Here is a 72,089-nt window from a genome sequence, read left to right on the forward strand (position 1 = left end):
AGTCTGGTGGCATAAAGATGACCAACTCGGGCTTGGCAGTGATGGAGGCGCTGTGTCATTTTGATGCCTCGGCTCGCAATACGGTGTCACCAAAATGGACTGGATGGCTGTAAAAGGCGGTGTCAAGCTGTAAGTCTGCATATAGACAGGGTCACTTCACCTGGTTACTGAGGGAGAGAAGCTGCTCAGTCAAGCCTGAAAGCATGTGTGCAGCATGATTCGATCTGCTGAGGCTGCACAGAAGAGGAAAACCCATCACATGGAGGAAAAATTCATTCAAGGGGCCGGCTAGTTGAAACTCTGAGAATGAGGAGCTCGAAACTCATTCAGGATTAAAAATAGCATTGCGGGCTGCCGCAGCGCCGAGGTATCAGGTCATGCTGGGCGCTCACATTCACCGCAAACCTCCTATGTATCTTTTATTCTCGCTGATGTGCTTCAGTGTCCATCACTCGCAGCGCTTCTTCTGGGCGGTCATAACTCATGCAGAGTTTTTGTCACAGAAGAAGCCCGCTGTCCTCTGGGATCGGCTCCACGTTATCCCCCTCACCATTGATTAGCGCTGCGTAGCACTGACACGGACAGAGACAGATAGAGTCTCCTGGATCTGTCCGCCCGATAATGCCCGCTGCCAAACGAGGGGAGGACGTTAAACCGAACAGGCACGATGTGTTCCGACATCTCCGCGGCTAATGTCAGGCGAAGGCGTTTCGACAATGAGGAAATGAGGAGGTGACCCTGCGAGGCCACGATGCATATTGCTTTGACCCTCCCACTTGGCCCCGCCATTGTTTTTCAATTAATCGCAGCCACTTTGCGGCGAACGACACTGACAGATGGCAAGGTCTTTGTCGGGGTTCATGGGGGTGCGAGGCAGATAGTGCTTACTGGGGGAGAAAAGTGAATTTTGGGGCCAAATGATGCACGCCCCCGAGCTGAGCCGCCGAGGCAGATTTCTAAGTGCTGATCTATTCAATGTGCAAGGAACCAGGAAATAAGGTGGAGGTGTCTCTACAGGTCCGGAGGATATTATACGGTTATGTCAAGGGAGAGGTTTGCATGATGAAGAGACATAATTTAAGTAGTTAGTCAGTTCATCTTTTTAAACTTTTACTGCAGCAAAGAGTCGTTTGTCAGCGTCACGCGACGTCTAGAAGTGATCGCATTCCTAATTTATAGTGCTTATCTTAATGTTGACATAAAAATAATTACCAAAGATATTATTATAATTTCTCTAAACAAATAAGACCTCCTCTGAATGTCGGTTTGCTTTCAAACTTTCTTGTCTTGTAACTTTTCATACTTGAGAAGTGCACACACCATATTTATAAGTTTACCATTTTAAAAACTAAATCAGGACCACAAGTTGTTGGAACTTATATTTATCAGCCTTTCTGGTGAAAATTCAGTCCTGGCAACGAGCAAAGCCACTTTCCTGCTGAGATACAAGTCTTGAATCTTTATTTGAGAATCAATACAAAGTGGAAAAAAGTTACTTGTAACTTGTGTTGTTTAGTTGCGAAACCACTTAAGAACTTTTACAAAGCATGAGCTGACTGGACTAAATGTTTACACAAATAAAATCAAGTCTGATTAGTCAGTGTGATGAATGGAAGAATCCAATCAGAAGCTGCTTGAAAAATAAATACAACAAGAAGTCGATTATATATAACTTGTGACAATAAAACTTGATTGTTGGCTCAACTCATTTTCTTAAGTGTGTTGATGTTAATAGTTTCGAGTTATCTACTACAATGACTATTTTACAAAATTTGATTTGATAAAACTAACAGAACTTTATTTTTTTTTAAACTATAGACTATACGTTATTAAACTGAGTTAACACAACAAGCTGGCCCCTCGGTTGATTAACTGAAAGACGTTTTGCAGTCGGTCATGATTGTTTTAATTGTTACTTTTTGGTTTCCTTGTGTTTTCACAGTAAAAGAGTTGTGAGCAGTTCAACTATAGTGATGTTTTTCAGTAACACTATTTATAACCATCCAATCAACCCATTTTCACACCAAAATCAACGCCACTGGTCGATTGTTGAGGGGTTTTAAAATGACCGATAATTATGTTTATACGACCGATTGTTTATTTATCGAAGCACAAACATTTATACAACAAACAGGAACCAAAGTTGGAGTTATAGGCAAAGTCACTATAATCAATGTTTAACAAATGAATAATATATAATATTCATATCATGTCTCACATGGGGAGAATTATCACCCAACTCTACAGTTCGTCTGATGTCTCCACAGGTTTTTAGTGTCTTTCAGCTCACTGTTTTGTTTCACAATCTGTCATTTGTATAGTTCATACAGAACTAAAAGTAGAGTAAAAATAGCACTCCTTAGGTGGCAGGAAAAACAGCTCCTGTGTGTCTGCCAGATGTGTGCAGAGGCAATTAGTTTTAGACATATTTTCTTCACAGGTCAAAATGCCTTTGCTTTTCAGCTTGTTGTCGAGTTCTGCAGCCGAGTTTCCAAAAAAGCTCTTTAGTGACCAATGATGACTGGACCATTTATAAAAACGACAAGTCAAAATAATACTTTTGTCATTGTCACTGGTCATGATGACACAGCAGGGAGCCATGAGTGTCTGCTTACAGCTTGTTTTTCTGACCCCCACGTGGCCAAAAAAAAAACCCCGTCAGTTTCTGCAGGTTAGAGAATCGCTAAATGTAAGAGAAGACAGCCGCTGACCCTCTGCTGTGTGTGGACACCCAACCCCAGCGCTGTTAAGGACCAGTCTCCTGCGATCCCTTTCCTTTATGGCCCACTAAAGCGCTGGAAGATGTGCTGTTAAGTAGCTCTCAACGATTGTTAGTGGAACCCTAACTTCTCCCTGGTGCTGAGCTATTGATTTTGCATTAGATAAACATGAATCTTGTAAATAAGAGGTGAGCGTGGATCCATTGACCCTCCCCATTGTACTGCGAGAGAGACAGCGAGAGAGCGAGAGCTTTGAACATTAGCCGAAACAATGAGCGGAGCTTCATTCGGAGCGTAATTATCTTTCCCACTGAAGTGCAGTGAGGGGACAAATGGGAGCGCCCGAGGTGACATAGATTCTCTACCAGTGGACGACAGAGGTCAAACTCCGAGCTAAAAGACTAGTGAGGGGGAAAAAAATAGAATTTTTTTTTTTAAGGCTAAAATCAAAGCTGCCGTGCGAGATGGAAATATTGATGAACGCTTATGGCAAAGTTAAAAAAATAAAAATAAAAAAGACTGGGATCAGAGTAGACTGTCTGAGTGGCCTTTACAGTTGAAGAGGCGGGGATTAGCATTCAATTTGAAGATTTTTCAATGCATGGCGGAACAGCTGTGTTTACTGTTTGCTATTGTCTATAAGCAGAAAATAGAGGCTCGGGAATAGACCTGATGTAAATTATAAATCAATGTCTTTCAGGGACAAGAGTCTCACCTGAATATCAATACATACCGGTGTAAGCAGTTACAGTCCCGATCTGATCCAATAATTTAAATCTACTGTACGGACATAAAACAATAGACTCCTGGCTTACTTCCATAGATTTTCATCAGGGCTTTAACAATAGCAATAATGTTCTGAACTCTGCCAGGACAGAAATTCATTTCAGAAACGACGGGTGATGGTGTTTGATCCCTATGTTGGAGCGACTTTTCTCTGTAGTGGGGGGCAATTTATGAAAAAGTCTCTAACAAGTCTGATTTATGTTTATAGGCTTCTAAACAGACAGGTAGTCAGTGGAGCCCGGGGAGCGCTAAACAGAAGTACATAAAAACAACGGAGAAGGGATTGGATCAGCTCAGCTGAAACACATTTGTCCTGAGGGAGAGAGCCTCGTCGGCACCGGAGAGCGGCGGCAGGCACAGACAGTATATCTGGGAAATGGAATCCTCTGACCGTTTATTAATCAATAAACACATTGGGTTGCATCAAAGCGTGACGCATTTTTGGTCTGTATTTTAATGTCACTGATTAATTTTCACGGGGTCCTTCAGAGCTACAGAGGGGCTGACAGCGAACAAATTGTGTGCGAGCGTGTGCCTGGTTGAATCTGATGCAGTAAATACTTCACTGCTGTGGCGAACAAGCATCAGTGGGCATCACATTACCAGCTTTCCTCATTACAATACAGTTAAAGCTTTAATTCAAGCTGTTTGAAGACTACCGGACTAGTTGACTGTTTTCCGAGCTCCTTTTCTTTCTTTTTTTAATGGCACAGAACAAATGCCCATACATGTTGTCTCGGCGCGTTGACATCCAAAAGCCCTCCGTCTCCCGAGTGTTACGGCGGAGGCATGTAAGTTGGAGGCTGGATGAGATTGAAAGTGAAAGCCTTCCAGTTTTATTTAACCCTGTCCCTCTGATTCAATATGAAGTCTGCCTGTGTGCAGATGATAACTGAGCGCAAAAGGTTGACATCAATAGGTCTGACTGACTGTCTCTGCTGTGTGTGTGTGTGTGTGTGTGTGTGTGTGTGTGTGTGTGTGTGTGTGTGTGTGTGTGTGTGTGTGTGTGTGTGTGTGTGTGTGTGTGTGTGTGTGTGTGTGTGTGTGTACCAGTCTGTCTACATGCATACATGCATGTTCAGGGGGGAGTATGTGACCGTGATTATACGCGAGTGTCTTCAGAGTGGCCTTGAGTAGATACACAGTGTACTGTATCCTCTGTGTGTGTGTGTGTGTGTGTGTGTGTGTGTGTGTGTGTGTGTGTGTGTGTGTGTGTGTGTGTGTGTGTGTGTGTGTGTGTGTGTGTGTGTGTGTGTGTGTGTGTGTGTGTGTGTGTGTGTGTGTGTGTGTGTGTGACAGGCTGGCAGAGTTTGCCACTGAGTGATTAGTGGAACCTGCTCCACTAATAATCCTCCTGTAATAGTTTTCTCAGAAGATGGCCTATTTGATTATTGGAATTCATTGGGGCCTTTTAATTACATGCACCAGGCATTTCCAGGCTAATTTGTACCTCCGTTCTGTTTAGCATTTCAAAGTGGCAAATCGTTCGCAGCGCCTTAGACATCTCCGATTCCTGACGCAATATTCTCGGGAGCCTCGGCAGGCGTCAATAAAGAAAAGTTGGAATTTAATAAGTGAAACAGAGGTAGTAACACAATCAGGGTACATCAGCAAGTAAATCTGTCTCTTACTGAAAGAAATGCCGGATCTTTTTTTTTTTTAACCCTCAGATGCAGATATGGCAATATTTCTGGGACAAAAGTACTTCAGCATGTCACTCAAAGGTCTTGTTTTTGAGATCACCTTTTTTTGATTTACTTCTACATTTGCAGAAACATTGTTGCGTATTCACCCCAACTTTCTTCCTTATTAGTCGTCTGTGTCCCATATAAACAGTATGCACCTTCATCGATGTCAGCTACATCCGTTTTAACAGCAAGACAGATTTCCAATTGACACATAAAGTACCATTGATAGCTTTGCAGAGCTAATTTTCATTCTGCTTAAAGATTTACTACAATTATGCTGAAGACTATTTTACTATTTCCATTGTTTATTACATTGCTGTGCAGCAGTTTCTGTGGAGGTGTTGACATAATGAAGTGGCTTCACTGGGTTTCGGCTCAGTAGCAGATTTTAGAATGATACACGCTCTTTATTGTATTTGCTTGTTTAATAATTTGAAGATTGGTATTAATTTAAAGGTCCACTGTGTTGAATTTAGGGGGGATCTATTGGCAGCTCTTCCACGTAGCCCCTCATGTTTCACCGTCATGTTTCTACGGTAGCCCTGAAGGAACAAACAAGAGACTTCTGCATTCTTACCAAATTTTGCAGCTACTGTCGAGCCTCCAACACACTTGGAAGTTGAAGGTAAGTCAAAGGGTGTTCAGTTGTTTGCAGTCTGCAACCTCACCACTAGAAGCCACTAAATCCAACACACTGCTCCTTTAATATACCTATTTATTGACTGATACACTACACAAGCAAAAAGAGTGTGCAATATGTCACTAAACTTTTAAGTTCAGGATTGCATCATCTCTCCTGAATGTTCCTCGGCTTTTTACATCACATAATGGGAACCTAAAAAATAATGTGTTCCCCAGTTCTGCATGCGTTTAATAAGACATGGACTATTGTTGGTCAGAGTTAAACTGAAGAACAAGGGACCTTGAGAACATAGATACGCTCCTGAGAAGCTTTACAGTTTGACATTTACTTACAAAAGGTAGACCCTTTCAACCATCAAAAATAATATCAATTATTAATATAATTTGTCCGTAAGTACATGTTAAAATACCAAAGATAATAACACTGCACCAGGACTGAGAGCTGGCCAGCCATTTTAACAGAGGTTCAATTCTATGATAATTGATGTGACATTAATGCAAACACAAAATAAAAAGTATTTTTTTATTTAACGCGGCATTGCTTTTGTTGCCAGATGAAAGAACCTTTTGCTCATATTAAAATCGAATAACATTCATCTCAAAGGGAGTTATTGAATTTTGATGTTCTCCCTATGAGCAGCATTTATATAATTTAGCAGGGAATCTAAAGCCGTTCGACAATCCGAGGAATCAAACAGTACTACGTGGGCTTATCGTCCACATCTGCTCTTGAAATTTTATAAGAGTCTTTGGTTGATTCTTTATTTCCTCCGCCGTCTTTTTTCCAATCACAAAAGCCTCCGAGGCGTATTTTTGTTATTTCTTTGTAAGACTTTTTCTCTAATTGTTGAACCTCTGCTATTACAACCATGAATTACTCCTTTTCCTTCCTCCTGGCCGCAGATGCTTGAAATGATTCCTCTGCCTGCCTACACTGATAAGGTGTGGGGAGCCTATCTGATGTTGCTTGCTGAGGAAGCATGATTAGATCTAAGCTATAAAGTCATTTTAGTCTTTTCTGAAATAGCCACGAGGCAAAAAGTTCTCTCGCTAGAATTTTTTTTATCTGCAGGACAAAACGGTCAAAAAATTTCTTTACACTGTCGAGTTTGCCACGATCACTGAAACAGAGTGGGATTTTTTCAGGCACGATAGATTTCCTTACTTGAAAACATCAGAAAAAAAACCCTGAACATATACGATTTTTGAAATTTAAGAACAGAGAGAACCCTATGGAATAACAGACATGTTCTGGTGGAAGGTAAAAAGACATTTTCCTCATTTTTCAGCAGCAGATAAGTAATATATTTATGACTCTTTCTGTACCGTGTCGTATCCAAGATCACTCGCCATTTACTATAAAGTAGACTACACTCGCCATTTACTATAAAGTAGACTACTTTTACCCTGTGGTACTTTAAATGCCTACATTTTTTTGTGAGATATTTATTGTCCGTAGGGTGCTCTCAAAAATTGCAACAATCAGTGCTTAAATTGAGCCGGTACTAACAGGCACGAGGTATATGCGCTTCCACATTTTACTCTTTGGTGTAGCGGGACTTTTTCTTGCATACCAGCCCTTCTCGCAAGTTGCAGTTACTCTTTTCAGAAACAGACAAATCTAACCACCAGCTGGTTAGACCTTCAATATATTTCTCTAGGAGGACAGTCAATAATAGACTTTTGTATCATAGTTGCTTAAATTAAATGCTTTTTATGTTGCACTGTGTCAGCTAGATGTGTAAGAGGCAGTTGTTGGCTAATGTTAGCCATAGCAATTTTTTTTCAGCCACAGTGTTTCCTAGTGTTAGCCGTAAAAGTTATTTTTTTTGTCATATTATGACAAAATGTATTTCAACTCCAAAATGGAGATTACAGTCTCTGAATGAATCAAAGGGTGACATTTAAATTCTCCAAGTAACCGCTCGGTAACCAGCCAGCCTTAAGATAACAGTGTAAGTGTTGGAGTGACGAGAGCGTTGAACACCTTCCCTCAGGTTGGTTTTCCCAACACAGAGCTTCACCTTATCTACGCCGATTGTTCCATCTTGTATTTGTACGAGTGGACACAACGCTCGGTCCACCGTGTCGCCGAGGGGGCAGAGCAGGCAGGCTTTGACTTCTGGTTCAAGGTTAATGCCTGTTGGCTCACCTGTGGACACACACGGCTGTGATTGATGCATGCTCCGTTGCCATGCCCGAGGGATTAACACTACCCGAATAACAGCAGCGTTTACATTCAGTGACCTCTTGCATCACCTTCCCACTCCGGCATGGATTAGTGTCACAAACGTTCCCATTCGTGTTCGTTGTCTACCTTTTGTTTCCCATCCAGAATACAAATTTTTTTTTTAGGAAAATGAGGGAGATTTATCAGGGAGTTGTCTGTGAAAAACGTGAAGCAGGGATTGTTTTTAGGGACGACGAGTGCCTCCTACGCATTAAAGGAATAATTTGATGTGCAACCATTGTGTGTATGAGGTAAACTAGATATGTTACTTCGAAACTCAACAAACTTGCTTAGGCTGACTATGAATGATCACAGATAGGCATTCATTCTTACCGAGAAACTACACGAACATGAACTGCTCTATCAAAAAAAAAAAAAAAAAAGTTTTGGAAAGAGTCACCAACGTGATGCAGCATTTCTTTCCCCTTATAATGCATGTGGAAAAGTAAACTGGGCCTTTGGGCGATGGACACGCTGCATGTGTATTGCACCACGAGAGTCGATCACAGGCCATCTGGTCAGACCCAGCAACAGCTCTGCCCGAGGCAAACTGTACAAGCAAGTCATTTATAAGTGTCGCAGGTGGTCCCCCGCGTCCTCAAACACTGTAATGAGTAATGAGGGTTAGTCCGTTGAGGATCTGTCTTCTAGCAGGGGCTGCAAACGCAAGGACACCAAATTCACCAGCAGGTAGGAGTTTGATAATGCAATATGTGAATATGACCAGCAGGCTATGCATTAATGGACACCGTGACCTTCATTTATGTGATTTATAAAGCGTGTCACTGTAGTCATTTCTTATTCCACTGACAAAGAAAATCTAATATTAAAGTTATCAGCTGTAATACTTCATATCAGTCAGAGTTGGTCTTGCAAACTTGCAACTTGGTTGTTGCGCAATATTTCAGATGACCTATGTGTCTTTCTTGGAAGCAACTTTTTCACATGTAGTGTCTGTATGAAGTTAGTAAAAACGTATTTAAACCACTGCACCCCTTCTTAGTGTTTCTTTTTTGGCAACCCCCCCATACACACCCAAACATCACCCACATGAGTGCAAACCTTCCAGCTAAAAATGACACCACACATATTTGATATATTGATATGGCTCTTATTTTCTAGCCACCTCTATCCATGAGAAGCTGTTAACCAATGGCAGATCTTTCCTTCCTCTGATAGTTGCTATTATTGACTGCTGTGCACATGGTAAACTCAAAACTACAGTTTTACAATAGCTCTAGTTTTGGCAAAATAATATTTCACCCCATTTTGGGGGAGTTTTTAGCCATCATAAAAAAATTATTGCATGAATTAGTGTCTCTCTTTTTGGCACAAACATTTTTTATGTAATTTAATTCCATGTAACTAGTTACTCTCCACCACTGAGTGTGACTGTGTGATCAACAGTCACACACTGTAAATATCTCATCCTGTGAACAGCTGTTGACATGAAAGCTGAAATCATTTGGATTGAATGGGTGAAGAATCACTACTGAACAGTGAAAACACAACAGATGAACAGACAGAAAAGAAAAAGCTGCCAATTAAAAGAATCCGAGTGAAAAGAGGGCACAGCGCCACCCGCACTGTTTGACTGACAGCTGGTCTCAGTTCAGAAACACCGCAGCATCTTCAACTCCGAAGACTGAGCCAAAGACAGAGAGAAGAGCAGATTACCGCCACTTCACTGCCGCGTTACCATTCATGAAAGAAAAACCCTCAGCGCCACTGCTGCCACGCAGCAAAGAAAGTTCTGTAGCAGAGATCAGAGTGGAGTTTCTAACAGGACCGTGCAGTGTCCTTCCTCCTCTGCCACAGTCTCCCACTCTTCTGTATCTGAGGACCTAAAGACTGCTGTCCCTGGCTAATAATTGCTGACACACCAAAGCCAACATAGCCCAGCGAGCCTTTAATAGTTGTCATTTTTCTTCCTTACAGGATGGCCTCTAAGGTGCCATCATGAATGATCAGCACACTGCAGCTCCCTGTGCAGGCTGCAGGCTGCAGCGAGCGTGCGCGCGCGCACACACACACACACACACACACACACACACACACACACACACACACACACACATATACACTCCTTCTCTCTGATTCTATAGCCATCGCAGACATCTCTCAGCTCTCTGGCCATTACTCCCACTGTGTCTTCCTCACCTCTCATCTCCCACCCCATACAGACAATTTATATAAAAGATTTTGCTGCCCACACCTTTCATCACCGAACCTATTCTCATCACAGGGCCTATTTCACAACATCACTACTCTCTCTCTCTTACCAAAACCATCAAAACATTAATTCATAAACTATTTCTGGGCTGTGATTTATCAGGTCCTGACACAGGATTTTGCACAAACATAAAGGGAAGGATGGCGGCTGCTGTATTACGGTGACCTGAGCGCCAAAGAAACGATCGCTATTCAGTCTAGAAAGGCTTAAAACCGTCACAAGTAATGAACGGAATGAATCACTGCGAAACTACAGGAGCCCACAAGGCTGAAATAATCCATGTCAGTAGAGATGTCTGTGAGGAATTGTGCGCTCTGAGGTTTGGCCTTGCAAGTCATTAGCGGAGCGGTATGCATGGGTGGTGAGGAAGCCGAGCACGGAGCCTCAGCAGAGGTGGGTAGTTCCCACATCACGACTTGGTGCCCAGTGTGGAGGCGACCTGCAACACTTCTGATCTTAGTCCTGATATTACTCCAACACAAAACCCTTTTGTTAAAAAAGTTAAGTCAGGATAATTTACATTCATATTGTGAGAAGCATGCTGTACAATGATGACATTTAGATATCAATCTAAGTGCAATATGTTTTATTTTTAAGCTGAGATCTCTTAAATTAAATTGCTTGAGCTGAAATTCTTCCTCTACATTTCAAATGTAAATTTTTTTTCCCAGCAGTCCCTGAACTCATCTGAGGAAGTTACTGTAGCCTATAGTCCTTATTTCCCTACTCTTTTCCATCATCAGTTAAAATAAATCTGATAATTTTCTGGGTATAGCTCCCTAATACACTTTTTCTAAAGTCAAAAATCAACCCCCACAAAAACCCACATTAAAAATGAACAGTGGTGTTTTTTTGTCTGAAAGTACCAGACTGGCAACTGACTCACAATGTTGCTTATGATTAAGTTTCCCTCGTGGGCACTAGATTCTACGTTCAAAGAAGATGAAAACTCTCATACTTTCTGATTTAATTAAATCAACCTATGTTTTATCATCAACTTATTTTAATACTCTTAAATTTTGATTACAACATAATTCACATTTTTATTTTAAGACCCTCTTCAAAGCTTATTAACTTTACACAATTCACTAAACTCATCTGATTAAGTGTCATAAAGAAACAGGATTATCAAACTGGCATTGTTCCCAGCATGCAGGGTTTAATATTCAACACATAGGTTGCTGAATTAAAGGTCCCAGAGGAGAGTTACATTCATTGTTACTCACCAAATCACACAGCGTGTATCCATGAGGTCCAACTAATGCGCTGAATGCATTTCCTCCCTCATAAAACATTTGAAAACCTCAAGATTTGCAGTTTTCATTATTTGTACCCATGTTTGCCCGCTGACACACTTCTTCTTCTACGCTGCATTTATTGGAGCATTTCTATGTTTCATGAAGCATTACTGCCACCAACAGTCATTTAATGGAATTGCAGGGTAAAAACAAAAGTCTTGATGGTTTCTACTGAAAACAAAGCTTGGCATGAAAAAGGCTCATATCTTTGTGAAAACCTTGGTGGGAAAACACAAGAATTTGAACAAATAATTCACATTTAGTTTGGTTGCCTCAGTTTAAGGTAAGGTCCAGGTCTAAAAAGGGAGGTCAATGCAGAAAACTGTAGTGCCACTGAGGTCCACTGGGGGTTTACTCCAAAAAGCCTCTGAGTCCTGTAAAGGTAATTCTCCATACCATTATCCATGTGATACATATATTCTCTGTGCTCTAACACATGATGTTTTACTGTTTTATAGCACATACATATATTCTCCATGCGATGACAATGTTCTCTTTGTTTTCTATCAGATATGTTTTGACACATTGTGACCTGGACCTGGTACAGAATGTTCCCTCCAGCAGTAGGCAGTACAATCCAAACCATACAGGGGAGTTCTTCACCTGCTATGAACAGAGATAGCAGACCTTCCTCATAAAAAACCTCCTGTTTTCTGTACCCAGGATCTCACTCTCACCATCTCCAGACTGCTCATGTACTCTGTGTGAATGTGATACCTTCTTTGCAAAGAATAAAAGACGACAAAGACATTTGGCGTCAGAACCTTTTATTTAATCTCTCACCAAGAATAAGACAAAGAAAATCCAGGACACTCCCTGTCAACTTCTCTCCCAAAATATAAATTCAGTAAATTTTTTTGCTCGCTCCTCCCAAGCCTGTCCAAATTCGGTCACTTCTAGCTCCTAAAAACCAAAATGGCGACGGTGGAAATGCTGCACTCAAAGCTTTAAAACAGCAGTTCACGAGCCAATGAGTGATGTCACGGTTGGTTGCCGCTTGGAGGACATTAAGACTTAAAAAGGGGTCTTTTCATCATATTTGCATAACTGGCAACTGTCCCTGCCTATCATATCTAACCATAATCACTGTCATTTACTCTCCACATCTCAGCTGCATGCAACTCAAATTCTCAACCCAAAACTTGACGGCCTCGAGGTACCCTGCATCTAAAACTGAAATAGAAATCTGTAACGTTCATGTGATCTTCGTCTGCATTTTGCTTAGCTTCATTTCACTCTATTTATTTGCGTCTCTTCTCTGTTGTTGTTGTTCCAATCAAAAAAAGTTTCATGTCACAGCTTTAAACTCAGACAATTGCGTTCTTGTACTTGTGACTCGCTATCACTATCAATCAAAAATCCCCAACTGTCAGCTGTGAGAAACGTTTGATTGTTTATGATGACAATTTGCATCTTGTTTGTCATGATTGCTTTGCATCAATATTCTACCCTCCAACCCTCCCAGAGCAACCTAGCTGACATGCCCCCCTCCCCACCCGCCCCATATCTGCCGCCGTCCTCGCTTCGCCTTACAGGCCTTCCTGATCTCGTGCTGCTCCCTCTGCCGGCTCTGTCTGCTCATGTTCCGGGGCTCCGGCTGTCAAAGCGAGGGGAGGCTGGGAGACACAACGCCAATCTTTTTTAGCAGTGGATGTTCGGGTGTGTTTGCTGCCAGTAGGCTTCATGTCTGACTGGACACAACAGGATGTGGTGTAAATAAGAATCAACACAAATGGTTGCTTTTGGGGGGACATTTGGCTCAAAATATGATGGATTACTGTGGTTTTTCGGCACATATTGTATTTACCTGTTGGAGTCGAAGCTTAAAAATACCCACAATGGCAGCTCGTGAAAGTGTCTGTGTTATCTGTCTGGGAATAAAGTGGGGAACATGCGCCGTCTGGCTGAACTAATAGGACAGGCAGTGATGCACCTTCGATAATTGCTCAGATGAAGTCTTACGTCACTCCACATTTTCACAGCTCGCAGAATACCGGGGCGTTTTATGCCGGAGCGCATACTCCTCCATGATTGATCACTCTGCTGATAATTTCCTAATTTCCAATCCACTGAGGGACTTCACTGGAAGTAGCCATTTTTCCTGAGCACCGACCAGCTTCCTTTTATTTCCGCACAGGGCTAAATGGGAAGAATCTTCCAGCCCATTAAGCAGACTTTGTGTGTCATAAAAGTTTGGTGGCAGAGTCTCTCTCTCGCTCTCTCTCTCTCGCTCTCTCTCTCTCTCTCTCAGCAGCGGCATGGAACAGTCTGTTTGATCTGCAGGCTGCAGGTTAATAGAAATCAGCCGACTCATCAGCAATAGTGGATTGAACTTAACCACCCACCTCCGCCCTGTCAATTCAGATTTGGAAAAAACCCTCTAAAACTGGCTGTAGTCTCATTTCCCTCTGTCAGGTAATCAGTATCTCACTATAATCCCTTTCAGGAACAAAATTACAGTGACCTATCCTTGGTTTCTGAGCCAGGGCAGGGCTGCATTTTGGGAACACCACCTGGGTGATGTAAACCCTAACAGTATGAGGAACAAAATGTGCTGTGATGCTGATGTTCAGATATTAGCCAATCACTTTATAAAACCCAATGAATGTCTAATTTACCAAGTGTTACAGCAGTTTCTATATATGTACCCAAACCCCTTGTTGCAGACTATGTGCCTTCCCAAATGAGAACCAAGCAGCAAACACCGGAGATGAAAAATGAAGCCAACACAGAAGTGTCAAAGACAAAGTCATGTTAAAATGCCCAACTTTACAGCAGAAATAAACCCGTTTACAACCCGGTACCAAGAAATATATGCAATTTCCACATTCACGACAACCGTACGAAGGGTGAATATTTATATAACTCTTTAATTGTATAAAGGCTTAAAGGTATGCATAATTAAGGACGGAGCTGCTTTGAGTGACAGGTGGGTGCCTTGCTGGCTTGCTGCTTGCAGGTTTCAGCAACTAGGCTTCACTCAACCTGCCTCAGCTCCACCTGCGTACCACCGCTCCTCAGGAAACCTGTGGGTTATGTCATGGAAGCTGCGTCCATTTTTTTTTATAAACAGACAATGATGAAATCATCATGACAACTTTCTATAGAGTGTATAAGCCTTTCAGTATCCTCTCTCTATACTTTTAGGGTGTCAGGGGCCTTGCTGGAAGAGTGTCACATGTACCTTGTCAATGTGGCAGCTCGGTTAAGCCACTGTGCTCAAATAGTCACACGAATATTTCTCTGTACCAGTGCTGATAGTGAGCTGGGCAGGCAGCACTATGGCCCGTGTTTGCAACTCAACAGACCTCCTTTTTTCCAAAATAAAAACCCACAGCGTTACCAAGCAAGCATGGAGGAAAGTAGGAATTAGCAACACCTAGCTCAGTACATGTGTTTTTCTATTCAGGTTACTTATAAAATGCTGACTGGTCACTGAAACAGAGCAAGAAAGTGCTTGTTTTTCACATTGGGATGCATGTAGATCAAATCGTGAACCAACGTAACCAAGAAAAGTCCAGGCTTGTCATGTGTCCAATGAATCTGTAGTGGCTGTTTTTGGCGCACAGGACGTGAAAGTAAGACAGCTCAGTCTTGCGGGTTAAGTTGGGTCACCAGTGTTGTGTATACTAGCAATGAGGTTCATGTTAACTGTCCAGGCGTTTTATATTACTCCTCAGATACGCTTCATTATCAGTCTGATTTGCTGTTTCAAACTGTGAGAGATACTCGATAATGTTACTGATCCAAAGTTCCTTCCTTGGTTTATGCCACACCCTTCGGGTGTCGCAGTTTTTCCGTAATTCTGCTGAGAGACAAACCAATGAATTTCCTTGGCAGTTTGTGTCCTGTGTAAAGTGAGCTGTGTGGGTGCTAAAAGAAGACGGAGAAAGGCTAGCTGTCTCTTGATGCTAATGGCAGATAATCCCTTTCTGGCACTAGCTTCAAAAACAGACACGTTTTATCAATTCTCTCATCTAACTATCAAAGAGGCAAAAAAATCGATTTGTCAAAATGTTGGACTATTCCTTCACTCTGTGTTTGACAGGATGTAACGAACGCTGTTCTCACTTCTGAATACTCTTTCTTTCTTTTTTTGTGATTAATGCGTATATCTGTGATGAGATTTGGCACGTACTCTGTTACCTATATAAACAGACTCTGATGGCAAAATGTGCACAGAGCGAGTAACAAAAGGTGCCACATTCCTTCTTGAACCTACGCTTCTCCGGCATGTTTGAAGACTTTTCAATCACGCTCTCTGTGTTCTCAACCTTTGACTGAACTTAGGCGCCTTTCCAAATACCAGTCAAGTCTTTCTTTGTTGAGATTAAACCCGAATTCGATGTCATTCATTTGCATGTCCCAGAATCTGATTTAGCACCACATATTCATGTCATTGAGGAGCTGATACCGCGTGCAACTTTTTGTTGCTCCTGACAGAAGTACGGAAACATCCCATCTATGTTAAATGTGACGAAAATGTCACTTTATCTGGGACCTTAGCTGCTCCCTTACTGGCCAATTAATCACTGAGAAAACATGAAGCCCAGGATTATCAGTCTCAAAAATGCTATAATGGGTTGGTTGATGAAGCGGTGGAGTGATGCTGGGTTGGTTCAAGGCTGCAAAGAGAAAAAGGGAGTCTGAAAAAAGGGAGGATATGAGAGGTAGCACAGTGACTGACCTGAACACCATTAAATGATTAATTGAAATAAATGGAGAGATGAGTTTTAGGATAGGGGAGGGAGGGGAGGGGGGCCCACTGTATGTTTGCACTTTATAATCAGGTGTTGATTGCAGACTTGGCTGCTGATTGAGAGACTTCAATCTGCAGACTAAATACATCTCCATAAGCAGTCAGGTGAGGGAACTTTCAATCATCATTTAATCATTAATTAATAGTGATGAGGCAGAGATGCGACTCCACAGCACCAAAAATGACTGAACGTGAACTTTTAAGGAGGTTAAAAATACCTCAAGTTTGGAGTCTGTTATTCAGAGAAGCTGGAGCAACTTTCTTTTTCTTTCTGTTTAAGGTGTGTAGATTTGAGTACATATCAGAGCTGCCGAATCAAACTTGGCCAAAATGGCATAGAAGGAGGAGAACGTGTTAGCTCAACAGTGTAAATTCACTTTGAAGGGAACTGGGAGCGAGAAGCAGCCCCGGATCCACAGAATGGATTGCTTTGTAGGAATGTGAGTACATCTCCTTGCCTCTTACCTCAGATTTTTTCTTTTCTTATTTATCATCTCTTCTTCCCCATGAATGTTTGAAATCCGCTCTGGAAGGGTTGAAACGAAGGGTGGTTTCTCGGAGGTGAGGTAACCCATTGTAATTGTGTTCCTGTACAATGCAAGCAATTAATAATTGAAAAGCTGAATGTTTAATTCTCACTGACCAGAGCACGTTGTTCTGACAGTGACACGCCTGATGCAGGTGCAGTTTTTTCAGATGTCTCCACCTTGTGCAATATAACTATTTTACACAACACATACTGACCTGCCATATCTGGAAAAGCACAGGTGTGTAGTAATAGCCTGGTATTACCGGACCTATGTTAATTTTGTGAATATGTGCGACTGTATATAAAAGTGGACGTAGCTTTCGGCTCTGAAAAATGAGGTCAATGCAGAAGTGCCTTAAGCTGTAATACCACCCGGGTTGCCCTCCGGCTCCATAGACTCCCATTCAACTTCTCTCATAAAATTCTCAGTCAATAAAATGTATCCACGACTTATTTCAGTTTTGCTAGCTAAAGTCGCTCCTTCTTATTAGTTTCCTGGTGACCCATCTGAAAATAATTACGTAATTAATTAGAAAATAAGCCTCAAAAAGACATGTTCTTGGGGGCATGTCTGTTTAATTGACAGGCCTGTGGTGCAGTCAGGCTACAGCTAGTGGTTGGGGGTTGACCACCATGTACTGTATGCTATGTGCCGGAACTCTCACACCGCCACCATTGTTGGAACTACTTCAGCATCATCCCGTTTCACCCCCCCCCCCCCACTGGTCTTTGGTCCACCTTTTAGAGTGGCTGAGCTAAATTTAATGCAATTATAACTCTAATAATTCAGAAAGTGCCAGATTAATACAGAATACCACCGCAAGGGTCAATTTACTCAATATCTGCCAAATGTATCACTAACTAACACTTCATGCTATGTTAATATACCAACGTAGAAATCACATACAACAAAGCCTTGGCAACACGGTGAGAGTTTGCAGTATCTCACTGGGGTTATCAGGTGGGCACCTCCCTTCATCGGTGTTTCGTCAAGTTACACCTTGGGAAGGCTCAACAGCAGTCCTGGTGTCCCAGGACTACTCTCCTCAATACTCACAACTACCATGCCTGCTCTACCCATTTAACATCTAATCTAGTATGATTATCAAAGCCACAAGATTCATACATGCTACACACGACCACCAACACCGTTCCTTTCCCACCAAATCCAAAGACTGCCCTGTTCAGGCTCCGTCCACAGATTCCAAGCTCCTACTGGATTCACCCTTACGCTTACGTATAATGTTTGTGTCTCTTTTCATGCACTTTTGTTCCTGATGGATAATACTCATTACATCCTAACTTGTACGTTTTTCTACACAAGGTATCGAACATCTAACACATTTCAGTGGGAAACATTCTACTTCACTGCATTTACTTGACCATTAGTTCCTGGTTACTTTTCAGATACACACTTTACAAACAAAATATCTAACACACTTTTACATTACAAGATGTTGCTGCAATTTAAACCAACCGGACTGACCTATGACCTCTCACAGAAAATGCCATGAATAACATCACTGACATCAAACTGATTATTTCACAATATCTTTACAATGCAGTCCATTGTAAAATATCCTCATACATGTTACAAAGGTGGAAAAAAGTAGAATACTTTCTGCAGTATTTCTATTGTTTAAGAACTCCTTTTCAGTCCTATATTGTATCACCATGAAATCCAAGCAGAAGTAAAAGAAGATTAGTTTCTACATTTGTACAGTTTCTACAATCAATCACAAACACAAAAAGCTCTGAAGTATTGTTACATGTTCCCTGGATAATCTGGGTCAGTGTGAAAAACAAAAGCAGATGGTTATAAATACAGTTTTTAATATTTGGAAAGTCGGATTGAATTTTAGGAATGACATTAACCCTTTGTCGAACAGCACAGAATCGTACTAAAGTGAGAGCTATGAAACATGGAGCCGGTTTGGATTGATGCAAGTAACCAGCTGTGAAATTGCCATTTCAGTAGATGCGCTAATTGCTGTAGCAGTGTTAGATTTTTTTTTTTTTGCAGAAAGGACTTGGAAATGAGTGACAGCCATGCTTACATGTTTGGCTCTGAAATATGAGCGGTTAACTGTGTGTCTCTGTGCGAGAGTGGCATGTTGTGGGGAAGCAGACAGGAACACCAGGTGCTGACAAGCAGAGGAGTGTGATTGTTCCAGAAGCTTCTCCAACGAGAAGTCACAGCAGATGCTGGAGATGACAGAGTGGTCCTGGAGCGCAGTGACAGACTTCAGCGCACGTCAAGACCCAGCTGCAGCACACTGCACCCGACGTCGTGTCTACAAGCTGTGCTGCTCAGCACCACGCAAGCACAAATCTGTGCTGATCGACCGGGCACAGTCCTCGGAGAGAACTTTATGCACCGAAAGGTCCCCTATAGAAATATTCTAAGACATTAAAAAAAAAAATCCGCTTATTTGAAGAATAATCTGTCTAATTTGTTTTGTTCCACAGAAAAAGATCAATTATCAATTTAAAGATTCGCAGAAATACATTTATTTTGGTGCAAGCATGCAACTTTCTCATGTAAAATTACAGATACTTTACATCATTCTGCAAAGATCAAACAGTTACGTCTTATAACTAGAAGAAGAACTAACTTTTGAGCAAAGGGAGCCTTTGAATACAAGTATTTTATGTTTTCTTGCAGCCCTGTAGGGATAAATACAATAAAACTAAGTGTAAATGGGAATTTCTTTGTATTATTTCAAAAAATGTACACCAAGTTTTTCACAGAAAAAAAATGGAAACACACGTAGAATGAAGTGATACCTAACTGAAAGCAGCTGTGTAAAACACACTTGTATCTTTTAGGAGCAAAACCACAGCTGGGATTAAGAGGACTCCGAGCCGTCTGTCACCTTTCAGCGAGGCTGTACTACTCTCTAGTGGTCACCTCACGTTATTGCAGCTATACAGAAGCACAAAAGCAATCACAACCACTCAAAACATTTGGGTTTTTTTTCATATATTTTGCCCGATTCTTAATTTAAAATTTTTGCTGCTAAAACTATATATTTCCAAACATATTCCATCTCTACATAAAACCATGACAAGCCTGAAAAATCTAGTTTTGTTGCCTGTAGAACGGAAATATTTGGATTTTGAACGTGAAACTCATTTCATCAGAGAACTTTCTGTGTGTTTTCCTTCAGCTGAATGCGACGGTGCTATATTCAGCACCAGGCTGCTCTGCCCATTATCATGTCCTAATAGCTTGCTCAATGGTGCAGTCCGTTATGTGGGTTCACTGGTCAACCAAGACACACGCCATTAGCCCGAGCAAACGTCGCCTTGCAATGCTACACAAAGCATACCTTATTTGTATCACATTAGCTCTCTGATGTGCCATAGCATATTATATCAACAGCGGCCATTTATCAAACAATTTTGGCACTGATTTGCTTCACTAGCGGCAGCACGGCTGCAGCAACAACCACCATCAGCCATCTTCCAATTCTTTCCTCACTTCCTCCACGAGAAGCTGCAGCGGCAAATAAATTAAACATGTGCCATTGAGCATGCTAAATGGCTTGCAACACATAATCATCTAAATAATTATGAGGCTGCCATTAAAGTGAGCTAGATGGATGACACATGAGGCGTTATGGAAAAACTGGAGGTAATGGTGCAAGATTTGATACGGGGGGAAAGAGGAGATGGTGGGAGGATAAAAAAAAAAAAAAGGAAATGCAGTTTTCAGTGCGATTCCTTCAGTCAGTCTTTTCTTCTTGCCGTTAAAAAAATCCCACACTCAGAGGGCTGGGGGGACAATAGGGTGATTAGCTCAATCAGAAAACGCAGTGAGGGATTGTGGGTAGGCTGTGGCACCGCTCACAACCGTCTTTTTGTCCTCCCACATTTCATTAATCAGCAACCTGAGGCCCCCCGAAATCAGTTGAGCAGATTGGCAGCTCGCTCATTTGTTCCCATGTGGCAATCAGAGAGGAAAAGAAATCAGTTCACAACCTTTATGCTATTACCTGACATTATAAACCATCTCTTTGTATTCTTTTTGTTACTTTTCTCACCATTTTCTTTTGCCGTCTCCTTTATTCGCTGCTGCAAATATGTTCCTGATGCCAATTGTGACCTCTATTAACCCCTAGACAAGGTGCTATTTTAATACCCGTATTAGTGACAATATTCTCAATAAATTTGTATTAAAAGTATTATTAAAAAATAACCAGCGTAGCTAAATACCACACATCTGCTGCACATTTCCTGCGTCACATGTTAAAATCAGCTGTGAAATAGCTGCCATTAAGCATCCAAGTACAATATTTTAATGAGTCTCATGTATCAGCCTAAATGATGCATCACGTCAGCAGACATGGACGACGAGCACAATCATATTCTGTTCGTGGAGGATATTGTTCACGGCTCTCCACTCTTTACACACCATTAGCTCACAATGTCCGTCCAGTTTGTGGCTTCCATGATCCCACTCTAACGTAGTAGGTAGAAATAAACTGGAAATGAGCTCCTTAGATGAAGAAGATGAAAAACACAAACACAGGCTGCTTTTTGTTCGGAGTCACTTCATCTTTGTTTAAACATTAATGCAGAAGCACTAAAGCTAAGACTGCATGAGTGCTTCATATAAGATGCAATAACTTTAAATTACAGGCAGTAAAATAAAATCAGCCATGAATTACAGTCTAATTATTTGCTACATATCAGGTATCAATAAAAGCTTCACTGGGTTTCTACCAAGAAGAAATTAGGGCCAAATGTAACTCAATCATTTTTTGTAAATAAACACAAACTGAACCTGAAATGCAGTCATCTCTAGTAGACCTACTAATATTTGCTTTAGAAAGGCTTTCTGTGCATAAATACATCTTATACCATAAATATTTGTGAACTTTCATGTGAAATTTAAAAGCTGTAGAGGTGTTTTTCCCAAAATTAGCTTGACTCGACATCCTTTTATCAGATAAGTATTTTTAATGTAATATTTTAGAGTCATATGGCTCTAACTTTGGCAATTTCAAATTCACGCAGTGTCCTGTTTGTCACAAATATTGTATTGTTGCAAATAAGTGGAGGATAGGGCTACTTTTAACTTGGTATTATGATAAAGTGTGTAATGCACATCCACACCACAACGGAATAACGTTCCAGTGTCCGGCTTTGCCTCATCTAAGCTTGAATAACCACATGGTTACGTTTACAAAAATAAAGACACAAAAGTTTGGCATAAAAACTACTTGGTCCAGTATTCTGTACTTCATCAGTAGACATCGATCACATGACATTTGTCACACAACTGGGTCATTTGATATGCATCTGCTTTTCACGTTAAGGCGAGGCTACCGTCACACCAAATACGGTATCCTCTAGTGGACTAGCAGGTGTATTACACGCTTTGCTGTACTGGGCGGACCTTTTATTGAAAGTATTGCAAACGCTAGAGCGGCAGCTCAATAGTGAACATCTTCAATTATGGACATGAACTCAAAATAAAAAAATTTGAGTCCATAACTTACTCAGAAATCACCACGAACATTTGTTAATCTCTGGAATGAGATGAGTTTCTCCCAAGACAAAAGTTTCAGGAGGGCTGGCGGGTGAGGGAGACCTAGAAATAAATTACACTGGAAGTCTTTTACACTTGTAACCAACTTAATAATGAATGTGTCCAAAAATATTTTTAATAGGAATAACTCATGAAAATTGGATAAAACTGGTGACCCGTGGAACTATGGCACTGAAATTACTTACATAAAAATTTAACTTTGAAGCAAAAAAAAAAAAAAAAGCTTTGCATTACCTTGTTCCATGCAGCGGAGCTTTGGAGTCAGCCGTGCCTCTCCTGGGACGGATAAAGATTGAGCTCCGTCCCTTTGGGTCACCACATCTGCTGAAAAACCTCATCCCGAACAAAAGCACCAATCTGAATGATAACCTGCAGCCAGTAAACAAACAATCAATGTGAGCCTGTATTGCACAAACCTGCTGAAATTGGCACATCATTTCCCGCGGGACACAAAGTAGCAATGAGCGATGCAATAAGAGACCAAGATTTGTGGTGTAAAATTACAAGCAGGAAATGTAATTTGACAGAGAGAGAGAGCTTCTCCTCAAGGGACAGAAGGCCGGTGGGACATGAGGTGGTGTCATGAGTGACCTCTGCTGGGAGGGATCGTTACAATCAGACTGAGTCACTGATACCTCAATCAATGTATTCACCTTCGATCATGCATATATGCTGAATGAGCTGCACTGACTAATGATTCTCCTGGTCGACTAATAGTTGTTAATTGAAGCCAATAGTTAACCAGTTGTCATACATTTATATCAATTTCAGTTATTTTAATATATGCTATTCGGGCATCAGGAAACTGTTTAAGTTCCAGGGTTGACAAAGAATATAATACGAATATAATAAGTAACATTGTTCACACGTGCTACATTACAGAGAAATATAAATACAGTAATAATGGGCTTTTATTATGTAACTTTTACAAGCACATGCATGAACTGAGCTGCCTGTTCACAAAAATGCTGAAGACAAAAGCAGTGATGATTCTGAATGTGTCGGAACAACCAGGAAGTAGACTGAACATTTAGTTCATTTACTTCAACACAGTATTTTGTATCGGAGTCAAACATAATCTGTGGCTGGGCTGCTAACAGATTATTGAAAGTCAGGGAGTAAAAGGACTTGCAGCTTCTGACCTGTGTGTGTGTGTGTGTGTGTGTGTGTGTGTGTGTGTGTGTGTGTGTGTGTGTGTGTGTGTGTGTGTGTGTGTGTGTGTGTGTGTGTGTGTGTGTGTGTGTGTGTGTGTGTGTGTGTGTGTGTGTGTGTGTGTGTTTGTGTTTGAAACTAGCCTTTAATGTCCAGACCAACTGTCCAGTGATGAGGAGAGGCCTTTATTTCCCTCTCTGGGGCAGCGAACACGACATTGAAGTAGCTGTTATTTGTACTTTAGTACAGAATTTCCATTCGATGCTACTCTATACGTCCACTCCACTACGTTTTTCTGAGAGTTTTAGTTACAAGTTACTTTTCAAATTACAGTTTTTCTGTACAATGCAAACTGTGTATGTGGTGATTTTCAAACTTGGATGAAGGACTAAATGTGCCGACGTGGATTTAGAAAACTCTCCTCGAGCTAAATAAACAAAATTAAAACCTTTGTGGATTCAATGCAGCTGAAAGCTGAAAACAACAGTTTTTCTGAGTGTGTTGATTTTTAGGAGGTATGTGGTTCTTACAGGACTACAAACATATGTTGATTTGATCAAATATGATACAATACTAACCAACAATATATAAAGCATTTCAAATTTGCTCAAACTTCCATCTTAAGTGGTAAAATGCCCATTAATTCAACAGTAATATTCATCCAAAAACATCATATATAATTGTATCACACTGACAGGAAGCATTTACTGAATCATGTGTAATTTTGCTTTTGACACTGGGAGTACATTTCGCTGATAATACTGACCTACTTTTACTTAGGTAAGGACTGAAACATGTAGTGGAGTATTATCACAGTGTGGTAGTCGTCCTTCTACCTCAGTAAAGTACCTGACTAGTTCTTCCTCCACTGTGAAACATGCAGTGTTTGGTAGCTCTTTCTTGGAAGTACAAACTTAACTGCAGAACAAGCGCTGTATTTTACAAGTTCTGTTCAGAATACACAGAAAAAGAACTGTGATACCCAAAGGAAAAACACTTCAGAGCAAAAACACCTCGGCAATGGCTGCTTAGCAACAACCACGGCTGATAACAAAAAAAAGTTTACCGCTAGAAGCATATAGATGTAGTGGTCTAAAATAACAACCCGACAGAGAAGTCAGGGTGCAATGTGTGCGTTCTTTCTTTTGTCCGTTACAGTGCTTCACCAACACAGTCATCTCCCCAAGACTTCCAAGAGCGCTGACTTTTTAAAAAGCAGCTTCTTCGCCTGGAGAACTTTATCTACATCAGGGCTCTCCAAACTTATATTCCTCTGAGAGCTACTTAGACAAAATGAAAGTGTCCGAGAGGTACTCATGTTTAGTAACATTTATTCACGTAGCTGAGCTCCATCCAAACCAGCTGAAAAAGCTTATTTTATGTGAACAATAATTCAATTGATACTCTTCACACATGTTGTATCACAACAGCCTAAATTTAAAAAAAAAAAAAAAAAAAAAATCTCTAAGTATCAAATAAGCTCCTGCCCCGAAACACGTCTTGGACAAAACCTCCTGATATGGCCGGACCCTGAGTGAAACTGGAGGGCTTTTAGTTTGACGTCGGACTGCAGTTTAACTTTGATCTCTCACTCACTCAGTGACAGACACTAGCTCTGGCCCCGCTGCTTTGGTCCAGCCAAAAATATTGTATTTATGTTATGTACCTAAATTATGAGCACCGTTTTTTTTTTTTTTTCTAGCTCAGTGCGAGAGTCTCTGCTGTGTTTTGCAAACGTGTTGCGAGTCGCAGTTTCTGTCCTCTGATCTCTGTGTGTCACTCAGGGGTGGAGTTCAACTCAGACGTCACATCCGCAACCAAATCTCACCAAACCACCGTGCAGTTTACTGAACCATTCTCTTCTCAGCCACCATTATTTCCACCACACGCTTCAAGGATGAAGCTAACAGAGAGTAAGACACAGACAGAGAGCAACACTGATGGCAAGTTGCCAGTCAGGTTTTTTAGACTCTTCACGTGGTTATAAAAGAAAGACAATGCCGGTGTTTGTCACACTTTTCTAAGTGATACGTTTAATGAATGGAAGCCTGGAAATTCACTTCACTGCCTTAAAGGATACAGTCGGCTGTAATCATGTTATCTTGTATGCAGTATGAAGCAGCTGCAGAAATAAAACCTAAAACATTTGCTGTGTATTTAAGTTGTGTTCATTTTGAATTAACATTTTCTTTGTCACTGTAACCAAATGACATACTTGCACTGAGTGATTTGACAGCTTTCATGTTTGTGAAGCAAAAAGCTGAAGGCAAAAAAAAAAGAGATGAATACAGATAAAAGAGAGATGAAGAGGCTCTACATCAAGTCTCCAGCTGGCAGCGTCATCCACCAAAGCAAGAGCATGGAGTGAAACCATATGATGGCTGGAAGCGCCTGAGGGGAAGGCGGCTCGCTAATGTAAAGGAAGAAACTCCCTGTCACAGAAGAAGATCAAAAGAAGAAGAGTGAAGTAGCATTTGAGGATATTGGGATATTTTTACTGTAGCAATGTACAAATGTCTATTTATCCGGGCCCTGAGTCTGTCATATCTTTTTTTCAATTGAAGTAGACTGTATATTTGGTGAAGATACCTCAGGCCGCTGGTGAAATCTTCTCTGGACCCTCTGCAATTTGCGTACCAGCCTCGTGTGGGAGTGGACGACGCCATCATCTACCTGCTGCAACGAGCTCAGTCTCACCTGGATGGAACCGGTGACTCTGTGAGAATCACTTTCTTTGATTTCTCCAGTGCATTCAACACCATCCAACCACTGCTGCTGAGTGAGAAGCTGCGGGTGGTGGGGGTAGATGCGCCCACCGTCTCCTGGATCACTGACTACCTGACAGGCAGACCACAGTTTGTCCGTCTGGGCAGTGTGCTGTCTGATACGGTGGTCAGTGGTACTGGAGCTCCTCAGGGAACTGTTCTGTCTCCCTTTCTGTTCACCTTATACACAACTGACTTCCAGTACAACTCAGAGTCCTGCCATCTGCAGAAGTTCTCTGATGACTCTGCAGTGGTAGGATGTATAAGGGATGGACGGGAGGATGAGTACAGGGCAGTAGTGGAGGACTTTGTGGAGTGGGCGGGAAGAAATCACCTGCTCCTGAACGTGGCCAAGACCAGAGAGATGGTGGTCGACTTCAGGAGGAAGGCGACGGCTCCACAACCGCTGAGAGTTCTGGGAGAGGAGGTGGACATGGTGGAGGAGTACAAGTACCTGGGTGTGTCCATCGACAACAGACTGAAATGGAAGACCAACATCAATGCTGTCTACAAGAAGGTGATGAGTCGACTCTTTTTTCTGAGGAAACTTCGATCCTTCAATGTGTGCAGCATGATGTTGGAGATGTTCTACCAGTCTGTTGTGGCCAGTGCTTTGTACTTCGCTGGGGTCTGCTGGGGGAGCAGCATTGGAGCCGGTGACACCAACAAACTCAACAAGCTGGTTAAGAAGGCCGGCTCCATCATCGGCTACAAACTAGATAGTCTGGAAAAGGTGGTGGAGAGGAGGACGCTGATCAAACTATTGTCCATCTTGGATAATCCTGTCCACCCTCTCAACCACCTGCTGCAGGGACAGAGGAGCACTTTCTCTAAAAGATTCCTCCAGCTCCGCTGTCACAAGGACAGATACTGGAGATCATTCCTGCCCACTGCCATAAGACTTTACAATAACTCACCTCTGGCAAAATCCATCACAGTACAATAACACTGTTGACTGTGTTTCTTGCTTGTATATTATATGTATATTATATGTATATTATATATATAGATATATACTGTACCGTATGTATATATATATATATATATATATATGTTGACTGTGTTTATTGGTTTGTTGTATATAATATATATAGATATTTAATGTACTGTATATATACTGTATGTACTGTGCATTTTATATTTTATATTTATATTTTTTATTTTATTGCTTTTCTATTATATTATTCTATTCTATTATTATTTTATTCTATTGTTTCTATTATTGCTCCTGTATGTATGCTGTTGTGGCGAAAAAATTTCCCCTCGGGGATTAATAAAGTATATACCTACCTACCTACCTACCTACCATAAAAATGTGTTTTCTGATGCATAATTTGTATTTATCTTCTTCAGGCTTGCAATTATTAATGTGAAATGCCTTGACTGGACAAGCTATTAAAAGTGGGTATGTTTTCATTCTCTTCTTTGTGTGAATTTTAATTTTGTGTTAAAAAAAAAAGAAAAAAAGGAGAAGACTATTTAAATGTTGCAAAAAAAGTTCCAACCTTTGGCTGAGGTGATAATTTTCTTTTAAGCAAACAAAAGTACCAGACATACCTGAGACATGTGACTTCAGCGCCACAGCAGCAGAAACCATGAGGTCGGCGTAGGTCTGTAAGCTTCCTCAGATTCATACATGAAATAAATACACATATCTTGTAATGTTTTCTAAACTGTTTCTTTCTGTTTGAAGTTTGTTGTTGTGGCCTCTTCTTCTATAGTTCAAATAGCACTCAACTGAAGCATCAGCGTCACCAGCTGTTTATGTTTATGTCGACAAACTGTCAATGCTTGTAGTCAACCCCGAGCGGCACTAGGTGGTACTGCCGTTTAAGGCACATCACTGGCTTCACTTTACAGAACCGGAAGCTACGTTTTTTTTCTTTTACACTTTGCTGGAAAAAAGCCCCACTAACTTTACTGTGAAACCAGACTGCTCCCAGCTCATCAGACAGGGACAAGCAGCTAGAACCACAGTGTTCAAACAAAAAGATGACTTTGAAATGATTTGATTTTTAAATGATCATAATACATCATGTTGAGCTGCCCTCCTTCTCTTTGCTTCAATCTGAAGGAAAACTTCTGACACAGATTTGCAATGATAACTGAATGATTGAACCCTTACTTCAAATTGGAGTGTGTCTCTATATGACCATGATTTTCAAACACCCTGAAAGTTACTTTTGGATATGACATTAAAATTAATCTGGGGACTGTTAAGATGGATAAACGGAATAATAACAATTAAAACTGCAAGCAGTGATGTACGGGCCCTGGCACCGCGTATCCCCGCTTAAAGTTTATATTTTTGTCTCGTCTCCTGTCTCCAGCAGGGGGCGCTGGCGAGCCGTTTGGCCACGCCCACTCGCAAAAAACATATCAGATGTATGTCTCACCACGCCGGATGTATGTGACACGTTTCCTGAGGTTTCAAACATCCTTTGACCTTAAACATCAACTTCCTGTGTCACGGAGAGACATCCAACTTTGCCGCATCGTCACGGTGACATCCATGTAATCAGAAGCTGAGCAATCATCATCATCATCATCATCATCATCACCATCATCATCATCATCATCATCACCATCATCACCATCATCATCACCATCATCATCATCATCATCATCATCATCACCATCATCATCACCATCATCACCATCATCATCATCATCACCATCATCACCATCATCATCATCATCATCACCATCACCATCATCACCATCATCACCATCATCATCACCATCACCATCATCACCATCATCATCATCATCATCATCACCATCATCACCATCACCATCATCATCATCATCATCATCACCATCATCACCATCATCATCACCATCATCACCATCATCATCATCATCATCATCATCACCATCATCATCATCATCATCATCACCATCATCATCATCACCATCATCATCATCATCACCATCATCATCATCATCATCATCACCATCATCACCATCATCACCATCATCATCATCATCATCATCATCATCACCATCAGATGGAACAAATAGTCTTTGTACTTGTAGTTTGAGCTCGAGACCACAAGATGGAGACAGTGAGCCCAAATCTAATGCCTCGCGTTTTAAAGGCGGAGTTTTGAACAAAGTTTGTCTTGAATCTCTCATAAAGGATCAACCAAAGAGCACCGCAGATCTGATCAGGCAGCAACAAGAATCAGAGGCTGCCAAATGAATGTCTTCTCATCACACACCACCTGCTGCGGGTTGTTTCAGTGATGCAGATGTAAACGTGACCGTGAAGCGACGATCATCATACAAGACTTAACGGGGAATACGATGCACTTTCAGAAAAGTATTCTTTACCTATTTGCTGATGCAACGGGGAATATCTTCCCCAGAAATGAGAAGAGTTTAAATATTACACAGTTAAAACACATGAATACAAAAATATGAAACAATCAATTTGGAGTTTAACGAAAAAAAAAAAAAAAAAAAAAGTTATGGAGCAAGACAATTACACGAAGTAATAATGACGTAGTAATACTGATAAAAACAAAAACACCTGCAACAAACTACAACAACAACTACTACTACTACTTCTAATCATTATTATTATTAGTATTATTATTATTACTATTATTATGGCCCTTTTATATATACTATGGTTTGTCCCAACGGCAGCTTCTCCTTTTGACCCGCCCATATATGAGCTACGCTCCTCTCATTGGTTGAAAATAAAAGTAAACTGCTTGAACTAAGATCTGATTGGTTCAAGGGTACGCCAATCACTCACCCCACGCTCAGTCCATGGAAACCAGCGAGTGGATGCGGAACAGAAGGAGGCAAGAGCAGACATCTGATCCGAGTTAGAGGGGGGCGGACGGCTGTTACCCTTCATCGTTTTAGCACCATTTTACCTCGTTACGGACCTCCGTGGTGGTCTGTTTCGGACTTGGATACACCGTGTGTTGAACCGCTGTGAAAATGGCGCAGCCGGACGGCAAGAAGATCTTTTTCGAGAACCTGTCGGGAGCAGGGAAAGCCATCGCAGTGCTGACGAGCGGAGGAGATGCTCAAGGTAAACGGTCCCAGGGACGTCCCGCCGGTCTGTGGGAGCAGGCGGCGGAGACACGCGGCTGTGTGAAGCTGCTCCGTCCGCCAAGTGGTGTTTTTATTTTTATTTTTTGTATTGTACTGGTCGTATCAAGTGAAGAACACGCGTCCTCCGGTCCGACTGTCATGTTGTGAGCCGCTCACACAGGAAGCCCGCCAGTTAGCTGGCATGCTAACGCCACTCATCCTGCTAAGCAGCATCCTCCCCCTCCTCCTCCTCCTCCTCCTCCCTCCCCTCCCCCGCCGTCACTGAGTCGGTCTCAGCGCGGAGGTCGAGCCGTGCCGAGCCGAGCCGTGCCGTGCTTTTCCCCCTGTTCACGGGGACGTCCATTCATCACTGCATTATAACTTGTTTCGTGATTACACAGTCGGGTCACCGACGGGCCGGGCCGGGCCGGGCCGGGGGAGCCCGCCCACAGCTCCTCTTTACGTTGGGGGGGTGAGACGTGAGATTTAAACCTGCAGACTGCGCGGTTGGATGCTGGATCCTGCGTACGTGATGAGCTGCATACAGCCTCCTACGTCACAGAGGAAACCCCGGTCATGTGCTCCCCGGCTCCTCCGGTGCATCTCATGCCGCCTCATTTCTGTAGCCATCCACCGCTTTGTCTGTAAACCATCCTGCCGGTGCGTTGGGTCGTCTTAAAATGGAGATCAAATTACAAATTCAAGCTCTGATATATTTTGAAAGCAGGATGAACTCGTGTTTTCAGTTTTAAAAACCCCTGCAGGTGCTATTCTTTCATTTGATCATTTGACCGTGACACAAAGGACACCAGGACAGTAACCTGCCCTGTAACGCAGTGTAACACTGTCCCGGTTTAAACTGCTTATCAAACAACTGCTGATCAATTACCAGTTTGATTACAAACTCAAACAAGTTACATCAAACCAATTTGAACTGACTTTTTAATATGTAGTTGTAACAGAAACAAAGCAATCCCTGTTACAGTGGCATGACTCTCCATCACCAATACAGTCATGTAAGAATACATGTAAAAGTTCTGCAGGAAGAAAAAAAAATCCCTCTTAAGTGAAAGTACAAAAATATGAGCAGCAAAATCTAGTTAAAGTATTAAAGTAAAAATGCTGGTTGATGCCTCTGACTGATATATTTGGATTATTGCTACGGGGGGTGTCTGGATGGGTGTAAGCAGCATTTTACTGTTATAGCTGCTGCAGGTGGAGATAATTTGAACTATTGTGTATACAGTTTTATATCCAGGGACCGCAGATAAACCTGAGGGGTTGTCATAATTACTGGGAGAGGACAGAAGTTCTGATCAACACATCTCTTTTAAGACTTTGGACGTGGGATGTGGGAAAACTCACCATTTGGTGGTGCTATTAATAACTCATAGACATCTGAGACGTGAAACTGACAGTACGCTGCTGTTTGCACATCATAAGAAAAACAGGTTGGAAAAGATGGTTTTAATCTTAAACCAAATGCTGTGTTTTAAAAGCTTGTTTTATTATCAACTGTGTAAAATCACAATACGATATTTCCATCTTAAATGTATTTGAGTGGAAGTAACATCGAGTGAAAATACTCAAGTAGAATAAAAGTACCTCAAATTTATACTTAAGTACTGTACTTTAGTAAATACACAGTTACTTTCCATACTTGATGCACTGGTACATGTGCGGGTACAGCTGGTATGCCTTTACAGCTGCTTTCTTACAATGTGTCCTCAGTAAAATAAAGTCCTCTACCAATAGGTGGTCAACCTGGAAATGTTGTTTAGGTCTCACTATTCACGACATACAATAACACACAAAAAAACACATGAAGCTGGCCCCAGAGCAAACCAATGAGGCTGAGGCATGCATGGCAGGAGCTGAGCGCCAGTGTCAGAGGGCTTTGTGTTGCCTTGGCTTTGTCCTTTCACTGACTCGACAGGAGAAAGTGTCAGTCATGCAGAATGGCAGATTTTCTTCTTCGATAAAGACCTCTGAATCTTCGACAAGTAAAACAAAGACTACTCGTGATCCTCTTCATGTTCTCTCTTCTGTTCTTTGGTTTAGTTTTCTCTGTCCCTCCTGTGAATAAACCAGGCTGTTCATTTGAACATGCTGCAGTTATGTAACAAGACAACAGGTCAGGCATGGGGCTGTAACAATGGGCAGTATTGTTGGTCCCTTGCTAATAATTATGGATGTTCTGCTGGTGGGAAAAAAAAAAAACAGATGCACAAGCTCATCTCTGAAGTTTTCTTCTAATTCGCCCCTTTCTTTCATCGCCGCCTCGCTTACTGCCCTAATGGCCTAAACCTTTGTGTTGCCTAGTAACAGCACCGCTTGGCCGGTATGAGAGCCACACTGATCACCAGTGTCTGCAGAGAAAGAAAACTCCGTCTTTTCTTCTGTTGTTTGGCTTCCCGTCCTGTCGGCCAAGTTCCCGTCAGGCCTCGGTGTGTAAAACGTGGTGTTTTTGTCCCGACTGTCGGAGTCAATGGCAACCTGGCGTTGACATTCCAGTCACAGAGCGGCTCACCGGTTACCGAGTTCACTTGGACTAACTGCAGAGTCACTGAGAGCCGTGCAGGAGGAGCTGGGAAACCTTTTGACCAAAAATGGCAGTGCCCTGTAAAGAGGAAAACAAAAAATGTGGCCCAGGCCACAGACAGTAGAAACACAGATAGGCTGCAGTAACACTAACAAATGCTGTGTCGCACATTCACCACACAGAAATACAGCTGCAGAGATCAGATAAATATCCGTGCAGCTTGAACTGTCAGACAGCCGTGCAAATCAGGATTTCACCATGATTTACTGCAGTTGAAACCCATGTGTTCTCTCTCTCTACAGCTTAACTTTTTAAACTGCTCATCGCTGCAGTGTTACATAAAGTTGGTTTATGGCTATGATTTATTTTTTTTTCTTTTTCAGGGATGAATGCTGCTGTACGTGCTGTGGTTCGAATGGGTATATATGTGGGGGCTAAAGTTTATTTCATTCATGAGGTGAGATCATTTCTATTGCATATATTCTTTATTTAGGCATCACAGTTTGTATGTAGTTAATATGATACAATAGTAGTGGGCCCAACGAAGGAAAACATCACTGCATACTAAAACCTGTATATAATGTTCCCTTACAAAAGATATTTAGTATAACTTTAATGCTTAACACTGATTTGTTTGTTTGTTTATTTGGTCAAGCAGGCTTAAAGAAAAACTATGGCCCTTTGTTTTGTTTTTAAACTTGGTGGAAGAGAGTAGTATGGTGCTGAGGAAGAACGCATTTCATTTTGGAGCGGCTGTGAATAACGCAGAAATTATTTTTCACTTTCATGGATTATACAGCAGGTGCTGTATTTATAGTGCTCTATAAATACTGTGAAAGTAAATAAAAACACTCAGTCCACAGAGAAATACACGCAGCCCGCAAGCCACACGACTTAAGAGAACCGGTGGTTGGCCTGGATGTGGTCACTGAGAAAAGAGTCGGCCAATCAGTAGAGGGCCATTGATAGCAATGTGCCTTAAAGACACAGACACCAAAAAGCCTGTTATTGGTAGAGATGCAGAGAGACGCTTAAGAGAGGAGAATAAAACGATGCAGTCTTCATGTCTGAACACAGGGATGTAGAGGGCCAGTAGCAGATGTCAGGAGAGCGTTGGGATGAGCTGTGCTCTGCTTGCTCATCCTGTGATCGCAGCACATCTGTGTGTGTTTGTCGTCTTCACGCAGAGTGTCGTCACATAACTGACTTGAGGTTTGAGCAGATGCCTCATATGAACGTCTCCTCCCGCTCAGGTAGCTCAGTGCTGTAGGTGTGTTCGTGCTGTCTTCTACAGTATGAGGATAGTTCAACTTTAAATGATTGAGTTTCACTGTTGAAGATTTGTATTGTTTTCTGGTTTTGCATTCGGTATAAATATTTATTTAATTCAGAGTGATGATGACTTAATGGTCCACTCAGCTCCCTCCAGCTGTTAGTCTAATGTTGTTTGGAGTGTTGTTTGCTGAGCTCTGATGTTCATGTACTTAGAAGCTTATTCTTTTTTTTCTTTTATCAGGGATATCAGGGTATGGTGGACGGTGGGGAGAACATCAGGGAAGCCACGTGGGAAGGTGTCTCCAGCATGCTACAAGTGGTGAGTAATTCAATTCAGTTCAATTTGATTTCTATAGCGCCAAATCACAACACAGGTTATTTCATGGCACTTAACACATTAAAGTCCTTACAGCAGAACTTTACAACATTATACAGAGAAACCCAACAATTCAACAATTCCCACATCAACTAGGAGGGAAAAACTCCTCTTTAAGGGAGAAAAACCTCCAACAGAGGGAAGAAAAAACTCCCTCTTTACAGGAAGAAACCTCCGACAGAACCGGGCTCAGGGGTGGGCGGAGCAGAGGCATGCAGCTCCACGGCCGCGACATGAAAAAGAAAAAACAGAAACTACGCGAGGGAACTGAAAGGACTGAAGGGCTGTGATGCTGTAATTGTCATGAGCAGCATGATGCACATCTAATACAATTACTGGGAGGGAGTTACACACAGTTGCTCTCTCGTCCTGCTTCAGGATTAAACTATAACATATATAGTGAGTGAAACAACAGTCAAAGTAAGTTTCATCTTACACACAGAAGTGCATCAAAGAGGTTCATATGAACTAGAAGATAAGACGGCTTTGTGGTCTGAGACTTCCTCCACTAGACATCCCAACAGCACGGTGTGTTCCTCAGCTGTGTTTATCTTGTCAACGTGTCCTGAAGCACAACGCTGAGCCCCACACTCCAAAAACCGAGCTGTAGTAACAGATTAGAGGAACTTGAAGTCTTGGACTAGAAGAGGGTGATTTGTACTGGAAGAAAACACTTTGACTTTTTCCTCCTCGCCATCAGGGTGGGACTGTGATCGGCAGCGCTCGCTGCAAAGAGTTTCGCTGTCATGAAGGACGCCTGAAGGCGGCTCACAACCTGGTGCAGCGCGGCATCACCAACCTGTGTGTGATCGGGGGAGACGGCAGCCTGACTGGAGCCAACCTGTTCAGGGAGGAGTGGAGCGGGCTGCTGGGAGAGTTGGTGTTCCAAGGTAGTGCAGTGATACCAAGCGGCTCGGTGCTTTACTCTGGTGCTGGTTTCTTAAATTAGAGTTTGAGCTCGCTGCTGTAAACAAACTTCACCTGAACAGCATGCGGTGCTGTTAGAAAACACATTAGGTACCACTTTGAGGATCTTGTCTTCAATCTAAGCGGCTGCATCACCTGACAGTCTTACTCGACATTTCTGTTTGTAGGAACAGCTGTTAGATACTGAAATACACAGACATACATAAATACATGTGAATATACATAAATAGACCTGGAATACTCAAATAAAGCAGAAAGTTATCGTCTGAAGGGGTTTTTAGTGTAAATGAATGGTGTTTCTTACAGTAAATAACTGTTTACGTTTTTCCCTGAGCTCAGCAGCTTCCATTGTTACTAATAACCCGATGTTATGTCAACAAGCCGTGAGACTAACCCAGTTCGGCCGTAACCTCCGGATCCTTTCAGGGTCGATCAAAGCCGACGCCGTCCAGAAGTACTCGGCCCTTCACATCGTGGGGATGGTCGGCTCCATCGACAACGACTTCTGCGGCACCGACATGACAATCGGCACCGACTCCGCTTTGCACAGAATCATCGAGGTGGTCGATGCAATCATGACAACAGCACAGAGGTGAGAGGGAGGCTAGAGGGAGCAGCCATATTGTTACATTTGGTGAGGCCCTCAGCTGTAGCCGCTTAACTGGCAAATAAACATTGGATAATGCAAACGTTCACTCATGAAAAGGGCAGAAGAAACATGAGAAATGCTTGTTTAACCACCAACAACACTTTAATTTACAGTCATGCCAAAATGAAAATGGATTAGAAAGAGTTCTACGGCATTAAATACAAACGTGCTGCCCTCTGGTATGTTCAGAATAGAATAAAATCATTTTAGACTTTGTGTCTGCATCTGTAGAGTCTTGTTTACCCTCAAGTAAACAAACAGAGCTGCTGATAATGCACGTCAACAATCAACATCAAACCCGCGATCATATCTGATTCATCTTTTCTCCTCTTTCAGCCACCAGAGGACGTTTGTGTTGGAGGTCATGGGCAGACACTGCGGGTAAGAATGCATGAACATAATTCCCGAGGCGGAGGCGAAGGCGGTATCACCTCTGTTTATACACAACGTGCTCTGTCTGTGTGCGTTATCTCAGCTACCTGGCCTTGGTGAGCGCTCTGGCTTGCGGGGCGGACTGGGTGCTGATCCCTGAAATGCCTCCAGAGGACGGCTGGGAGAACAAGATGTGTCAGAAACTATCTGCGGTAACACAGTCAGATCTGTTTCCCCACAGTAAACATAATGAAGCGTGTTAAACCAGCTTCCATGCTGTGTGATATTTTATTTAATTCAATAATAATGCTCTTTTTCTGCACAACTTTTTCAGTTTTTTTCTACAAGAAGTAAATCCAGACTTTTTTTTTTTGTCAGAGAAGACCGTTGAGGTGTTCAGTCTCAGTCGTCTGATGTGTCTGATACTGTGCTTTTTTTTTCTGGTTTGAAAACACGTCAACGTTTTATGATTCAGACTCGCTCCAGAGGCACAAGGCTGAACATAATCATAGTTGCAGAGGGAGCCCTTGACAGACACGGGAAGCCTATAACCTCTAGTTTTGTGAAGGATGTGAGTACCTCAGTGTGAAGAAAGGGGAAGCCAGAAGCATGGAGACCTGATGATAACCAGTCCTCTGAGCCCGAGTTACAAACAGCCTAAATGATCCGAGTCAGTGCTCGTCGCATGATAATGAAGCGATGATAAAACCGTAGTGACGTCTCTGCTTTTATTGTGAAAGATTTTGTCCTCAGCTCGCTGGCTGCCGTCACCGTCCGGCCTCCGTGCTTCTGAAAGCCCACGTCTCAGTTTTTCTGTCATGTTGTGTCTCCACCACGCCCTCCCTGTAGAACCGAGCAGGGATGAAAAGGCTGAATATCATTATTGTAGCCGAGGGGGCGATTGATCGTAACAACAAAGCCATAACTACTGACTATGTAAAGGATGTAAGTACAAGTACAAGCTCCCGCTCCGACTGCCTCCTGTATGACTTCTACTACTGTACTGCTGCCCTGGTGTGGCTTTGACTCTGTTGCTGTGTTTCTGGAATGCTCTATCAGGCACACTCGCTAGTTTGGTAAGACGACTCTCGGCGTGCTCTCCTGCTGCTGAGACGCCCTCACTAAACCTCGCAGACAGACATTTCTCAAATCAAATGGCGTTTATTCAGAACGGCTTCACACGGAAGTTCACATCTTCCCAGACGGATTATCACAGTTTGTCACGACCCCCCCTCCCCCCCCTCCCTCCCACTAACTGTGTGTCATTTGTAAATCATTTTATTTTATTGACAGAACCTGAATATATCTGATTCAAGACTTCCTGCCTGGGATCTTCTGTGAGCTAGGAGCTCCGCGCTAACATGACTGAAAAATTAGAATGGCTTGCTTGTGCTTTGCTGTTTCCCCTTTTCTTCAGCTTTTATATAATGCGTGTGTTTCAGTGTGATTTGCCCGTTCGTGTTCAGTAGCTTTGCATTTACAATTGTCTCACTTTAGAGTTCAAATTCAGACATAATTTTACATTTAGCTGTATAACTAACAAGCATTAAAAGATGAATTAGTACCATTGCATTTTAAGGATTTATTAGTTACATCTTCATTAGCAATTCCCATTAAAAGACAAACAATATGTTGCCATAGTAACTGCTAAACCCTGTGTATTTCATCCTCCTAGCTTGTTGTTAAATGCTTGGGATTCGACACACGTGTGACAATCTTGGGGCACGTGCAGAGAGGAGGGACCCCGTCTGCCTTTGACCGCATCCTGGTGGGTCCACCGCTTTAATAGATGAGCCAATCAGGCGAATGAGTTGATAACTGTTCAATCATTTTAGTCTTTTAATAGGCAGAAATACTAATCCTTAACATTTGCTGGTTCCAGCTTCTCAAACATCAGGATTTTACACTATTTTGTCTGTGGTTCCAAAATGAATGTTTTGCTTTTGGATTCTTGGCTGAATCCATCAACATAAATCACTTTGGACTGCCTTAATTCATATTTTTCATCCCAAATTATTTTTCTGACATTTAATTAATTGAGAAAAAAAAAAAATCATCACTTGCCGCCTTTATAGAAAATTGATTACACATTGATGTTAGAAACCAGAACGTTTTCAGATGTAATTTGTTATTTATTCTTGGCCTACGATTTACATGCTTGACCTTTTATTCACTGCAGCATTTCTATTAAAAATTCCATGTATACATGTTCAGCCTTTGCAGGAGCAGTCTGGCAGCCCAGAACATTTCCTGTGCAGTCCTCCGTGTGTCTGAGGAGAAGTGGCTGCAGGTTTTAGGTCAAGCACATTAACAGATTTGTGGCTCAGCACGTGAAGCGCTGCATCACGGAAAGAGAGCAGCAGATCCCTTCACGTCTACCGCAGAACATTTGACATTTTAAGCAGAGAAAAAGATGAATCCAAAAAGCATATAACTATAAAGTGAACAAAAAAAAGATGATGTTTTTTTCCCTCTAATTTAGGATTCAGAGTAAAAAATGTAATTAAAGCAGAATGTGTTGGTAAAGAAAACACGAGTGTACACAAGGAAAACGTGATGATGATGAAGTCCTCTCTGTGTGTGTGTGTGTGTGTGTGTGTGTGTGTGTGTGTGTGTGTGTGTGTGTGTGTGTGTGTGTGTGTGTGTGTGTGTGTGTGTGTGTGTGTGTGCGCGCGTGCGTGTGTGTTTGCTCACACGCAGGCCAGCCGTATGGGAGTGGAGGCCGTTCTTGCCCTTCTGGAGACCACAGCCAACACTCCGGCCTGCGTGGTCTCTCTGTGCGGGAACCAGTCGGTGCGCCTGCCTCTCATGGAGTGCGTACAGATGGTAAGTGCTGTACTGCGCTGGAAACAGTCCAAGACCGCCACACACACACACACACACACACACACACACACACACACACACACACACACACACACACACACACACACACACACACACACACACACACACACACACACACACACACACACACACACACACACACACACACACACGTACAGAGGAGTCAGTGGGGACGAGGAGCTTAAGTAATGATGACAAACAGCTCGGCCAATTGGGCATGGAGTGGCACTAATATTCATGAGAGAGTTGTGTTTGGTTTAATGATCATCTGAAGCATTTGGCAGGATTGGCAATGACTGCCAGGATGATGATGTAAGAGTAAACCATCTCCAAGGAAACACACAAAGGAGCTTTGTGGTCATATTCGCCCCGTCATGTTTGAATTTGGACATAACTCGGGGGAGGGGGGAATGCAGACTCTTGTGAATGCAGAATTCAAACACGCTCCCGTTTCCCTCAGACTCAAGAGGTGCAGAAGGCCATGGACCAGAAACGCTTCGAGGAGGCCGTCAGGCTCCGGGGCAGGTATGATGACAGCCGTCGGTTTGATGTTGCTCACTGTAAACAAGTGCAGGAGGGAAAGTGGATCTCTGTGCTGTTTTAAACTGCACCAGTCTGTTTGTTGGCTGCTCATGCTGATTAGAGTGTGAAGTGGGAGAGAATCAGAGTCACATGATGTGCTTGCACAGATGAACTGATTAACTTTGGTTGTGTTGCAGGAGCTTTGAAAACAACCTGAAGACTTACAAACTGCTGGCTCATCGTAAACCAGAGTCTGAACTGCCAACTGTGAGTCGCCCCGCTGACAGTCGAACACACTTTTTATTTCACACAAACAGCAGCAGGCCGCTACACAACATGCCTCGAGAGTTGGCTGTTTCTAGAGAGTCAGATCAGCTCCCCTGAAGCCACAGAGATGTTTCATTTTTTATTACGCTCACTGTCCTCAGGTTCGGCCCACAAATAATGACTCAGCTTCTGCCGCTCTGATGTGCTGTGCTGCAGCTTTCTTCAGAGATATCCTTTACAAAAACAAGGCTCACTCCACTTAAGATTTCCTGTAGATATGTGAGTATTTCTCTGCACACTGGTGCATTTCAGTGTTGGCATTCATCATCCGCTCCCTGCTGTTCACGAGAAAAAAAAAAGCAGTGACCAATAATACATAAGTGTTTCTACCTGCCGGCTGTGTTACATGAAGCATGTAATTGTAGTCAGTGTGGGCTTCATCTGGGGCCCAGGTGGCTCAGTGTCGGTCTGCTGTGTGGTGATATCAGATGAGACACCCCTCCTCCCCACCCACCCATCGAGAGATGACTTGTTCAATCCTGCTGCGGCCAGCTGCTGCGTCTCCACACTGAAGATGGGTGAAGTGCTGAGGCGGCGTGGCAGACTCCACGCTGTGCAGCTCGCCTGAGGGTTCGGCCCCCCCCCCGCATCCGTGATAATGACCACTGTAGTCGCAGCGTGTAGCTGAGAGCTCACCAGAAACACGTTATTGATTTTCTCTGCAGAGCAAAGTACAGACTCTGTACAGTATGTTATTCGGGGAGATTAGTTAAGCTGCAGCTGCAATGATTAAACCGACACATTTACTTGTGACGTACGTGGAACATGTTACTTTGTATTTTGTGTCTTCAGAGCAACTTCAATGTGGCGGTGTTGAATGTCGGGGCCCCCGCAGCGGGCATGAACGCCGCCGTCCGCTCGGCCGTCAGGGTGGGCATCTCTGAGGGACACAAGATGTTTGCCGTCAGCGATGGGTTTGAGGGATTCTACAAAGGACAGGTGGGTTGTATAACACTGGTATGCTGCTACTGTACCAGTTCATGCTGTTATAAGTAGTCATTGTCAATTTAAAGAGATTTCATGTTGTTATTTAAATGTGTTTTTTTTTTTAATTTATTTTTTATCAATACCAGAGACAGAATTGGCTCAGCTTCATGACAGTCAGACAGCACACAATCACTGTTAGCTCCCTGACTGAACAGTAATCAGGGAAACCTCTGGGATAATCTGTCCAGATTAATGTAAACCAATTTTCCACACTGACTCTTCTTCTGCCCTCCTCAGCCGAAGCAAATGCAGTGCCACAATAATCCAGCAGAGGGCAGCAGAACGAGTTCTGTAGCAGACTGTAAACACAGTTTTTGAAAGATAAATCAGAGAGATGATTCTCACCTCATCTATCAGTAAATCAGGGAGTTTTGAATGCAAGGTAAAAGCAGACAAAGGCTGCGTGAGTGTTAAATGAGAACCCTCATTGTAATATGAGGCTGGAATGAACTGGTAGAACTGTTTTCACCCTCCTCTGTCCTCATCTGACCTCCTCCCAGCAATAAACCTCAGTGCTCTTTTACAGAAAAGCACTTAACAACCATTTATCTTCATCACGATGTCTCCAAAACGACTGGTTAGTTAAACAACCTGCGTGAGCCCTGGCCGGCTGAAACCACACTGTGCCAACTGACCCTAAGAAGATTAGAGCCGAGGCAGTAATGGATTTCTATAATTCGGTGCTTGGTGGCTCTGTGCTGTACACCTCTGTGTTTCCACTGGAAGCAGTTACTCCACTATAGAAGAGTTTATCCTGCAAATTAACTCTGCACTCAGTCCTCAGGAGGACAAGTCGGGAAATACACAAATGTACCTTACACATTGTTGAAGGTGTTTAAATGGACCATTAACAGCACAGAAACAAGGTCGAGGATTACATACATTTGGATTACAACTGCAGAAAAGGAGTGATTTGGTTTGACTCCTGACTTCTGCAACAGCCAGACATGCGTCATGGCAAAAAACAGAGCAGCTGAGTGTCCAGTATTTAAAATGTGACGGAGAGCTTTAATAAGACATTTAAGAATGTATGTGTTGTTTTCTCTTCAGATTAAGGAGATTAAGTGGGCTGATGTCGGAGGATGGACGGGACAGGGAGGCTCTCTGTTGGGAACCAAAAGGTGAAGCCTGATGCACCAGCAGATATTCAGTAGTAAACCTGATGTCCATAGACTGAAGACTCTGGAGATTCCAGCTTTAAGAAACAAATTCGCAGCGATCAGCCACAACTTTATAACCACTGACAGAACAATACAACAGTGCAGCTATTCATCCTCCATTTTTAATAATTGGAATGGACAAATTATTAGGAACACCTCTCCTTACAACCCAGTGCAGTTCATCAGCACCAACAGACTGTATATAAAAGTGGACGTAGCTTCCAGCTCTGAGAAATGAGGTCGATGCGGAAGTGCCTCAAGCTGCGATACCACCAGGTGCCACTAGAGGTCGGCTCCAAAAAGCCTCCGTCTCCATAGACTCCCATTCAACTAGTCTTACACAATTCTCAGTCGATACAATTTCTCCACTATTTATCTTTGTTATATAAAGTCACTCCTTATTAGTTTTCTGGCCGTCCATCTGAAAATCTATCAATCTATCAACAAATCGAAAATAAGCTTCCTGTTTGATTGACAGGCCTGTGGTGCAGACTATCAATGGTTGGGACGTAGTATCGCAGGTTTCCAATCAGATCAGTCAGATCCACCACTCACTGATTGGTGTATGCTGTATAATTATTACATTTTTTCATAAACATGTATATGGTGTTATTTTTTTCCTTTTAAACAAATAATAATCTTATTTCTCCTCCTCAGAACACTTCCTGCAAAGCATGTTGACAAAATTGCTGAGCAGATACGAGAGCACAAGATAAACGCACTGCTGGTTATTGGTGGATTTGAGGTAAGTTTAAAACTCCTTTGTCTCTGTTAGTTTACCAGCTTTAGTTTTATAATGACGCTATACTACAGGATGCTTCTCAGTTTTAGTTTTTTTTTCATCTACAAGCTTGTAAAACTCTTGATGATGAATATTCATGACTTTAGCACCATTATTATTGCTCATACGTATCGAAAAGAAACCTTATAATGTCAGTTTGTGTATAAGCCAGTAAATACTCATGTTTATCCTCGCCATCAGTCTTCTCCCGTTTGATATCAGCACACCACCATATGGCTCCATGTGCTCATAATCATGCTTCATAGTCATTTCTCTGGCTAAAAGTGGAACAGTGGCGCGAGCAGGATGAACGGCAACATGAACTTGATTTCCAGTGGCGTACGCGTAGACGAGTAGGAAGAGAGAAGCATCCTCAAAGTGATTTATTGAAAAGAAAAGTGAAGTGTAAATAATGCGATGATTTGATTTGGAAACAGAGAACAGCTGCTTTCCTCCAGCCATTTCACACGCTCCCGTTTAGACGCTCACCAGCTTTCATTTTCCTGTGACGTATGCAAGTAAATGAGTTCTCCTGTGTACGTGCACTGTAGTGTGTGTATTTGAGGGTGGAAGTGGAGTGGTACCTGTCTGTTTCGCTGCTGTCCGTTGTGATAGACCTGGCTCCTCCCCTTGGCACCCCTCCATTTGATGTCTCCCCCCTATCCCCCTCTCTCCCTCCCTCCCTCCCTCCCTCCTCCTTTGTGGCAAGTAGCACCTCTGAACCCAACCCGAGCTGCCAGAATCCTCGCGCACACACACTAAAGCCCTTGGCTCTGCCCTGCAGGCCTTCCTCTCACTGCTGGAATTGTTAACGGCTCGGGAGAAATATGACGAGTTCTGTGTGCCCATGGTCATGGTCCCCGCCACTGTCTCCAACAATGTGCCGGGCTCAGACCTCAGCATCGGCGCTGACACGGCTCTGAACGCCATCACTACTGTAAGTGATGGGGCCTGGCGACGAGAATAGACCACCTCAGCAACACACACACACACACACACACACACACACACACACACACACACAGGCACATGCACACACACACACACACACACACACACACACACAGGCACATGCAACACACACACACACACACACACACACACACACACACACACACACACACACACACACACACACACACACACACACACACACACACACACACACACACACACACACACACACACAGGCACATGCACACACACACACACACACACACACACACACACACACACACACACACACACACACACACACACACACACACAAACACAAACATAGCAAACCAGCCATTTTATCAGTCACTCTGGTTATTTACGAGCAACGAGCTTCACTAAAAACACCTCAGACGGCGAACACGAGTCCCGACTGTACATTTACATCCAGCTCTCAGAGTAGCGTCCTTCCCATCACGACCAGGTAAGTAAGCGAGTGACAACATGGAGGCATGCTGTGAGCTGGACAAGTGTCGTGACCGCCATGCTTGCGCCGCCTGCCCCTTCTCCCTCTGTGTGTTGTTTGTGTCCTCCCACGTCATCAAGATGGGTGGTGAACAGCATGCAGGTTTTCATGTTGTCCAGTTAACTCACACATAGTGAACATGTAGAGAACTAACAGCCTGTAGTTCAGTTGAAACACGAGAATGACCAGAAAAACATGCCCGAGCCTGAATCTCAGCTCGGCCCTCGTCCTCATCCGTCTTCGCCTCGTGTCCGCAGACTCGACCAGTGCTGCTTGTCCTGCCCGCATGTGGCCGTCCACAGCAGATATGCAGGGTTCCCACAGGTCAGGGAATATCGGGGCATTTTTTAAATCTCTTTTCCAGACAGGGAAACTCAATGGATTTGATCATTTATTGATCTCGGAAAATCAAGGTGTTTTGCACTCTTTACATTTGAATTGCCGTGAGATCTATCGTACTTGTTTTTACTGTTGGCAGCCCTGCCAACAGTAAGAAGCATGCTAGCTTTCCCTTTTGAATTTGTTTTTGCATGTTGCAGGTCAGCGTGTTGATAAAGGTGCATTTCTAGCCTGACTGTGGCTCACGGCTTCAGTTTTCTTCTTTGAGAATACAGTCTGGGAACTCGGCTCGCATCAGCGTTTGCACACCCACTCTGAAGGGCGGACCAATCAGAGACCAGTGACGGTGGTTAACCACGTTTGTCCCAAGCTTCCTTGACTGTGATTGGACGGCCGGTGACAGTTACGAGAGCAGCGTTAACATTTTTCAACTCTCGCCGGCCGGAAAAAAACGCCAAACGCTCATCAGGCTCGTCAAGCAAACAGGCAGCTGTGGTTTGCGTCGGGCTGGCGTCGGTCTAGTCGTGTGCGATCAGGTTTAAGCAGCGAAAGGTTTTGTGCTGAAAACGCCTGTGAACTTAGCAAATTGATGGAGGATAAAAATAATGTTGCTGTCAAGGACAGTCCGTGAAAACGTAGGCAATTCAACAGTTGACTCGGAGCGGGAACCCCGGATACGCCCGTCACACGGTTGTCGCATCTGCTGCGTCCCTGCATCGAGCCGCCGACGCTCACCAACACGCAGATCCGTCCCGTCTCTCCCTCTCTGCCTTCACGTCTCTGTCTCCGTGTCCGCCATCGTTCTCTCTGTACCTCGACTCCTTCCCTCTCCTCCCTCCATCCTCTTCACGTTTCCCCACCTCCACTCTCGACTCACTCCCGTCCTCCCGTCCTCTTTTCTGCCAAAGGGAAGCCACGGCCGCTATCACACGGAACGAGCCGGAATGGCCGGCTACCCTCTCCCTCTCTCTCAGTGGCCCTCTGAGTGGCTCTAACGCGTTTTCTATATACTACTGCTTCAGGCGTTTGAGAGTCTGCTGCAGCTGTTTGAGGCTCGCGATACCTTTGAGGAGTTTTGCATCCCGATGTGTATGCTGCCCGCCACCATAAGTAACAATGTACCGGGCACAGATCTAAGTATCGGTGCAGACACGGCCCTCAATGCCATCGTGGAGGTAAGGCAGTCCAAAACCCGCCGCCGGCACAGCTTCATGACCGCTTTGTTCAAGATGCTTGGTGCAAAGAGAATGAAAATGATGTGAAGTCTGTGTGAAGTTCACGGTCCAGTGCTGATACTCGACGAGCTGTCAGGTCACAATGCAGATGAAGTGTTTTGTGTCGCGTCGATCAGACCGGCATTTCTTTCATTCAACAATCCCACATACTGCGTCGACGGCAACGGAGAATCGGAGGAAATTTAGACTTTTCTCCAAACTTCTGATCAAACTAACTTCTGATCAATTGTGCCATAGAGTTGCTGTGTAGTTAGTTGCACCAACAATGATGTGAAAAACTCTTACCTCCGATTTCTCCCCCCTCTCCCCCCGTCTTGTCCTAAAAAAAGATGCTAATAGAAGGGCTCTCTGGCACCACTCTGTACAAAGAAGACGTCAGCACGTTGTGGGTTATAATGGAGCTCAGAGCTGATGTGAGTTAGCTTATTATTCATAGAGCAGGAACGAAAAATACAATCATTCACTGGTCATTTCCAAACCTCGATACTAAGTAAGGAAAAGCAGATGTTCGCGTTGGCTTGATGCCAGCCGGGAGACTGAAGTGACGTCACTAAGGAGGGTTCAGATGAAATCTTTTCATCTATCCAGTGTGTTCCATCGCAGGCAGAGCGGACATGTATTTACTTCACACGGTGTTTTTGGGTCATTTATTAACTCAAATAACTCACTTGGTCACTTGTTTTTTTTAAAGGACGTGCTGAAAGCCAAAGTTCCCGGATGTGCCGGTCTGATCTATTGTAGATTTCTGTCGTGCAACTTTAAACCTCGACTGTACACTGTACCTTTAAACTCTCACCACTGTTGGAGCCTCATTAACTGCGTCACCTGATATTTAACTGATTATCAGCACTGGGCTGTCAATTAACATTTCACCTCCTGCTCAATAGAAAAGTCTAATTTAATTGTTTGACATGTGAAATATTTATGACGTTTCACCACCTGATTTGCTCTCTTACCTCTGCAGGCCTCCGGTCTATTTGGTGAAAACGTTACTTTTAGTCTGAATCTGTGTAAATGTGTTTAAATGCTTTGTGCATTTTGCTAGATCAGCATGTTGCTTTGCTCTTTTTCTATGTGGAATGACTTTAACAGTAGAAATGACCTCATCACACGAAACACTTTGATAGTAAATGTGGGCTCAGTAGTGCAGACACACACACACACACACACACACACACACACACACACACACACACACACACACACACAGAGTTGAATCATGTAGTTTGTGTTAATGTCGTCATGGCTGCTGACTTTTGTGAGTTCATGTCGGATGTGTCAGACCTGCGACCGCATCAAGCAGTCAGCCAGCGGGACCAAGAGACGCGTGTTCATCATCGAGACTATGGGAGGATACTGCGGCTACCTGGCCAGCGTAGGAGGCCTGGCAGCAGGCGCCGACGCAGCGTACATCTATGAGGAGCCGTTTGACATCAGAGACCTGCAGGTAACACACACACACACACACACACACACACACACACACACACACACACACACACACACACACACACACACACACACACAGTCCATCTTGTGCTTCACCCATTCAGGCTTTACTCTGAGGCGGTCAACATCACTCACATGTACCGTTTCTCCCCGCAGGCCAATGTTGAACATCTGACAGAGAAAATGAAGGGCAGCATTCAAAGAGGATTGGTCCTCAGGTAACAAAGTGACACTCACTTCGAGGACACGTCTGATAATGAAATTGGAGCATCTATCTGTAACACATTGTGTTTTTCTGTGCTACCCTTTTTGCTGCAAATTTGACAAATTGCCTCTTCCAACTGTTTGGCTTTCCTATTTTATTTGGCTTACAACCGAAATGTGCACACGGCTGCGCCGCGATGTTCGCCTTTGCAACTAAATCCACAATGTTAATGTTGATAGATGCTCATCAAAATGTGGTCGGATCAAATATTGGGAGTTAAGCGTCTTAACTTAACCAAAGCAGAACCAGGGGGGCGGGGCAAGATGACGTCATTAAAGGGGCGACCGACTGCTTTCCAGCGTTTGAGGTCAATGTCAATTTATTAGTTTCATCCACAATCCTCAGTTCTGCAATGATTGAGAAAGACGCCAGCCACCGTCTCAGTGATCATTGAAATGAAAGGTTGGTCTGCTGTTTTAGAAAGACGCTGCAGCTTCCTGTATTTGACTTGAAGCTGCTCGTGTAGTAAACAGATCTCGTGGCGATGTCACCAGTTCAACAGCTGATGTTTCGCTGCGCTGCTCTCGTTGTCGACGGCAGTATAACCCGAACACATGCTGTGAATGTGCCTCTTGTAATACTTTATTTTACTGTGTGCAGGAATGAGAACTGTAACGACAACTACACAACAGACTTCATCTACCAGCTGTACTCTGAAGAAGGGAGGGGGGTGTTCGACTGCAGGAAGAACGTGCTGGGACACATGCAGCAGGTAAAACTGCTTTCAGCCTTCACGCAGCTTCAATCAGCGGGAAAAAAAAAACCTCCTCCAGACTGAAGATTTAACAAACTATTTTCCCATGTTTGTATCATGAATATGCATCAGTCTTTGTTGTATTTTGGATTTGTGTGTCTTGAGATTAGCGCAGATAAAAACGGGATCAAACAAAATCTTTGTGATCCCGGGGGGAGGTTGAAGCCTGCGTCGAGAAATGAAATGCAGAAAAGAACAACAACAACAACAACAACAACAATGTAGATTTGGGGATGTAGTGGAGATTTAAAAATCAACAAAAGCACTCTTCCTTTTGAAAGGGAGGAGCTCCGTCTCCGTTCGACCGCAACTTCGGGACCAAGATCTCCGCCAAGGCCATGCAGTGGATTTCCAAGAAGCTGGTGGAGGCGTTCAGACAAGGTGAGGTGAACGCTCCGCCTCCCCTGGTGTTAGCGAGCTGTGCTGCAGAGGCGTTGCTGTTGTGAAGCAGATCCGTCATGGAGTCACCGCCTGATATTTTGATGTATTTTTTTTTTTTTTGTCCTCTCTAAGGAAATGAACTATTGATCATTCACACCCATCAATGCAACAGTTTAATGAGACATTTCCGTGACAGATAACAACACTGCATGTGGACAAAGGCTACAATTAAAGTTAAAACTCCTCTTTGTTTTCTTTATGTCTATTTCCGTTACACATGGATGACATAAGATGAAGGTAAATCTTGTTTTTATTGGTTTTTTTTTACATGCTGGCTCCATGACCATCCCCATCTTTATATTTAGCTCCATGTCCACGTGTGTCGTATCGCGTAGCAGCACAGCCTGTTTCCAGTTCATGAGTGCTGAAAAATCGATTGTCTGGAAACGTGCAGCTTTGGGCTGAATGAATGAATGAAGCGCACATTTGTTTTTTCCCGCTTCCCCCCACATGTTTCTGTGTGTCTGGCGCTTCATGTTGCTTCAGTCTCCTTTTGTTAGTGATGATTTCTGCACCCGTCACCTCTTTGTGTTTCGGTGCCCTGTTGTCCTCCCGTTGATCCAAACTGCAGCTCTGTTATTTGGCCTTCGTGAAAGCCATTCGCTCGTAAAAAGAACCGTCATCACTCCCTCGAACCCCTCACGCGCCCTGCAAAACCTTCAGTCTGTGCGAGTGCGTGTTTTAAAGCGCCTTCCTGTGTTTGCACCCCTGACGGCTGCCGTGTTTCCCTGCAGGCCGAGTGTTTGTGAACACCGAGGACGCCTGCTGTCTGCTGGGGATGCGGCGCAGGGCTCTGGTCTTCCAGCCCGTCGTACAGCTCAAAGCAGACACCGACTTTGTGTACGTATCGCAGCGGTTGAACTTAAAGGAGATCAGTTTACACATCGCAGGGAGTTTGACTCAGCCCTTTGAAAACAGTTATGTCTGCTGTGGCTCCGAAGTCTGCAGAACAACCTGAGCAGTTTGAAATGTGATCAGTCAGGAAGACGCACTGTGGAGTTGTATTATGGGAAATGGAGGTTCCATCGGTTTTGGAGCTTGACCCTCGACCCCTTTTATCTGCCTTGTGTGACGAGCCCAGCTCAGTGGAATATCCCCGTGACAGAGGCCAAAAAGGCATTTTCGGACTTTTTTTTTACACTTCAAAGACAAAACGATTGATTGATCCATTTAGAAAATAGCCGGTCGATAAATCACAATTAGTTGCTGCCGTAATTTTCATTTTTTTTGGGGGGGGGGGGTTCTTAGTCATTCAAAAAATATTAGATCTGTGCCATGTGACCGTTAGAGGTGAACTAGAGCCGGACTGACGCAGAATATTTGGGGCCAATGACGATATTCGGGAGTAAAAAAAACATATATTTTTTTAAATCCAACAAAATTACAGTGACTTCAAACTCGGCTGAATTCCAAAACTAAGAGTTCAAAACCAAACTGACCAACTGGAACGGAGCTGAATCCCCCAGAAAGGTCAAGAAAAGTGAAAAAGCCGGAACAGGAGTGAAAGTAAGAACTGGAATGATAAACTAAAATCAAAAAACAGACTGAGCAGAACATACGCGACGAGCTGCACACGACAGACCAACAGAGGAAATGAGAGCACAGAAATACACCACGGAGGGAAGGACAACGAGGGACAGATGAAACTAATCAGGGCGGGGAAGGAAGGCGAACAAAAGACAGGAAGTGAAACAAGACAGACGCATGATGCATGCAATTTCAAAATATAACAGGAAGTGCAAAACCCAGATGGAACTAAAGCTGACGAGGTAAAAGAAGAAACCCCAAATCCAGACTACAAAACAGAAAAGGGTTTCAAAACACAGCAAACTTTACTCGGAATTGTTTAACTATAAACATCTATTAAACTTTTTTTTTTTTTTAACAGTTTCTAATTTACCCCGAGAATCTTTTTTCCACATTATGTTTTATACAAAAAAGTTTTCATATCGACCAACATGTATGCAAATAACAACATGCCCGGCCTCGAAAGTGAAAACCAGAACAGGCACATTTCTACAGATTGTGTATATATATAAAAAAAAAAGAAACCACACACACACTGACATTTCCTCATCTGCCCGCAGACATCGGATCCCCAAGGAGCAGTGGTGGCTGAAGCTGCGTCCTCTGATGAAGATCTTGGCCAAGTACAAGACGAGCTACGACGTGTCCGACTCCGGCCAGCTGGAGCACGTCGTACGCAGCCGACCCAAAGAGTCGGACGCCTCGGTGGCCATGTGAAGGGCCCGCAAAGCCCGGTGTGCGCGTGAGACGGAGAGCGTGCGAGGCGTCGGGTCGCCGTGTTGTAGAAGAGCTCCGGTCACAGCGTGAGCGGCCGTCTCTGTTCGGCCACATGTTGCGTTCATTCGTGGTCTCTTGTCGTTTCCTTTTAGTGTCGCTCCTCGCCGTTTCGTCTTGACGTGCTCATGAACCGTAAACTAGCCTCCGCAGCACTCCTATTACCAAACACGCACACGCACACACACACACACACACACACACACACACACACACACACACACACACACACACACACACACACACACACACACACACACACACACACAGACGCGGCTGTCCTACCATGCATCCTCGTTCCCCGGGATGTTTTAGGTTCATTGTTGTTTTTAAATTGCACTTTCTCTGTCTGGAGTTGCTTAGACAGACTCTGATTTCAGAGCTGCGCGCGGACAGAATAGACGCTGTATCTTCAGTAAAACAGTGTTTGTATCTGCCTAGAACGAGCGTGAGGTTCAACATATTTATGTGAGACTGATGCAGTACGGTTCTACTGCTGCAAGTCAAGAGAACCGTGTGCTATGCTTTTCACTGAAACTAATATTTATCTTTTTAACGTTGTTCATTTCGCTTGTAAACATGGATATATTAATACTTGTAGGCACTGCTGTACTACGTGTTGCAGCATCAAGGTAGATGTGTGACAGACCAATGTTCCCCACTGATTAAACTCAGATTGAGAAGTCATGATCTTCACTGGATTATTTATTTATTAACCCATAACATCCTGTTTCCTCTTTTCTCTTCATGTGGTTGCGAAATAGAAAGTTGAGTCTTTATTTTCCACTCTTGAATATCACACATATTCTATTTGTCTTGCTTTTCATTGAACTTTACGTTTACACTGTTGTATTCAAACTCCAGGTTCGTATGGCTGCACATTCGTTCAGTAGAAATTGTCTACGTGTCGTCATCAAATGATCTCAAACTATCTCATATCTGTGGAAACCTTTGGGGTTTTTAAAGACCTGAAAATGCATTTCTTTGATTTTAACCAAAGTATGGATGAACGAAACGGGTTTGCAACAACTTCTGGATGGAGGATGAATGAAGGCACCAACAGGACCCAAACCCAGGGGCCGGAGGTGTCCGGGGTCACTGGACTAGAGCCTCTGTTTGGGGGGGGGAACCTGCAGCCTCATAATCCGTCCACGTTAATGAGTTTAAAAGAAGATGATCCTTGAAGGTATTATCAGTTTGGCGTCAGAACACAGTAGAAACACATAAAGGCAGTAAATTAATAATTTTAACTAGCATGGAGATATTTGGTAAAAATGGAGAACTGTTGAATTAGTCATTCAAAACGGGGGCGATGTTTTAAATCAGCGTCAGAGCATCTCTTGAGTATTCAGATGATGGAAAAAGTGAAGTACTGAAGGACAAATAATTTACATTCCTTTTTCTCCTCTCCAGTAAATCTAAAGATGCCAGACATGGAGAGAATAAATAGAAACCTGTGCTATCAGAAAAGATCTCTAATGATGATCCAACAGAAAGACTGCACCTGCGCTGGTGCCTTCACGACTTCCTCTAACGGCCAGCAGATGGCGGCAGAGCACCGTCAGGTCGGTGCGGCGCGCCGGTTCATCGGGTCCACTATGACACGGATTCCCTCCATCAGTTGCTGTCCACTTCTGCTCTTCACAATCTCAGTGTACGGTGGCTTATTTCTAAAGCAGATTAACTGTGTGTGGTTGTGCATGTGTATCTGTGTGCGGAGCCATAATTAGGAATTAATCTTATCATTTGAAAGAAAATTTCAATTTCCCATGGGTGTGTTAATTGTGTATACATGTAATGTGGCTTCTTTTTGCCGCCTAAATGGACTTTTTTTTTCTTTCTTTCCCCGTCTTAACTGAGAGTAATTACAGACGTGTACGGCCGGGCTGAGGCCATCGCCGAGCGACAGTGGAGTGACGCGAAATGTAATTTGAAGAAAAAGCTACCTGAATCACCTTTACTCCCCACAGACCCTCCCAGAATAATTATCATCCTTAACTTAAAGCGGCGCGGTTCATTCAGGTTGGCGCCCACGCCAGCTGCACAAAAAGAAGCTTTTGTCTCTCCTCACTATAATTTGCTCAGACCCCGCCGGGCAACGCGGTGCGTTGTGGAGGCATTTTCGTGGCTACTTCTCTCTGAGCATGAAATTAGAAAAATCCAATAATTTGGGTTGATTTAAGAATGCAAGGGGAGACCACGAGGTCATATGCACACAGGTAATCAATACTAATTACCATTTCATTTCTTCCCCCCTACTTTCTTTTCTTCTACGATGGCATGCGAATCTGATCTCACTGGACTGATTAAAGGTTGCAAATGAAGGGTCCTCACTCCCTGATTCTCATCAAAGGCCAACCGCACGCTCGCTAACTTTGTCTTCATTTAATTCCACGTAGTCTTCAGACAAGGCCCCAATTATAAGCTCGCAGTGAATCTCCAAAATAGCTCGCGCGCATTGACCTTTTTAGATTAAAAGCACATTCTGTATCTCTCGTGGAGTCCTCCTGCACTCCAATTCCACCACTAATGAAGCACGGTGGTTGGGATTTCTACCGTTGTGTTAACTGGTAAAGAGTGCAGTGCTAAAATAGATCACTATAAAGGTACCCTGATGACAACAGCACCAATAAATCCAAGCTGGCAGCAACATACCGTTTTTCTCTTTCAAATGAATCACATTTTTTGACATTCTAGATTCATATTAATGAGTAAATAAAATCCACGCAAAAATAAACGAGCGCATAATGCATTCACTGCAAAGATGAAAGAAAAAAAAGCACAGAACAGCAGAAGTTACAGATTTTTTTTTTTTGATGTGAGCCTGTGCTGCAGTCCCCGCTGGCCGCATTGAAAACACATACTTTGCTGGTGCTGGCCGACAAATAAAACACGAGCGAATCACAGGCCCCGCTTCCAGACACCGGATAAGGGATTTGATCCACCTCGCACACACGAGAAGAAGCTCTGGTTTAAAACAAGTCCAGCGAGTCGCACTCCAATTTAGGCTTCCCACAATCCAGCCGGCAAGTGCTGAAACGCTCATCTGAGAATCTCCTTTTGACAATTAAGACACCCATGGAGGCATGGAAAGCTCTCAATTCCATTAGCCTCTGTGCTGTTTCACTCTATCTGTCCACTGAGCCTTAACTTACTTATTAGTACAAGTCTGCTGTATTTTGTTGGGGAAGCGATTAGTGAAATCTACATGAAAAGGCAATTTCCTTCTCTTCTTTTCTTTCCCCTTCTCCCTCTCACACTTCATCGAGATCAGACAGATTTAAAGAATGGCGTCTGCGCACTAATGAAATTCGCTCTGCATCATTTCGGATGTTAATCTTCGGATGGAAGTGACTCGTGTCTTTATTTACTCGTTTCTGCGTGACAAATGGTCAGGAGTTGGCCCAAAATTGCATCGAGCGCCGGTGCGCTCCTCCTATTTAACGAAAGGCCGGGGAGCATCGGCTGGAAGTCAGCTTAGAGACTGCAGCTCCGCTTTGATGTATTGGAGTTAATATCTTCCTGACATTTCTCAGGACAGATTTTCATCACTGGATTCATCTGTACTTTTGGTGCCGCGTGATAAATGAGTCAGGACGTTCATTTTCCTCTTCTCTGTTGCTTCTGTGGAGGATAAGGCATGCGTGCGTGTGCATGTGTGAGTACCGTGTGTATCCACTGTTGGGATGCGGACATGTGAATCTTTGCGTGTGTGTGCGTGTGTGTGTGTGTGTGTGTGTGTGTGTGTGTGTGTGTGTGTGTGTGTGTGTGTGTGTGTGTGTGCGTGTGTGTGTGTGTGTGTGTGTGTGCAGCCACAGTGTTGCCCGGGCAGGCAGGGGAGCCTGGCACCAACGTGCTCGTGACATGAAATAGACGGCGGCATTAATGGAGCTGACATTAATTTGACAGAGCGCTCACTAACATGCAAAGTCACTCGCAGTTCATAAGAATAATATTAACTCGGCATTAACATGCGAGGCTGTCTGGTGCACCAGATGCCGAGCCGTTTTGGAGAGACGGCGCCGCAGCCTTCCTTTCTGGGCTTTGGAGAGCGGAGCGTGGCTCGAGTGTGTCTGCAATAAGAAGAGCCTCATTCGTACCGAGTGTGTGTGTGTGTGTGTGTGTGTGTGTGTGTGTGTGTGTGTGTGTGTGTGTGTGTGTGTGTGTGTGTGTGTGTGTGTGTGTGTCGCGGTGCCGCTGACACGCTGCAACACCTCTGCTGTGGCTGCGGGGAGACACTCTGCAGGCCAGACACCGTCCAGCAGCCTTCTTCAAATAGCAGCCAGACGGTGTGAGGGGTACAGTTTAGGCTTCACACACAAACTCCTGCTCATCACTGCAGAGCAGAGCTTTCTCAACATGATGGATTTCTTGCATGCCCTTGAGCAGAGCAGCGAGACACACACACACACACACACACACACACACACACACACACACACACACACACACACACACACACACACACACACACACACATAAAAAGTGTAGCCAGTGGAAAAGCTGAAGGCTATTTAGTCCCAGCCATTAACACTAATCAAAAAACACTTTACCTGATAAGAACTACAGGGGTCGTCCACCAGCTACTGGCACCCGCATCCCTCTTTGCTAATATTGACTGGGCTCAAACAAGGTGCCACTAGTAGGAGCCATTGAAGGTGATGAAGAGATACGGGCGAGAGTAGCAAAGTGAAAGAGGGAACGCTGTTTTGCTGACTGGCACGATTAGTCTGTGACGGACTGCAAAGATTCTGACCCCCAAAGGGTGACGCTCACAACACACATGTTCTATATGGAGACACAACAAAACACCAGACTGCAACACACAGTGAGACAAAGTGTACAGTGGCAAGAACAGAAAATAACGCAGGCTTACACACACACACACACACGCACGCACGCACGCACACACACACACACACACACACACACACACACGCAGTCCTATGCCGTATGGATTGAGCATTGACCACTCCTCATGAAATATGCAGTTATGCAGATGGACTCTGGGTGAGTGAATGCAGGCCATAAGGGGCGGGTGTGAAGCAGCCCAATGTTTCCCCTTCTGCTGAGCGGGCAGCTCTACCAGGTGACAGAAGCCTCACGGTGTCACATGGAGTCACTGAAATACAATAGTGCACAAAGTGCTCCTTTTGATCGTAGAAATTTCCAAATGAACGTATTCGTAAATACGCTTTTCATTTCCACGAGGAAGACGAAACACTGACGAGAACTAAAGAAGCACGATGAGGCGATGAAAATAAACGCTCTGACGCTGCTCTCGTCAATATTTTCACCTTAACGTTCGATCGCATGACTTCTTCTACAGGTCGTTGTTTTGGTTTACGTCCCCTCACTTCAACGGTCGTCAGTGTTGTGTTCACAGCAGAGGCTGAATATAAAATGGACGTAGCTTCCGGGTCTGAAAAGCGAAGCTGATGCGAAAGTGCAATGAAATGCAGTACCGCTGAGGACCACTAGGAGCTGGCTCCACACAAAAAAACAACCTCTGGCTCTAAAAGTCTTCATAGTTTCAATAATTAAATTCACTCCTTCTGATCAGCGTTCTGATGATCCATTTGAATATAATTCTATTATTGATTAGATATTTGACCCCAAAGAGAGGTTCGTTAGTAACCGTGTCTGATTTGATTGACATGTCTGGGATGCAGCCAGGTTTCCTCTGTAGGTGTGCGGGCGAAGCGTCGTCTGCTCTCAGTCAGGTCCAGCCCTCGCTGCACTGCCAACTCGTCACATGCTCACTTTTGGCTCCAAAAAATAAAAATCAAGATGGCAATGACCGAAAGGGCGAACCTTCAGAACAAACCAGTGGGTGACGTCACGGCATGTATCCGCTTGGGTCAAAATCCAGTCAACGCAGGTTTGAGGGAATCTCAAAATACGATATTTCTAAGCTCGTTAAAAGGAAACAAACAAGATTAAATTACAGGACACGGTAAACAAACTGCTCCTTACACTTACGCACCAGTTATATCAGATGTTTATCTGCCGTTGCAGGGAACACGCGCCGGTGTGGACAAAAGGAGCCAGAGGTTGAACCGCCAAACGCTGCAGTTAGCGGACAGCAACGCTCTTCCACCTCAGGTGTTACTGACCTTCAGAGCGGGGGATGTCCATCACGTGACCTCAGGACAGAGCCGAGCAAGGCCAACCGGCTGCCGGCTCCCGCCACGGGTCAACTGTACAGATACCACATTGATTTCCTTCCACCGGTCAGAGGACACTGCAACCAAATCAGCGTGTTTTTCTAAATGTTCCTTCAGCATCTGAAAAACACTGTGAAGCTGCATTTCTAACTGTACAACACGTCTTTCCCCGGTAAAAAAAAAAACCTTTCGATACCAGTTCAATGCCGCCTAAGTTTTGGTCGGCTCGTCTATTGATACTGAAACAAGCCTCGAGTTTCCCTCGACGTCGAGACGGCCTCACCGCCGCGGTGCGCCCCGTAACTCAGCGGCCTCGTCGAAGGGAAACCCGGATCTCCTTCCCCGCCGGTGCGCGCGCCGTTTCTTAAAGCGCTTCTTGTTTTGCATCCTTCAACTCGTGTTGGCTTCACCTCCTGCACAAAGCCCGCTCCACCGGGTCTGTTTGCGTCTGCGGTGGAACGGACGGCGGCGCCTCGGCACCCACGTCCGCTCCGGGGTCCGCGGGTCGTCGGGGGGCCGCGGGTCGTCGGGGGGCCGCGGGCCACGAGCGGAGAAACGCCGGCTGCTTTTTCTGGAGAAGATCGAGTTGCAGAAACAGACGGCAGAAAAAGCTGCAGTGTCCTAACTGCAGATTTCCATCGCTTCGTACATGCATAATTCAATTTCATATTTTCCCATTTTATGGCTCTAAATATTCATGAGTGATAAGAGCTCACGGCAAACTTTTCCAAAACTTGGGGAATCTGTGGAAACTCGCTTCCTGCTGCGTGGCCGGAGCTGTTTTCGTTCCCCCCCCCCTAAATCCCCCCACACACCACCCCCACCACCACCTCTTTTCGCTCGAGCGAGATCGATATCGCAAACATGGCCGTACCCCCGCATGTTGTGTTACGTTCCGCCGTCACCGGCAAATGAAATAATGAATGCGCGGCTTGACACAAAGGCAGATGAAGGCATATTTGAACATTAAAAGAGAGAGCGAGGGGAGAAAGAAGGAGAGAACATTCCCAAAATTAATTTTCATCTCCAGGGTTCATGCATATTTAATAGAGAGCGCTTGAATATCATAGGGTAATACGAGCCCGGCATGCATACAGAGGCCGGGCTGAGGAGAGAAAATAAACGACCGTGATCGTTGTCACGAGCAATAACTCTCTGCAGAGCTGGGAAACAAAATAGCCAGAAATGCTTTGATGAAGGAGAGGATGAGGAGGGTGTCGAAGGAGGAGTGGGGGGAGGATGTGTGTGTGTGTGTGTGTGTGTGTGTGTGTGTGTGTGTGTGTGTGTGTGTGTGTGTGGGTGGCGGCGGCGGCGGCGGGGGGGGGGGGGGGGGGGGTAACACAGCAAAAGGAATAGCGAGAGACACAGAAAGACGCCGTAGCAGAGGTTAAACAGTGACGGTCCCTTCGGATGCAGCTGCTGTGGCTGCCGCTGTCTTTGTTTTTGCTGGCGTGCGTGCGTGCGTCGGAGCAGGGGAGCATGGGATATGGGCGACTGATGACTGAGTGACAGTAGTTGACAAGCCCCGTGGACTGCTTCCCAGGAGACTCTCTGTCTCCCCCCCCCCCCCCCACACACACACACCCTCCTTTCAACGAGTAAACACATCACAGAATCAGCACATGCAAACATGCTGCAAGTATGTACACTTGTCTCGCACCTACACGTGCGTGTGGCCCTGCGCACGCGCGCGCGCGCACACACACACACACACACACACACACACACACACACACACACACACACACACACACACACACACACACTAAGGTCTTGGTAAAGGGCAGACCAAATACAAAGCCTCTGATTTAAAGTACACATAAAACATTACAGCCTCTGCCATCACTCAACAACGACCTGCGCGCCGGTGTTGCTGATGAGCTTTGCAGGGTTTTGCGTCCGTTTCCCACCTGCGTGCTCGAGGAAGCGCGGCGTGCACTTGGAGCGCGTAGCAGCACTGTCTGTTTACCTATTACAAGTCTTTCCGTATTCATCCCGCGTGCACATAAAAGAAAAAAAAAGAAAAAAAAATGAGGCATGAAACAGCGTTGTCATGCTGAACAGAATTTTAATTACCGACCCGACCCTCCCTTCCCCGCGTGTGCGCTCCCAATTGGTCTGAAATAACAGCGGAAAAAAACCCACGAGAGACACAGAGAGACACAGAGAGACAGAGACAGAGAGAGAGAGAGAGAGAGGGAGGGAGGCGAATGAAAGAGGAAGAGGCCTTTCTGAGGGGCAGACAGTGCCATTAACACATGGCACTATCAGAGCACGATGGAAAGAGCCGATATCAGAGCAATATTAACAGCGCGTGGGGGGGGGGGGCAACTCAGCCACCTGAATGCAAAGAGGAAAAGGGACCAAGGTCTGTCTAGTTCAGCTGGAAAATGAAAAGCGTGGAGGAAAATCCATGATGCATGTTAATTTTACAGGCACGCTAAACAACACCAAAGTTAAGAGGCCTCCGTGTGTTTGGAGTCCCCGGTTTCCTCAGCTAACTGCTCCAAGTCGCTGCGATGTGAAGCGAAGCTAAAGACTGACGTTGATCTGAGTAAACTTGCTTGATTAGGGCGGCTCAGCCCCCCCCTCTCCCCCTCCTGCCCTCCCTCCCTCCCTCCCTCATATCTCCCCCTATTCCTCCTTCTGATCCCCCCCCCAACCCCCACACCACCACGCCGAGCTCTCTTGACAGCTCAGGGAGCCCCACTAACTCATCTCAGCCCCCGGAGCTCCGACACCCTGCTTGTTTTATTTCCCACCCGCTAAATTGAGTCGTAAAGACTTGTAAAAATAACGACAGGAGCGGACGGGGGGCCGCGTTCTGTGTCACGCTCTCAGCCCCCCCCACCCCACCCCCACCCCCCGCCCTCTCCACCCGCCACCTCCACCCGCCCCTTTCCGCCTTTTCCCATGAGTCCCAGGTGGGCTGTTTGTCGACCCATTTTAAAAGCCGTGACACGTTAACAAGAGCGGGAGGGTATTTACGGAACGCTGACCTCCGGCGCGGCTGGATTCGCCGGGTTTTGATGCAGGTGTGTGCTCAGTTCAAATGTATCCCCCCCCCCCCACCGCGCCCCCCACAGATCAGTCGCGGGGAGGAGGTCGAGGAAGATCTGAGACACGCGGACAGATGTGTGGGATCTGTTTATTTATTCGCCGCCCTCCTGTGCCGCAGACCGAAACATATGGATGCAGTAACGTGAACCCAGACCTCCACAAACACGGCAGCGCAGAGCGAGGGGTTCATCTTTAGGCCCGGCGTGAGAACACACTATAAATCCCACTTAGGGGGCAAGAGCCAATCAATCTTTCATATTCTCTTTCTCACACCGTTTACTCATTAACCATTTCAGCATTGATTGCTATTCCTGTTGCAGTTAACCCATGTTTAACAAAGGCAGTAAAATGAAGGGGGTGTTAAATTCAGTCAAGAGCAATACAATTCATTAGGTGTAATTTGGTGAGTGTGTACCTCATAAATCATTGTCTGCTGGGTGGGAGCCCTGCATCGCTGTACAGTACGGGGCGACACGGGCAGAGTAATGCAACCCAGTCTGCAAAACCCTTCCCCGAAGCGTGCTATTGCTCTCGGAGAGCGGAGTACAATGGAGCCGCAAAGGAGGAGGATGCAAGTTATACAGCTCCGTTAACGTGCATAAAAAAAATGCATGCATTAAAAAATGTATAAGTCCTGCAGCGTTTGATGCGGCGCCCTCACAGCTGCGATTTCTCCACTCGGAGGGGGATGCGGTCCGACGTAAATACTGTCACACGTTAAAGTTAGTGTTCGGGGGAAGGGAAATGCCAGCGGAGCAGACTTGACAAGTTTTGACAGAGTAAAGTGGACCGCTTCGACTCAAACGGTCTCCTCGTGGACTGATGGAGCGTGCTCTCCGTTGTAAAGACCGATGTCCAGACTGCAAGTTCTCTCCTGGGATTAAGTCATCATTTTGCGTGTGTGTGTGTGCGTGTGCGCGTGTGTGTGTGTGTGTGTGTGTGTGTGTGTGTGGGCGCGCACGTGCGTCCTTGTACATGCAGACATGCCTGCCCCTGCTGTCAGGTAACCCGGACTTTCATCTCCTTCAGGACTCGGCCATGTGTGAAGGAGGGACACGCTCAGTCGGCTGCTGGTAAAAGCTTTACGTGCTGCCGGTGTCACGGTGGATCTCTTGTCACTCATCTGCGCTCAGAAAAATGGACAACTGACAAGTGTTTTCCACGGAGAGTTTGGGGATGACGTACGTCGAACCGTCTTCTGGCCGTAATAGAAGTCAGCTTCGGCTCTGATTAGCAGACTGTGTTGAACGCTGTGTATCCGCCGTGTCTGATGGTGCTTTATTTATTGTACCGCATGAGAGCACCTCCTATAAATTTGGTGCAACATCTCTGCGGGCAAAAAAAAAGACAGATACTTTATAATATCTTTATAAGTTGAAACAGCTGCACACACTGAGATTACAGCTTGGTTCTCTGCACATGAGGCCATGGGTCACTGGAGTGCTTCATGTTAACAGGGAGCACTAACATGGGCATTTGAGCTGCTCCCGAGTCGGGATAGTATTATAATCTTTATATTATAGTATGTTGTCTACGACATACGCTTTTCTTGTTCATGGTTGTTTTCTCAGATATTTTTGTTTCAAAAAAATAATGTGTATCATTATTAATATGAATCCACGGAGGGGCAGGTGCACCTAGCTAGCCACAATTTAAAAAAGGTAGCCAACTACAATAACGTTAACAAATCTGTAGGTCTACTTCCCTTAGAATACTTTATAGACCTTTTTCACACCGCAGATTTTGACAGGTCTTTGTGGGGAAAGCACGGGTGCATGAATGACGGCTGCTCAGGGTGGAGATGGACCTGCTATTGAAGCAAACATTCCAATTGACAACTACAGGACACCACTAGGGGGCACACCAGAGAAACAAGGATAGAAGTAAAACAACCAAATTTGCCTGATGTAAACAATAAATACGACGATAACCAAGGAGGTCACTTTTTTGCTCATTCTGCAATCATGGCAGAAAAAAAACATCACAGATGGTATGCAAGGCCTCTCAATGGAGCACATCGTGGACAACCGACGGTCCAAACGGAAGCAGGACAGGTGAGACAGTTTACCTCTGGCTTTAGTGGAGGTCCTGCTTTGTGCTTTGTGACTGTTTACTGGGACATTAAACGGAACCGAGCGCTCAATAATTCACCCGCGCTCTTCCTGACAATGACAAGTCAACAAGTCTGCTGTGGAAAAGATCTATTCATCTGCCGTGTGGTGAGCAGCGCATTTTGCAGGGTTGCGGGGTGAGTGACAGCCCCGGTGGGCACAAACACAGTACAGAGACACCTCAGAGATGTCCCACTGTCATGTGGCAAAAAAAAATACCAGAATTGCCAAAACCTCCCAATAAGAAATAATTCACAGCTGAGATGATCTTAAAGTATTTTACTGTTCCAAATGTGTTGAACTTGACTTATTTAGGAAGTAATCCTTCGCTCAAGGTACCATCAGGTGATTCTTGATATATGCACACGTTTATATCTACAGTTGATTACCAGGGAATTATCTTGTAAATGCAATAGCCGGCGAACCGTACACATTTTGTGCTGCGTTGACACATCGTTGTAATTGCTGGCAATGAACAGAAAGGTATTTACATATCAATGCAACTTGGGACCGACACAATAGTGAGCATACAGAAATACAGAATGCTGCTAACTCAGCAAGTATTGATTTAACATGACCAAAAATGTAAAGCCCAGTCGGACTTAGCGCTAAAGAGAGCTAATTTATACTTTCCGAGAAGAAAACAAAGAAATGTTAAATGTGGTGCAGCAAAAAGTGATACATTATATGATGCATGTGCTTTTTTTTTTCCTTTTTTTTAAAGAAAAAAAATACTTTTCTATCAGTATTTGTGGGCTACCCAAAAATCCCCTTAAGTTCTGAGGTGTAAACTGTTTTCACTTACATGTCTTTTGAAAAATTTGAATATATTTGAATTCACATTTCTGGGTTTTTGACCAATACTCATAATACTGCTACACCTTTTTTTTTTTCTTCTTTTTTTTTCTTGCATTTATGTCAAAGTTGCACAATAGCAAACTCCTCCAACGCTGGTGCGAGTGGCGAGTAAACTCAGTGCCACTGTTTGTTTAAGTTAAGAGAAGTGATGCTTCCAGCTCCACTTTGTAGTGCACTGAATGGCGATCAGGATCAAAGAGGTGAAAGATAAAGACGCTGCCGGGGTAACCTGTCGCATGTCACACTAACCTACTGCGTGTTTGGAGATGCAGAAACCTCATCAGACAGCAGCATCCTAAAGAAACACTCTCTTCCAGGATTTGGTCTCTTCCCAGATAGATACTGCATGATACATACAATTCTCCTCCGGACCTCCAAGCTGACATATTGGTAAAAAAAAAAGCAAATTAATGGGACACCTACAAAGACTTGACATACAGAAAAGAATAGAAAAACAACAACTCGTGAGCCATTCATTGGTCCCACAGAGACAGACGGGTCGTAGAGTTTGCGTCAGTGAGTGAACAGTCTGTGCTGATCTGTCTTCTTTTTCCTACAGCGTGGGGGAGGGGGGGGGGAGGGAGGAGGCGCACATGTGCTATCTGGAGGGAGAAAATAGAGTATCATCCTGAACTCGAGGAACACGATTCAAAAGAGCTTGTAATATTTTTCGGCACTTCAAAATTTTTGATTTAATCTAGAAGTAACTCTTTTTTTTATCCTGTGTTTCCATGGAAACAAGTGAAGTTGGGGCGGGGGAGAACAGGCAGGGGGCCTGATAAGGGGGAGGAAGGGAGAGGAGTGGAAGAGGAGGAGTGATGAGGGAGGGGCGGTTTCATTTAGGAATTGAGGAGAGGGATGAAGGGATGAGGATTAGCTGTCAGGATGAAGAAAAGGTGTCTGTCGTGTAGCTTTCTCTCCCCCGTCTCCCCCGTCTCTCTCGCTGGCTCACAGACTCCCTCCCATCACCTCCATGTCCTTGACAAGCCTTCTCACAAAGGTATTTATCGGCCTCCATTCCATTAATTACCATCCAATTAGCTGCTCCCACAGTGGAGCTGCTGCAATCCACCACAGTGTCAAGTCAGTTCACTCGGCGAGTCCTGACACCTTCATGTTTGCTGCTTTCCTCAAACTCGCCGCGATGGAGCGGAGAAAGTTTTCACAAAGAATCCCCCGGCGTGCTAATGCAGCCATTAAAACCGCATTCATCTCCTCACTTGTACTTTGGACGTGGTCTCATTCGCATCTTAGACGATTTGTCACTAAATAGCTATTTTAGCTAATTGGCATGGCAGCTTAGCCTTGTGTATTTGATGTTTCTTGCTCGACGTCTTTCATGTCAGCGATACAGGCTTATTACTGCGCAGCCCCTTCACGCTCCTCACGGACCTCCTTCATTCAAAGGCCTCCGAGGGGAAAGGAGGGGGAAAAAAAAAAAAAAAAAAAAGTCTAGCATGACTTTTCAAGGGGGGGTGAGGGGGGGGGGGGTTGACAGACCCAGAGCAAGGCTGGCTAATTGGTTTGCTTTGAGACTGGCCCACTGGGCTGTGGGCAAGGACAAGCATGTGGCATCGCTGACTTGTTAGCATGGAATTAGCCTCTGAGAGTGAATTAGACCGTCCGCCTCCAGCCACTAGCCATCACATAAGTGTATTCCACTTCCAGGGAGCTCTCCTCTTTGACAAGTGCAAAACAAACACACATTTGCACCCCGCACAAAATGCTGACGCGCACACATGCATCACACACATTCATGCAGCACACACAGCACGCACACACACACACACACACACACACACACACACGCACACACACACACACACACACACACACACACACACACACACACACACACACACACACACACACACACACACACACAAACTCATTAAGGCTATAGCCAGAGACTAAATACCCCAAGAGCTTTTAGCTGTGTGCTTTGCATTCATAACAAATCAAATTCTAGTTTCTCATAACAAGCTCCTGCACTCCAGAATCTTAACCCCCGATAAAAAAATGCCTGTCCTCGTGGGTAACAAGCATATTTGCCGGATGAATGCAGACAGTAAGCATGTTAATGTGTGTACTGGCGGGTCCATGATGATGATGGTGTGTGTGTGTGTGTGTGTGTGTGTGTGTGTGTGTGTGTGTGTGTGTGTGTGTGTGTGTGTGTGTGTGTGTGTGTGTGTGTGTGTGTGTGTGTGTGTTGGGAGGGGTTTTCTGGGCTGAGAGGCTGAGTCTGCAGCACATCATCCCACACACCAAGCACAGCGCCTGGGGTTGTTGATGAGTTCTTTAGCCATGCTGTGTGGACCCCCCCATCACCACCACCACCACCACCCCCCCTCGGACTTGGAGTATGCTGACAGAGCAGCTGCTGCTGAGATGGACTCACACACACGCACGCACACACTCAAATCTGCTGTTTTGGTCTTTGATCAGGCAGGCGTACGACGGTATTAGAGTTCAGGAACGATAAGATGTTGATGTTTAATGTGATTACGGGTGTGTGTGCCGAGTGTGTGTGTGTGTGTGTGTGTGTGTGTGTGTGTGTGTGTGTGTGTGTGTGTGTGTGTGTGTGTGTGTGTGTGTGTGTGTGTGTGTGTGTGTGTGTGTGTGTGTGTGTGTGAGAGGGAGCAGTCTGTCAGCTTTCATTCAGATATAGGTCACTATTGGTGAGTGTGTCAGTTGTATCACACTTTAAATAAGTATATTAGGCTGATTGGGCTGTAACATAATAAAAACCACTCGTACAAACGCATTTGCAATTTGAACATGGACCTGAAAGTTGAGCAAAGGGGTGTTGGAGAGCGAAGATTGTGTTTTTGTGGGCGAGAAAATGATGCATGTTGAAACATGTTGGAATACCCAAGAGCCATTGCGCGACAGTTCATGTCGTTTGTACCGAATATTTTCCCTCAGACCATAACAGTAGAACTCAGTGTTGACGGTTTGACCCTCTGGGGACAAACTCACACTGACTCACCTGGTTTTGGTCCTGACTTGACTCTCTTCTGTCTTGGACAGTAACCTTCTGCCCCTCTAGAAACCTGAATGCCACTCAACACATCTCACCCGGCTCATTGTTTTACTGTCATAGACTTACAGAAACATTTCAAGGGCCTCTCCGGATGATTTCCCAAGTACGACAAAAAATTTGATGTGTGCTGTCTGCTCACTTCTATTGTGAATATGTAACTCTGTTCACAAAGATGTGAGCTGATTTTGCTCAATCAATGCGACTTGGAATAGTTATGTACAAACCGCTGCTCCCTGCATGTCATGGTGCAGCTCTCTGTTCATGTGCAACAGGGGCAGTCTCCAAACTTTTTTATTGCCCTTCCTAAAGTCAGGATGCTAATGTGCTCATAAACCAAAGGACTGGACAAATTAAATATGGAAATAATAACGGCATTAGAGGAATTAAAGTTAAGGGATCACCACATTTATTACAATTAATCCTGTGGGTAACATGAATGTCCCTACCAAACCTCTGGATATATGGATCTCCATCTAAGATTGTCCAGGGATCACCAAACTCATTACGATTTTTTTTTTGTTCTATTGCTCAGATGTTGAGATACAGTACCTCAATGAATGACTGAAAACTTTTAGTAAGTAAATAAGTCAAAGGATCCCCAAAGTCCTTAAGGTTCAACCTCTGGGCACTACACATAAGTCTAATACATGTTGTATTTCATGGCCATCCATCCACTAGTCGTTGGATTGCCATTTCATGGTGGCTGTAGATAAAAGGTCAGGGGATAACGAAGGGCACTTGCCTTCATCCTCTGGGGGACATGAATGCGTGAACAAAACTTTAAAGGCAATCCATCCAATTGTTTTTGAGATATTTCAGTCTGAATCAAACCGATGACTGCCGGTGCTCCATGCTGCATATCCACAGTGCTGGCCTTGCTAAAAATCTATTAAGGCTACAATGAAATCAAATTAGTTAGAAGACTAGTTTTGCTCAAAGCTTTTTGGTCTCCTATCTATTAACATTTAAATTGGGCAGGCAAATCACGGCAATAGATGTGTGGTCCTGCCTGTAACTCGGTATATGAATGAGAGGTGTGTGTCTTGGATTAGATTACTAATGATTTAAAAGCAACCTGACCACGCCTGAGCAAACAGCTGCACATATTATTGTTGGCGTGTCACTCTGTCTAAACTGCTGATACAATGCACAAGATAACATCAGCATGGAGTGCCAGCAGGGCTTGAATATTGCATTAAGCCTGAGTCACTTCAGTCCATTTGCAAAATTTGGAACAAAAATTAAATCAGTAAGGAAGATTTTAATAAATAAAGCATCATCTGAAGAGTGCGTGATTGAAGCCTCGCTAATCACTACATTTCAGCTGGTTCTGTATGAACTATTAGTCACTTTAAGGCCTCACAGCCGATCACATTTGTTGCTGTGGCTACGGCATTAGTTCAGAAGTGCAGGTCGTCTTGGTCACAAAATGGGAAAGCAAGGTCATTAGCCATCCTTAGATGTAAAGCCTGGCACAGTGGAAGGTGTGCAGAAAAAAAAAGAGAGAAAAAACATGTTCTCAAAGGACTGATTACAGTCGTGACCTTTTATCTGATGGCTCACTAATTGAATCATGTAGTAAATAGATGATGATGGTAGTTGCCGGCCATGATGACAATAATCAAGAAAATGGCTTTTTTCTCCTTTTTTTTTAACTGGAGGAGTGTAGAAGAGGTAATAGTAGTAATTGTGGTTTAAATGGAGGGCGCTGTAGGAAAAGTCAAAGACACGAGGATGACATGAATAATACAAGAAGTAGCAAGATAAAACCAGAAGCCCTGAGCTTGCACTAAAATAGAACTAACCTCGCAATTATTACTGACACAGAGTGAAAATGATCATTATGGGGACCATATACAGGCCGTTAGTAATTTAGAATGAGCTACCGAGCTCAAAGGTAATAGCGCTAGAGGCGAGCAGAGCATGAATTTTTAAAAAGTTTTTCTACTGTAAAAAGAGAGAATATACCTCAAACAGCCATTAGACACATGAGGGGAAATAAAAAGCGAGAAGCTCGAGCTACAGCTATTTGATGCCACATGGAGCAGAGAGTGAAATGATTGACATAATCAGAATCAGAATAATTGCCACGGAAATAACACTGCCAATCAGGCAATCATGTTGGTGTGCAGGCTATGGTAATTGGAAAACATGGTGACTGACAGTATCAGTGTGAACCGTCCCCACCAACACCTGCTAAATTGCAACTGGCACAACACAGACGTAGTATGAGTTGAGTCACGCAAGACAGACGGACTGGCCTTTTCATAATCACATGGAGGGAAAGTACTGGCTGTTTGTGAAGGAGGAGGAGAATATGGGACAGATTGGACCCTGCACAGAGCGTCGACTTATGAGTCAGAGCAGACACATGCTGATTTTCTAAATTAACCCTCTCTTCCTTTCATTTCTCTGACACTGGTGCAGATTTCAGAAACTCAGCCACAAGCAGGCAACTGTGAACACCCATAAACTAGTTTTCAAGCTTTTTTCAAAATAAATAAAATGTGAAAATTTGGGAGCTCTCGCTCTGCTCTCCACTGTCTGTCTGTCTGTCTGGTAGCTAGCTAAACCGAACAGCAGCCAAACAACAACCCAGAGGAATTATTACAACTCTTCCCATCCTTACAGCAGAGAGACGAGCTCATTTAAAAATGTGTGCAGCCTGTACAGGTAGTTAGGAAACACACTTGCAACTCCATCTCATTAAACACACTCTACCTGGTGGCACAACCGGGTGTTACAGCAAATCTACAAACATGTTTTTAAATTATTAACAGCAAGTCATGATAAATCATGAACATCTGTGTTGTGGAACCTTTTTATTTTGGTATTGTACACAAAGTGTCTGTTATTCCTCGTCACCTCGAGAGGCACAGTCACTGGAAAAAATAAAGTTGACGCCTGTCCTTGCTGAAGTTTAACTCGGTGGCAAAAGAAATGGTACACAAGACTCAATAGTACCCGTTTCGATTTTTCAAACTTTGGAAACTTCACTGTAACTTTACGTAACAAAGAGAACTGGCACATCTTCGGACACGTATGTGTTAGGGTTTAGGAGCAGGCTGGATCTAAATGCAAAGCACACAGCTCCAAATTAAAGAAAATATCTATTAAATAATCAAAAGGACAGGGCCGTAACAAAACCAAACAACAGAAAGCGAACCAAGCTGGGGCTGATCAAACGTGGCTGAAAGGTTCAACAAAAGTAACAAAGAAGACACAGATATAAATGAACTACAATCTACAGAGAGAAACAGGCAGGAATCTGGAGCAGGGAACACGAGAGAAACACAGGACGCAGGGCAGACACTGACTGAACACAACAAACCGACGAGGAGCGAATGAAAACCAGGGGAACATATACTGACAGAGGAGATCGGAAAGTGAGTGCAGCTGGGGCCGATTAGGGACCAGAAAGGAGGTGAGGTGGGTGTGGCAGGCAGGTAACAGCGCAGGGAGAGAGAGACAAAGACAGAGGGAGGACCACAGGTGAACACAGGCAGCTGACTTTATTTTGAAAGTCTGACTGAGAACAGTAGACAGGTTCAGACCATAACAAAAGTATCTTTCACACTAAAGTAGGACTCAAACTGATTTACTGAACAGACAACCAATCGAATCATAGCAGATCCTAACGGTGTGTGGTCATACGGCTAATAAGGCTAACCGCTTCCTACATCCCAAATTTAAAAAATGTAGCTACTCTATTGGCTACTGTTCTACTTTATATTAGCCAAATCTAGATTTAAGATTGGACTGACATCTCTGAGCAAATAAACACAAACATACAAACATGAAACACCTTAACTTTCACCACCCATTTAGTCTGAACAGGATTTAAAGGTATTGACAATACTGCGTGGACAGTATTACACAAATTTTGCCTTGTGCAGTTTTTGATTCTACTGTTGTTTGGTTGTGCAACACTTTTCCAAGGTGAATTTATCGTGCTATCTCCAATTCTACGATGTTTTAATAATGTATTTCTCTATTTCCCAGAATTAGATTACACAAAATGTTCTGCCTCCCTCCCCCTTTGTGTCACTTGCCCCCTGCACTAAAAGCATTGCTGGAAATCGTCTCTCAGCTCATTGTGGCCTCAGGTTGACTCAACCTTAAGTTCACCCCTCTTACACACCCCGATTTCCTCGCCACGCTAATCTCCCGGGTGCATTTTGCTGCACACGGCTCGCTGTTTGTCTCAGGCTTCAACTTCCGACCCCGGGGCAGGTAGCAGTAATGGGCTATACAGGAAACAACACTGAAGCAGGGCCCACTAGTGTAGATCCTAATGAGAACAGGAATGAACAGACACACAGGCACACACACACATATTTCTTCCTCCAGCCACAGGGGAATTTGATTATTAAAAATGGTTCTTGTGCAGCAACATGCCAGTCACTTGATTCTCAGGGCTTTTATGTAAAGTGTTACTCTCAGCCCACCCATCACAGAGGAACATTCAGCCGACAGCCCAGGGTGTCTAAATATAAACACACAGATGTACTTTTATTTTTTTGTCTAGATGAAAGTAATATCTGGCAAAGGTGCTGATAAATATGCTTCAGTGGATGACAGTGATACAATAATTAATGACTGCACAGAATCACATTTGTACAGTTTTTAAGGGACAGTTATAGCTTCTGTTTTCATGTAAAAACCAGTATTTCAGTTTTTATACCTGCAGTATAATCTGAGGATAAATTTACTCTGCAAAACACCTACATTGGCTAAAAAATGCTACCAGAGATTTCAAACAGTTCTCATGTCCCAGGCAGGTACTTGTGACAAAATTTAAGTGGCTCCATCTGCTGTGACAGCCTTTATTGAGTGTACATTTGTCAAAGTCTGTATGTGTGTGTGTGTGTGTGTGTGTGTGTGTGTGTGTGTGTGTGTGTGTGTGTGTGTGTGTGTGTGTGTGTGTGTGTGTGTGTGTGTGTGTGTGTGTGTGTGTGTGTGTGTGTGTGTGCGTGTGTGGGCATGTGTGCCCACATGAGTGATTGAGTGTGTTCACCAGACTCTGTCATCACATGCTTTCGTGGCTTTGTGAGCTCTTGAAGAAACCCACATTTTTCCAGTCAGCACTTTCAAGCACACGCGCGCACGCACGCACACACACACACACACACACACACACACACACACACACACACACACACACACACACACACACACACACACACACACACACACACACACACTAACGTGCACACTCCAGCTTTGTTTCGGTTTTGTTTCCTCCACCAGTGGCTGGCAGGCTGTTCCACTACCTCACCCAAGTCCACAAAACAAAACAAAAAAAGAGAAAAGATCTGGCACTCTTTTTTAAGAATAGTTTCAAACATGTTGCCTTTTTCTTTTCCCATGTTGCCATGACAATGTGACACACTGCATGAAAATGCCCTTACTGCTGTTTCCCAATGA

General features: G+C 44.0%; 1 protein-coding gene across 6 annotated transcripts; it reads left to right on the plus strand.

Moving 5' to 3' along the window:
- The first annotated feature begins 30,146 nt into the window (after window positions 1-30,146).
- Window positions 30,147-52,110, plus strand: pfkpa (phosphofructokinase, platelet a). Of its 6 annotated transcripts, XM_069698011.1 has the most exons (23): window positions 30,147-30,410; window positions 33,338-33,411; window positions 34,471-34,548; window positions 35,306-35,495; window positions 35,959-36,124; window positions 36,518-36,562; window positions 36,657-36,765; window positions 37,403-37,498; window positions 38,229-38,321; window positions 39,254-39,379; window positions 39,861-39,925; window positions 40,120-40,189; window positions 41,042-41,188; window positions 42,287-42,357; window positions 43,054-43,141; window positions 43,962-44,114; window positions 46,001-46,153; window positions 47,496-47,660; window positions 47,819-47,880; window positions 48,528-48,639; window positions 48,963-49,062; window positions 49,857-49,962; window positions 51,210-52,110. In XM_069698011.1, exons 1-23 carry the CDS (start codon window positions 30,317-30,319, stop codon window positions 51,364-51,366), a joined length of 2,520 nt encoding a protein of 839 aa, XP_069554112.1. In that variant the 5' UTR covers window positions 30,147-30,316; the 3' UTR covers window positions 51,367-52,110. The 6 variants fall into 6 exon arrangements, with proteins under 6 accessions (XP_069554112.1, XP_069554110.1, XP_069554108.1 ...); XM_069698009.1 differs by lacking the exon at window positions 46,001-46,153; XM_069698007.1 differs by lacking the exons at window positions 37,403-37,498; window positions 46,001-46,153 and adding an exon at window positions 37,029-37,124 and having other exon boundaries at window positions 30,148-30,410.
- The last annotated feature ends 19,979 nt before the right edge of the window (window positions 52,111-72,089 follow it).

The sequence above is a fragment of the Brachyistius frenatus genome, unplaced genomic scaffold (genome assembly GCF_029030835.1).
Source record: "Brachyistius frenatus isolate BFR_SWC_R1_liver_20210118 unplaced genomic scaffold, ASM2903083v1 Contig_25, whole genome shotgun sequence".
In the NCBI taxonomy this organism is placed as follows: Eukaryota; Metazoa; Chordata; class Actinopteri; family Embiotocidae; genus Brachyistius; species Brachyistius frenatus.

What these genes read in the sequence shown, in the direction of transcription:
- pfkpa (XM_069698011.1), top strand. Translation starts at nt 30,317, where the DNA reads ATGGCGCAGCCGGACGGCAAGAAGATCTTTTTCGAGAACCTGTCGGGA. An exon ending in GGGAGAGTTGGTGTTCCAAG is followed by an intron (nt 35,496 to 35,958) that starts GTAGTGCAGTGA and finishes GGATCCTTTCAG; the next exon opens with GGTCGATCAAAGCCGACGCC. An exon ending in GGTGGAGGCGTTCAGACAAG is followed by an intron (nt 49,063 to 49,856) that starts GTGAGGTGAACG and finishes GTTTCCCTGCAG; the next exon opens with GCCGAGTGTTTGTGAACACC.